The sequence below is a fragment of the Nicotiana tabacum genome, chromosome 22, assembly GCF_000715075.1.
Source record: "Nicotiana tabacum cultivar K326 chromosome 22, ASM71507v2, whole genome shotgun sequence".
In the NCBI taxonomy this organism is placed as follows: domain Eukaryota; kingdom Viridiplantae; phylum Streptophyta; class Magnoliopsida; order Solanales; family Solanaceae; genus Nicotiana; species Nicotiana tabacum.
In genome coordinates, this window is record NC_134101.1 from 201,361,688 (window position 1) to 201,433,776 (window position 72,089).

Here is a 72,089-nt window from a genome sequence, read left to right on the forward strand (position 1 = left end):
TTGAATTCCATGAAAATATAATACTAATAGCATAGGTACCAGAAAAACCATAATAGTTCTTTTGGAAAATCCTTGGCTTGAGCTATGAATATATGGCAGAACGGATTTTCTGGATTGACCCCATATGGCTTGAGAATGGATCATCCATGTTGCCGGAAAACTTGGAGCTCATAATAAGTTCTTCTTTCCATAATAATTGACTGATCAAAGGGATCCATGAGGTTGAACAACTTCGGTGGATGATCTGTTGGCTTTAATGAACTTGTTCCTGGTATATTTGAAAGCATGAAGATGTGGCTAATTAGCTTTTGCTTTGACTTCAGTTTTGCTGGGGAAAATCATTTTGAGAATTCTTCCGGTCGAGACAGAAAATCTGCGAGAATATTATCCTTTCCTTTTAGGTGCTTGACTTGAAACTTGTATAGAGAGAACCATTGAGCCCATCTGAGAAGCTGAGGATTGGGAATAATTGTATTTATCTGGATCATCTTTTGGAAGGCCTTCATAACCATCTCTATTAGAAATTCTGTATGAATAAGGAAAAATTTGAATTTCTTGATTCCATTCTTTACTGCAAGAATTTCCTTGAAAATGGAGGGATAATGTTGCTCGGCATCTTTGAACTTTCCACTGGCATATCCGCATATTTTCCTCTGCCCATCTTTTTCTTCAAATAGAACAGCACTTCAATATTCATTACTGGCATCAGTTTGCATTATCTTCTTTCCATTTGAAAAGATGTAGAGGGACTTGACCTTTTTAGATATCTCCTTTATTTCCCTGACTGTTTCATCTTGTTTCTTTCCCCATGATTGAGCATTTTTCTTGAGCATCTCTGTGAGTGGAGAAATGTATGTAGAGATATATGGGATGAAATATCTTACATAATTTACGACACCCAAGAATTGTTGTATTTGCTTTGTTGTGAGGCTGGTATCTGGAAACTGGAGTAGTTCCTGACATATATGGGGTCCTGGACTATATGCACCTTGGACAAAATGCATTCCGAGAAAATCAAATCTCTTTTTGAGCAAGAACCATATTTTTTGCTAAGAGCATGATTCCATACTGTGTGACCAATGCCTCAAATTGATGAAGCAAGTTGACATGTTCCTCTAATGTATCACTAAATAATAGGATGTCATCAATGTAAACTAAAGAGGTATGGAGGATGGGTTGGAATATTTTTTTCATGGCCTTTTGGAACAAGGAGGGTGCAGTTTTCAACCCGAAAGACATGACTTTCCACTGGAAGTGATGATCGGAGATGCAAAATTCTGTTTTGGGTCTTTCTTCAGGGTGGATTCCCAATTGCCAAAATCTAGATTTTAAATCAAACTTGGAAAAATATTTGGCTTTGGCTAAGTGGGAGAAAAGAGTGAGTTTATTTGGGATAGGGAACTTATCATCTTGGAGGAAGTGGTTAAGTGGTTGGTAGTTAATGACTAACCTGAGTTTTTCTCTCGTCTGCTCAGCTCTTTTGTTGACATAAAATGCTTTGCATGCCCATTGTGATTTTGATGGCTCTATTAGATCAAATTTCAAGAGTTCTTCACATTCTTTCTTTGCAAGCTGAAGATGATCTGGATTCATGCCTGAATGACTGACTTTTGTTGGATTGATGTTTTCATTCTTCTTGAAAGGGAGCTTGATAAAAAACTCTTTGTTTTTCCATAACAGGCTTTTCCCTTTCTTCATGAAATCCTTGTAGGATTCATCACATGAATGTTCAATGAGATTTTGCTCAATCTCTTTGATTTGTTCGTCATTGGTGATTTGGAATAGCCTTGGAATCTCAGAATAAGGTTTGAACTGCTTTTTAAAAGCTATCCCGTTAGCCTTCATCTGGAGTTGATCTCTAAGTTGTCTGTAAATGTCGAATCCAACAATAAGATCTTTTCCTAGTATATCAGACCCTATCAGCTTGGTTTTGTACTTCAATCCTAGAAAGAACTCAATTGTGACCGGATGCTTTGTAATGATGGTGGTAGTCAGGATTCCATTTGATGCAGTGTTAAAATCCTTAAAGTGTGGCACCCATTGATCTTCAGAGAGAACGGCAGGATTTATGAGTGAGGAAGCAGCTCCGGTGTCGATGAAAGTAATAACTCGAGTTGGTTTACCCCATTTGGATGAATAGACCTTGAGTTCCACTTGAGGAACGACTATGATAGCATTGATCTCATCTCGGGCTTTGATCACTGGTTCTAAAATTTGGTAGTGATTATTGCCTTGATCTTCATATATATTAAGAGAGAACAAAGTTTCTTCACTAGGTTCATCATCCAAAGAGAATATGGATTCAAGGTCCTCCTCTTTTATGAGATGTATGTCAGTGTAATCTTCAATCTCTTCAAGGAGTTTGATAGATCTTCTTGATTTGGGACAATTTTTAGCGAAATGTCCAATCTTATGGAAAATAAAACATCTATTTTTTCTTGTGAAAATTTCCTGGCCTTCTACGTCTGAAATATTTAATGCGTCTCTTAGACCTTGATTTCCCGTCTAGAATTTTTGTCCATCTGAATCTCCTGAATTTTCTCCGTCGCCTAGATGTGTGGTAGGAACATCCTGATCTGGTGATTAGATCAGATTTGCAGCATGCTTTGTCAAGAGCTGGATTGTGTTGGATAATTTGTTTTAGGGTAGAGCGCTTCGTATAAATGTCATCCAATGCGACAAAAATAGCTTGCCTGATATAACCAATTTGTGGGATTGTTATAGACTGAAACTTTTCTTCAATGATGCTCATGGTTCGGCTTACAAATAGCTTTGGAAGGGAAGAGAAAAAGGCTTGCTTCAGGTTTATGTCTCCGCCGATTTCAAAATATATCTTCGCCATTTTTTGAAAATACCTGTCAATGTCATTTTTGTCGAATGACACACACTTCATCTCGAAGAGTTGTCTTTGCATTTTCTCTTGTCTTTCGCCAGTATCTCCGCAGAAAACTTCATGTAGGACTCTGATGTTGAAGGCAAAATCTTGGGAAGTAAGAAAAGTATTTTTGTCCTGAATTCCAAGTGAATTCCACCAATCTCTGAGGATTCCTGAGAACCGTGAAGTTAGTTCTGACAGGATGATATACTTTTCTCGTTCTACCAAATTTTTGGTCACCATCCAAGTATAGAAGTCTTGGATCCTTTGAGGCCATTTTAAAACCTTGACGTCATCTAAGGTGAAAGTGTGGAAGCTAGTTCCCACTGGTTTTGATGCCATGGGTTCATATCTTCTTTCTAGGATTGGTTCATCTGTAATGCCTTCTTGTTCCTCATCTACTTCAGATACTTCTGGGTCTGGTTTACAAATATTGGGGGATTGTCATCTTCGGAAGAGTTTGTTGTGGATTCATTGCTTGATTGAGAGCTATCTTCCATTGCTTCATCGTCTGATGAATTTAGAGATTCCGGCCATGGAGTATCTTCTTCTAATATGTTTCTTGGCTGGGAGACATAGAGGTCTGGAGCCTTCTGGTCAGAAATCATCAGATTTTTGGGGTTGGACCCTTTTGAACTTTCACCATGATCTCTCCTTTTCATGGTTTGTTTTTGCGCCGCAAGAGCATCTTTCCTTTCTCAAACCATTTTTGCAATATCAAAATCATGTTCTTCTTTTAAGGGTTGGGTGAAAGAGATTGGATTTTGTGAGGTAGATGGAAAAGTAGAAAAGGTGTAGTCTAATTTATGTGGGGAATATGCTTGTGGAGACATAGGGAAGAAGGTAGGTTTTGAGGGGAAAACTGGGGCCTTTTGTGTCTCAAAGTGGTCATTTCTCAAAAGTTGAATCTGTTCTTTGATGGAAATCGTCTCCTTTTGTTGTTGTTGGAAGAACTGGAAAAGTGAAGTTCCTGACGGACAAATCTCATATTGTAAAGTAGCCAATCTTAGTTCCAATGCTTTGATTAGTCTTACATGGTGAGACAATGTCTGCTCCATCTTTTTCTCAATTATTTCCACTTTGCTCATCATTTTATTTTGTGTATGGGCCACGTTCTTTATGGTATTACCAATGTTGTTCAGTACTTTGTTTTGGCAGATGGAGTTTTTTTATTGCCAGTTCATTGTTGCTTCGATGTCACTTGTTGGGGGGTTTTCTCTAGTAGGTAGCACTATGTTTTTCTGGGAATATTTGGAGCATGGCTTATACCCTCCTTTTCAGAAGGTTGAAATGAAGGAAAATCTTGGGTATGACTGGAGCTTGAAGGACTTAGCATGAATATATGTAGTTGTGTAGGATTTGTGGCTTTTTGAGTTGGTGAAGTTTTAGGTTTAGGTGGCTTTTTGGATTCTGGGGTATGAGCTGATGGTGATTTGGGTTTGGGTATGGTTTCACTATCCTCCCAGCTTGGAGTGAATTTTTCTGATAATTTTGGCCATTTCTAGGGTTTGTAATTGACAAGAAATTCATATTTACCTGGACGGCTTAATGAGCCAATTGAAGGGGTCTTTACTTTCATATTTGGCTCGAAAATATTTTTCAGTGGCTTTCCTCTTTTTTCTTGGATTTTTGTTTGGTCTTGTTGAGGCAAAATCTTTCCCAGTGATGCAGATGGTGTTCATCATATTCTTTAATTGGGTCTTCTAGACAGTCTTGGCAGTCGCAACCAAGATCCCAAGGGCAGTGTCCCGTAAAGGGGCATTTGAGCCACCAAACTCTTTTCCCTTCTTTGTCAAAATGTTGACACCAGTCATGTTCTTCCATGATGCTTTGTATATTCCAGAAGAACTCTCAGTCAGGTTCGTAGTATGTATCTGTTGTATCTTTGGGTTGAATCATTTGGCAAGAGAAGATGGTTTTATTGGGTTTTTTGAGATGGGAATGGTCAAAGCTTATGCAAACGGTTTTGTCATTTCTTTTGGTAAAAGTTGGTTCACCAGATTGCAGAGATTCCTCCGGTTCTCTTAACTTTTCATAATTTGTGATCTAGGAATCAAGAAGAATTTTGACAAGTTCATCTCTGGAAATTTGTTTGGGTATTTGGGTGCACATAGTATTTCCTTTGGTAGCATCAATATTTAAGAGTAAAGCATTTTTCTCTCCGGGAAGGCAAAGATCCATGACATGATTTTGGACTCGCCACGCCATTTGGGGATGAAGACTGACTTGGATGGAATCTTTGGCTTAAGGGGCTCCTTGGATTTGGACTTAAATTTTTAGTGCTTCGGTTAAGTATGGATCATAAAGGGACATGTTGAAATTTCGAAAGATAGTTATGAAGACAGTCCCAACATTCAGGGTAACTTCTACAGTACCCAAATTTGCATGTTGTTACTCCAAGTATCTTGTATCTAGAAGAGAAAGTCGAGTTGCAATAGGTTGACCTTTTCTTCCGTGATATGTTAAAGCGATTCGGATAGCACCAAAATGGATATGGGTAAAACCATGGTTTCTCCATTGTCTAAGAAAATCATCTAGGATTTGAAGGGTAATAAATTGTTCCTCTCGAGTGGCAAGAATAGGGTGTTGGTAAAGTTTTGAGGCACCAACATATTCTTTGACTCCTTTTGGTCTGTGATGGACTAAGGAACGGATTTGGGTCCAGGATGCAAATGACGTTTTGGCAAAGGCTGAGTAAGGGTTTATGAGAGGTAGTTCAGTGGAGGATATTTTCTATTTATCGGGTTGGATATCTACTTTATAGAGGTAATCATATTTTTTGGACAGGGTTTTATATAGAGTAGGAGACATATTCATTTTTGCAAGGAACGAGGATGATGGAAATGACTCAGACATATTTAGTAAATTGTTCTTCCCTCTGAAAGGATGGGCTGACTCTAATACCACAGTATAAGGAACAGAGCAAGAGACTCCAAGAAAGTAAACTAAACCATAGATACTAAAGTTTCTCTATAAAGGGGCTAGCTTCAACAACCCATAAGGGAAGGACAAAGGAGAGGCCGTCAGGCCAATAATAATGTTCTAGACCCTCCCCCATCACCTTCAAGAGTGGCTCCTCGAGTGTTTCCTAACCAAGGATATGCTAGTGCAATTGTCCCACCCCAGATCCGGGCGGGCAATTTTCAAATTACCAATGTGATGCTGACATTGTTAGAGCAACGAGGGTATTTCACGGGTGCTCCCCATTAGAATGCTTACAAATATCTCAAGGGTTTCGTGGATACCTGTTGGGGGATGAAGAAAACTAATGTGTCAGAGGATTCACTTCGGTTGAGATTATTCCCTTTCTCACTTAGAGGGAAGGCATTGGATTGGCTTGAACGACTTCCTAACCATTCCATCACTACTTGGGATGAGTTGGTGGATAAATTCATTGCAAAGTTTTTCTCACTGTGGCACATGGCAGCATTGAGGGATGAGATCTTAGCTTTCAAGCAGGAGCCCACCGAACCATTACATGAGATATGGGAGAGATACAGAACCATGGTAAAGGAATGTCCCAACAATGATATGACTGAGGCAATGATATAACAGACATTCTACCGGGGCATTAACACAATAAATCAGTACATAGTGAACCAACTTGCTAGGGGTAATTTCATGAAGCTGTCTTATGATGAGGCTTGTGACATTCTTGATGAGATGGCTGGCACATCCTCCGCTTGTCAAAGTAGAGCCAATGTGCCACAGGGTGACCCCACGGTCACTCACTTGCACAAAGAGCTATATGATCATGGGCAGGCAATATCAGAGCTGACAACAACAATGAACTAGCTAGCAAAGGCACAGTTATAGCAGGTTCAAAATCCACACCAAGTAAATGCTATGGAGGGTGTCAACATGCTAGTGAACAAAAAAAGACAAAGAGGTCAACAGAACATGGGGAGTTCGGATCAATATGACAATGATTGTGGAGGATTCCAAGATGATGGTTATGATGGGCAGAATGAAGAAGTGCAATATGTGAACAATTATCATGGCCAAAGGGGCAACTCTTCCAACCAACAATAATGGAGACCCAAGGCAATTGGGGCAATCAACAACAACAAGGGAATAGTAATTGGGGGAACAACAACTAAAATTCTAATTGGGGCAATCAGAACAATAATCAAAACAATCAGGGTAACTGGAATGGCAACAACAACAACTGGGGTGGAAACAACAATTAGGGTGGTTGGAACAATGGTAACCAAGGAAATCGGGGGCAAGGCTTTCAAAGGCCCCCAATGTATCAACAACCGAACAATCCACCCCCATTTCCATCCCAAGGTCCTAGTTCTTCCAATAATGAAATGGAGAGAACTGAAATGATGTTTGAATAGATGATGAAAAAGAATGCAGACTCTGATGCTCAGTTGGCTTCCCACAATACTTCAATCAGAAGCTTGGAGGTTCAATTAGGACAAATCTCACAATACTTGAATACTCGCCCTAAGGGGGCTCTACCAAGTGATACGGCAGTTAACCCGAAGGGTGGGAACAATTCCGAGCATGTTAGGGCGGTAACTACAAGAAGTGGACGAGGTGGTGATGTGCATGCCTCCAAGCAAAAAGAAATTTTGAGTGATGAAGTTGAATTGAAAAAAGATGAGCTTCCTTTGGTGGTTGAGAATGTGATTGATGAGAACGTGAATGAGGAAGAGAGGATTGATATTCAAGATGTGGAGGTGGAAACTTAGAATGACGTGAACCCGTCTAAAGAACACGTAATAGACATGCCAAAAACGGTTGCGCTTAAAGCCAAGGCTCATATGCCAAGGACACCTCCACCTATTTTCAAAGGCTCGCGAAGCAGAAAAATAAGAATCAGTTTAAGAAGTTTATTGACATGATAAAGAGCTTATCTATTAATGTGCCTTTGGTGGAGGCTCTAGAGCAAATGTCGGGTTATGCTAAATTCATGAAGGACTTGGTGACAAAGAAAAGATCCATGGATTGTAAAACTATCAAGATAACCCACCAAGTTAGTGCAATAGTGCACTCAATGGCCCCGAAGCTAGAAGATCCCAATGCTTTCACCATTCCTTGCACCATTGGGAGTGCGGACTTTGCAAAATCTCTTTGTGATTTGGGGGCAAGTATCAACTTGATGCCCTACTCAGTTTTCAAGACTTTGGGTATTGGGCAACCGAGGCCGACTTCCATGAGATTGCAAATGGCGGATAGAACTATGAAGCGACCATTGGGTATTATTGATGATGTTCTTGTCCGGGTGGACAAATTTATCTTGCCAGCTGATTTAGTGATATTGGATTGTGAGGTAGATTATGAGGTTCCAATCATATTGGGAAGACCTTTCCTTGCTACTAGAAAGGCCTTAGTTGATGTGGAAGCAGGGGAACTCACCTTCCGGGTGGGTGATGAGAAAGTGGTCTTTCATGTGTGCAAGTCAATAAAGCAGCCCAACAGTTTGTGCTCTTTTGTGGACCTTGTCACGGCAGTGATAGTTGATGATACTAGCACAATGATCAATGTAGAGGACCCTCTAGAAGCAGTATTGTTGAATCTTGATGTAAATGAGGATGAAGGCCAAGTGGAGTGTGTGAATGTTTTGCATGGAATGGGCTCTTACTCTTATGAGCCTAGGAAACTCTCTTTTGATCTTGAGAATAGGAAGACTCCACCAATAAAACCTTCAATCGAGGAACCTCCGGTGATGGAGTTGAAGCCATTGCCTCCACACCTCAGGTATGAGTTCTTAGGCCCTAGTTCAACTTTGCCAGTTATTCTTTCCTCTTGTCTTACTAACATGCAAGTTGATACCATACTGGCGGTGCTCCAAAAGCGGAAGAAGGCAATTGGATGGACCTTAGCTAATATTCGGGGGATAAGCCCTGCATTCTATATGCACAAGATTATTCTGGAAGATGATGCAAAGCCCTCATTGGAACATCAAAGGAGGTTAAACGAGGCAATGCAAGAAGTTGTGAAAAAGGAGGTGATCAAGTGGTTGGATGTCGGGGTTGTGTACCCCATCTCTGATAGCTCTTGGACTTCGCTGGTGCAATGTGTGCCGAAGAAGGGTGGTATGACCGTGGTTACAAATTCGCAGAATGAGTTGATTCCAACAAGGACTATCACCGTTTGGAGGGTGTGCATGGATTACCGCAAGTTGAATAAAGTGACCCACAAGGATCACTTTCCATTGCCTTTTCTTGATCAGATGTTAGATCGACTTGCTGGGCGTACCTTCTACTGTTTCTTGGATGGGTATTCTGGGTACAACCAAATTTTGATTGCTCCAGAAGATCAGGAGAAGAACACCTTCACTTGTCCATATGCCACCTTTGCCTTTTCTAGGATGCCTTTTGGGTTGTGTAATGCACCGGCCACATTTCAGCGTTGTATGATGGCCATTTTCACTGTTATGGTGGAAGATATTTTGGAGATGTTCATGGACTACTTTAGTGTTATGGGTTACTCGTTTGATAAATGTTTGAAAAATCTTGATAGAGTGTTGGCCCGTTGTGAAGAAACCAATCTTGTTCTTAATTGGGAGAAATACCACTTCATGATTGAGGAGGGCATAGTTCTTGGGCATAAAATTTCAAAGCATGGTATAGAGGTGGAAAAAGAAAAAATTGATGTGATTTCAAGGCTCCCTCCCCCTACTTCTGTCAAGGGAGTTAGAAGTTTTCTTGGGCATGTGGGGTTCTACCGGAGATTTATCAAAGACATTTCGAAGGTAGTGAATCCGTTATGCAAGTTATTGGAAAAAGATGCCAAGTTCTAGTTCGATGAAAGATGTATGCAAGCCTTTTAACTTCTCAAGCACAAGTTGACTACCACTCCTATTATTACCGCACCCAATTAGAGCTTGCCTTTCGAGCTTATGTGTGATGCGAGTGATATTGCGGTCGCGACAGTCTTGGGTCAAAGAGTGAACAAAATATTTCGTCCGGTGTATTATGCGAGCAAGACAATGAATGATGCTCAAGTGAACTACACGGTGACTGAGAAAGAGCTTTTGGCTATTGTGTTCGCAATGGAGAAATTTCGGCCGTATCTCATGGGTGCCAAGGTCATAGTTCATACCGATCATGCCGCACTCTGGTACTTGATGACGAAGAAGGATTCCAAAGCTAGATTGATGCGATGGGTTTTGTTACTTCAAGAGTTTGATTTGGAGAGTGAAAACCAAGTGGCGGACCACTTGTCCCACTTGGAGAAGGAGGGCAGGCCTCGTGATGGCCTAGAGATCAATGATTCATTTTCCGATGAGAAACTCCTTTTGGTGTCGGTGAATGGTATGCCATGGTTTGCAGACGTAGCTAATTTCCTTGTGACTGGTATAATCCCGTGTGAGCTCTCTTCTAACTAAAGGAAGAAGCTCAAACGGGATAGTTTGGACTTCTATTAGGATGAGCCGTACTTGTTCAAGATCTACACGGATGGTGTGATCCGAAGGTGTGTCCCGGATGAGGAGCAATTGAGTATCTTAGAGGCTTGTCATTCCTCTCCATATGGTGGCTATCATGGCGGGGCGAGGACGGCTTCAAAATTTCTTAGTTGTGGGTTTTTATGGCAAACTTTATGCAAAGATACAAGTGAACTTGTGAAGAGGTGCAACGAATATCAAAGAGCGGGTGGAATTTCGAAGAAAGATGAGATGTCTCTCAATACCATTCTTGAAGTTGATATTTTTGATATAAGGGGCATTGATTTTATGGGCCCGTTTGTTAGCTCGTGTGGGAACACATACATTATTGTAGCGATTGACTATGTTTCAAAGTGGGTTAAAACTGTGGCTTTACCCAACAATGAGGCTCAGAGTGTTGTTTCATTTCTCAAGAAGAGCATTTTTACTAGGTTTGGCACTCCTCGTGCAATCATAAGTGATGGGGGGTCTTATTTTTGTAATCAAGCTTTTAACACTTTGCTTGCAAAGTATGGTGTCAATCACAAAGTTTCTACTCTTTATCATCCTTAGGCGAGTGGCCAAGTTGAAGTCTCAAACAGGGAAATCAAGAGTATATTATCAAAAACGGTCAATGCAAATAGGACCGATTGGTCAAAGAAGTTGGATGATGCTCTATGGGCTTATAGGACTGCTTACAAGACTCTGATTGGTATGTCTCCATATCAGTTGGTATTTGGGAAAGCTTGCCATCTACCGGTTGAGTTAGAGCACAAGGCCATGTGGGCTTTGAGGAAGCTGAATCTTGAATGGGATGTGGCAGCAAATCTTCGTGTGGAGTAGCTTAATGAACTTGATGAATTCCGATTACATGCCTACTCTAGTTTGTCCTTGTATAAGTACAAGATGAAGTACCTTCATGATAAGTATTCTCGTGGCAAGGAGTTCAAAGAGGGTGATTTGGTTCTCTTGTTCAATTCTCGGTTACGTCTGTTTCCGGGAAAGCTTAAGTCGAAATGGAGTGGACCTTTTGAAGGGGTGTTTGTGACTCCATTTGGTGCACTTGACTTGAAGAACAAAAATGGGGAGGTTTTCAGAGTTAATGGGCACAGGGTCAAGCACTACCTAGGCAAAATTGATGACAGCCACGTAGTGGCACTGCTCCATCTAAAGTGATTTGATGGTAATCTGTGTCATGACGTGACGTTAAATCAGGCGCTTCTTGGAAGGCAACACATGTGATTCTTTTTGTTTTTCTTTGATTTTCTTTGTAATATAGGATTTTCTTTTGGACTAACTGGTTGTGAGATGTGTGTAGGATTATTTTGATGCAGTGCAGGAAAAAATGTGCACTCTCTGAAGTTTGCATTGCGGCCGCATTGCATTTCTTGTGGCCGCAAAGGCCTTAGTGCGAGGGCAACATTTCAATGTGGTCCGTAGAGTTGAGTTGTCAAAAATGGGGTTCTCTGAAGTTTGCCACCGCAGCCGCAATGCAATTTGTGCGGTCCACGGTGGACCACTGCGGCCACAGAGCATTTCTGGCGGTCCGTAGTGGACGTCTCCCCAGTGTTCCAGACTTGTGACTACCGTGGACCACGGTGTCATTTTGTATGGTCCGCGGTGGGTAGGTGAAGTGGGCCCCAGGTCCTTTTTCTATAAATAGGACCTGAGGCCTTCATTTAAAACTTTTCGCTCTTCTGCTCACTAAATAGAAAAATATTGTTCATCCATGCCCTAACTGCACGAATTCAATCACTCACTCTCATTTATCTATGTTACATCCCGTTACTGGTACTTTTAATCTTCCCTTAGTCTTTAATTGTGTTTATTTTCTTTTAATTGATTAGTTATACATCTTCTTCTTCCCTTTTTTTCTTTCTTTCAACTTTTAGCTTAGGGCTGCATAATGTGTTTAGATTAGGATTAATTAGTTAAATACAATGATTAACTACCTAGTGGGTTTACAATATGTGCATTTAGGCTTAAAACGAGGAAAATCTAAAACCCTAGGTTGGTATTACTGCTTGTGGCTTACCGCGGTCCGCGGTGGATTTATTGTGGTCCGCGGTGCTTCTCCGCGGTCCACAATGTCATTTTGTGCGGACTGCGGTGGTGAAACTTCAGAAAGTCACAAATTGAGGACCGCGGCCGCGATGAATTTTGTGCGGTTCGCAGTGCCTTAATGCGGACCGTGGTACCATTTTGTGCAGTCCACAGTGGCCTTTATCAGAAAGTGGGTAGTCTGACCCCCACCTCAATGCGGATCGCAGTGCTATTTTGTGCAGTCCGCGGTGGTCCCTTTGCGGCCGCATTGCATTTTGTGTGGACCGCAGTCTACTGTCTGCAACTATTGTCTTCTATTTTTTGCAACTATCTCATTCACTGATTCTTCTGATATTGTGATACTAACAAGCTTCAACTGAATTCCACTTATAGAAAATGGTTAAATCACAAGGCGGTGGTGATAAACAGAAAGGCAAAGGAGAGTCCTCCCGGGGTAAGGGATGAGGCATGATCAGATTGACCCCACAAGTCCGGCAGGCAATCAAAGATACCAGAAAGTCAATAAGGGTTGTGGATAGAGTTGCTTCCCATTCGGGAAGTGAGTATGTGCCCTCCCGGGAGGCATCCGACTCTGAGTTAGTGCCGGAGTATGTTCCTGACTAGCCGGAAAAGCAAAGATTGAGAGATACACCTCCGGGCTCTCCCACTGCTCAAGCTTCAGTGGCAATTTCTTTTGAATCGTCTGAGGGTGCAGCTGAGAGCGGTGATGATGTTTCTTCTACCTCACCTACAGCTTCAACACCCGATGAGGATCCCATAGAAGAAGAAGAAGAAGAAGAAGAAGAAGAAGAAGAAGAAGAAGAAGAAGAAGAAGAAGAAGAAGAAGAAGAAGAAGAAGAAGAAGAAGAAGAAGAAGAAGAAGAAGAAGAAGAAGAAGAAGAAGAAGAAGAAGAAGAAGAAGAAGAAGAAGAAGAAGAAGAAGAAGAAGAAGAAGAAGAAGAAGAAGAAGAAGAAGAAGAAGGGGGTGAACCCTAAGTAGGAGAGGTGGCTAGAACCAGAAAACTGGAAGCTTGGAAAGATAGGTTTGTTAGTGAATTGGCATACCACAAGTTTAGAGAATGATGGACCGAGAGGAAGTTGATACTTGAAAGGAGATTCATTGACAAGGATCTTCTACCTCACAACCCAAATGTGCAGAGGCAATTCAGAGAGACGTCGGGCTAGGATTATTTCATAGGCAACATTGAGATGCAAATGAGCACTTGGTAAAGGAGTTTTACACTAATGTTACCCACATCAAAAAGGGTACTACTGTGACCAAGGTATGAAATTTGAAAGTAAAGTTTGATGGAAAAACAATCAATGACTACCTGGGCATTCCGGAGGAAGATGAAACTCTATACTTAGAAAAGTTAGCATTGGGGGGAGGATGCCCGTCCGTGGTTAGCAGAGTACTTGGAAATCCTAGGTACCACCCTAGAATGGTTGACAGCGGGAGTCAAAATCTTGAGGAGAACCCTGAACTTCGAGGCCAAAGGGTGGGAGACATTTGTGTGCAGTAGGCTAGACCCCACCACTCATGAGAACTCTTTTCCTATCTCCCGGGCTATATTGGTGGCGTCTATCATTGCGGGGTACCCGATCAACATCGAGAATATTATGTCTAGGGTGATTACACGAGTGGTGAATGAAGGTGATAGATCCTACCCCTTCCCAAATTTCCTTACTATGTACTTTGAGGACCAGGATGTAGACAAAAGGAGATTCGATGTGAAGGTGAAAGCAAAGGCATCTTTTTCTTGGTACAGCCTACAGGGTGATGACAACCCCAAAGACAAAGCTCCTAAAGGCAAATGCACTACTTCTATTGGCCAGTCTGAAGAGTCAGTAGTAGTAGTAGCTCCGACTCAGCCTCCTTCAGCTACCCCAGATATAGCCCCAGGACCCTCTACTGCCACTGCCCCAGATATCCCCTCCTCTTCAGCCTACCCATTGACTACCCGCTATTTAAGCCAGACCCTTTCCAGTATCAATAACTGGATGCAAGCAGCCACTTCTAAGTTGTCTATACTTTCGAGCTCGATAGAGGCCCAATCCGTACCTCCATAGCCATAGGTCCTAGCCTCAGTAGAGGAGACTCTCAAGGAACTTCTGGAGAACCAGAAATTGATATTGGATGTTGTAGATTCTCATGGAAAGGCATTGAATGAGCTTGCAAAGGAGACAAAGAAGCTAAGAAAGACTCGAGCATCAAAGGAGTCTGTGAAGGAGTTGAGGGGCGAAGTGGAGAAATTAAAAGCTGTTAATCACCTGTCCTTGGAGATGTTATTGCATGACATCCAGCAGCTCAGCCTGAGCCGGAGCAGGAGACAGAGAGGCTAGCAATGAGGAAGAAGGTGATCCCCCGAGTTGATGATGCAATGATAGAGCTGGAGGACCCATAGGGAGGTTCCTTTATCTAGCCTCAGGACCCAGTACAGGCCCAGGTCCCATCCAGTCATAGGTTTCTGAGCAGTCCGAGGACCCAGGGACCCAGGCTCATGATCCCATGCAGATAGAGGGCCAATAGGGAGTTTCTCTTTACTCTCTATCTTTTATTGATCTTATTTTGGTTAGTTACCACTGAAGACAATGCTAGCTCTCATTTGAGGGGGTAGCCCTATTTTGATGACACTACTTTTTTTCTTTTATTATGCATTCTTTTCACTTTTGGTATGTACATAATTTTACCATTTTAGTTCATTTTTCGTACTTTACAATTTTGGTCTGTATATAAAGTTACTTTCTGATGTATATATTCATCCCCCCTTATGTATATTCGTCTAAATCCCCTCTTGTACATATTCATTCTACTTTCCACATTTTTCTTTCATAGTTTCTTATTTCATTTTGATAGACTTCTTATTTTGCGTTTATGCGAGCAATAAGCCTTTAGTTTTCTTAATGTCACGGTTCTTTCCAAAGGTGGAATTTGTGTGAACCGGGTGGCTCTTCCCAATGATGGATGGCATGACAACCTTCTTAAGGGTTTGAGTCTGTTTGCTTTTACTTTTTGTGTAAATAGTAGCTAGTGAGTAAGGGTGACTCAAGCAAAGCTTTACTTGGGCCTAACACATTTACATTTGATCCTATGGTCACAAACAAATTGTTGTGCATATGATGGTAAAAGTTGTGAACTTGAGACTCTTGTGTTGGCCGATAATCATCAAGTGATTTTTCGGGACCATTGTGTTGTTCAAATCTTAGCTAAGGTTATTGTGGGCCCCCGACTCTGTCTCTTTAGCAATCCTATAGCTTGTGTGGTGAGAATTTGAATTGCAAATCCAAGTCTCGAGCCATTAGTCTAGAACTTGCCCTGGATGTTTGTCTAGGCAAAATTCTAAGTGTAGTTTGACTTGAGATGTGATTATAGGCTCTCCTTGATCCGAATGATATCTTGAAAACTTCCATTAGCCTACCAATGATAATATCCCTAGTCAACCCTTTTGAGCCATAGCCCTTTTTCTTTCAAAAAAACCATGATACAAGCCTTTACCCTTTCTAAAAAGACCCTTTCTTGGCACCCTATCTTTTCTTAGCACAAAGCAAAAGCATAAGTTTGGGGGGAGACACGAGAAATACAACAAAGTGGTAAAAGGTACAAAATGAAGAAAAGGAAAGGCAATGAAAAAGAAAGTAAATCAAAAGGTTAAAAAGAATGATCAATGTAGAAAAAAAATGAAGGGATTCAATAAAAGTAAAGAGATGAAAGGTGTGGAAAGTTGATAAAGGAGAAAAAGGTTTGAAATGAACAAGAAAGAGTGACAGTGTGTCTCTCTAACCCCTAAGAAAGAAGTTAATGACTCAAAAAGTCAAGAGAATGTGTGCCAAAATGAAGCAAATGAAGTGCTTAGGGGAAGATGGAACCTACCTAGACCAAATATTTTCTACCCTGAACCAAAAGCCTTCACTATATCTCCACAAAAGCCCTATATGATTTTGAGTTGAATGAAACTTACATTAGTGGTGACTCGTATAAGGGGCAAGCTTATGGTACTTAGAGCCGGACTTGTGACCTTTCTTCAAGAGAGATGAGTGTGTTTTCCACAATCCTTGTTCTGAGTGCTACAACCTAAAAGTGAGGTTTGCTTAGGGAGAGTTGAGAAGTATGAGTTTGGGTTCCACAATGACCAAAGTAGTAGAAAGAGTTTCTTTGATGGGTTGAGTCAACTCTTGATGCTCTTGTGTCACACTAAAACCATAGTACTTAGAAGGTTGAATATTGTTAATGATTCATTTGAATTGAGGGCAATTGTTAGTCCCAATTGATGCTAGATGAGGTCACTTTAGGTCAGCTAAATTATCTTGGATTTACTCTTGAGAAGGTGGGTCTTATTTTGTTTGCTTGAGGACAAGCAAAAGCTTAAGTTTGGGGGAGTTGATAACTAGGGATTATAGTTCATTTTACACTCCTTTTTACTTGAGTTTTGATTAAAAATGTATACAAAATAGTCCCAAAGCCTTACATGTTGTACTTGTTTGTAGGGTTTGGTCAAAAAGGTAACAATTGGTCAAAACTAGCTCAAAAAGGAGTGAAACATGCACAAGTACCAAAAACAAGTCAAAGCACAGTTGCAACAGACCCACCGTGGTGCAATCCATTTAGTGCGATCCGCGGTGACGAGATTCAGAGAGGTGCTATTTTGGAAGCTCAAGCATTGCGCCCGCAAACCATTTTGTGCAGACCGCAGTAGCCGCACCGTGACTGCAATCAAGTTTATGCGGTCCGCGGAGCAGAGATTCAGAGAGATGGGATTTCAACTGTTGGAAGCCAATGTGGTCTACGGTCCTTTTTGTGCGGAACGCAGTTGAAGCCACCGCGGCTGCGGTGCATTTTATGCGGCCCGCGGTGGCCAGATTCAGAGAATGATTAATCAAGCCAAGAAGCCTCATTGCGGTCCGCGGTGCATTTTATGCAAACCGCAGTACCTCGTCAGGGGTATTTTTGTCCAGAAAATTTGGCCCAGTATAAATACTTTCTTTTCACATTTTTAGGGTATTTTTGTAATCTGTAAGAGACAAGAGCACGTGAACGGCGTTTTATGTCCATTTTGAGTAATTTATAGCTAGATTAACACTGAATCTTCTTTATATTAGTTTGTAATTAAATCATATGGGTTATTCTTTATCTATTTCTCTATTTTCTTCCATTATTATGAGTAGCTAGACCCATTAGCTAGGGTTGTGGCTCAACTCTAGCGTGGGTATTTGATGGTTCTTTTGATTTAAGGCTTAGATGTTTATGGATAGTTGATATTTGGACTGATTTGTGTTTTCCATGTTGAATTAGTGGTTGCAAACACTAATTTGTGCCTATTTGACTTGGGTTCTTCTTGAGAAAGAGAGCTTCAGTCTAGGAAAATCAGTCCAACAAGGAATTGGGGTGTAATCAAGAGATTGATAGCCCCAATTAAATGGTTAAAGCTAGAGATAGTAATACCCGACTTGAGCCTATATTGCTTGCACAATTTTGACACCCAATTGGTCTTGAGAAAGTCAATTAGGGCAAAGTCACTCAAGCTACTGAGAGGTATAGAGTGAGTAATTCCGTGTATTGGCTATATTTCAATCCCCAAGATAACTTCTTTGCCTTAGGCCTTAGATCCCGTCAAGTACTCACCTAGGAGAAAGTCACTTCCCTAGTGCCTCTTTAACTATTTAGAAACCCTTACAAGCAATCATTCTTAGTTCAATTTAGCTTATCATTAGCATAAATATTAGAAGTAATAACCAACCAAAAGATGATTGGAAGAGTAATTAAGAGCACTACGCATTTCTAGTTTAGATAGAATCCAATTCCCACTTCTAGCTCCCTATGGATTCGATCCCGATCATCTCGGGTAAAAGCTGCTTAGATCACTTTCGCCACTTTGTAGTGGTGTAGGGTTGGCCCCGATCAACTAATCTTCATATTATTTAATTCATATTCAAGCTTGATGTGTGTCTCACTGGCTGCTTCTTTCCCTTTCCCAAGACTCACAACCCTATGTTCTCTATTGAGTCCCTCAATGGTTTCCTCTAGGTCAGTGATTATCACTAAAAAATCATCCTTTTCTTGCTCAGTAACAGCAATTTTTTCTTCTAGAATGTGTTTCTCGTTGCTAAGAGCTTCTATTGTTTCCTTCAAGTCAACAACTACTACCATCAGGTCATCTCTCTCATTTTCTACACTAGTTATTTTTTCATTTAGAGCTTTCTTTTCTTCTTCAAGGTTGGATATGGTCTCATTTAGGTCCACTACACAGAGTACCAGATCATCTCTAGATTGCTCAGCTTCTCCTAGTTCTAAGGTTAGGGTCTCCTTATCATTGTCAAGGCTATAATAAGCATCAATTAGAACATTTGCTAATAACCTTAACTTTTTAGAAGATTAGGATTTCAGATTTCTCTGAACATCCTTGAAATTTACCTCATCGTCTTCATCTTCTTCATCATCATCAGACTGAGCCATCAACGCAAACAGTGAATCATACTTTGTGCTTCAGTTTCTACTTCCATCATGGAACTGTTTTCTACATCTAGTTCCATTTCTGATTCACTGGAGGAGTCTCCCCAAGCAGCAAGAGCCTGTTTCATAATATTGTTAGTTGCACTTTTTCGACTTAATCGTTTGTCCGGAACCAGGTTCCTTTTTGCTACTTTGTCAAGATTTTTTTTGTATTGCTCCTGTTTCGCGAGTGGGCAGTCTTTGATATAATGCCCTGGCTTTCCGCACCTGTGACAGAGATCATTATTCCTTGCTTTACTTGAACTGCCCCTCTTTGGTATACCACTATTTCTTTGAACTATCTTTTGAAATCTTTTAGTAAGATAGGCCATGTCACTATTTTCATCACTTGAGTCACTACTTTCAGCTTTGAGTACCAGGTTCTTTTCCTTCTTCGGCTCTCTCCTTTCACTGTCTTTCTTTCTTTTCATCTCGTATGTCTTCAGATTACTAATCAACTTATCCATGGTTACAATTTGTAGATCTTTAGCTTCAGTGATAGCATTTACCTTACTTTCCCAAGAACTAGGTAAAACACTGAGGATTTTCCTTACAAGCTTGTTTTTGGGAATAACATCTACAAGTGAATGAAGCGCATTTATGATGGAGGTGAATTTAGTGTGCATATCTTGTATAGACTTATCATCCTTCATCCTAAAGAGCTCATACTCTGTGGTGAGCATGTCAATATTGGACTGTTTGACCTGAGTAGTTTCTTCGTGTGTGGTTTGCAACGCTTCCCATATTTCTTTGGTAGTATCACAAGCTGAGACTCTATTATACTCATCGGATCCTATGTCATACACCAAGATTTTCTTGGCACGATAGTTCTTTTCTACGACTTTTCTGTCAATGTCACTGTACTCTTTTCTGTCTTTCAGCACTATTGGTCCAGTTTCTTCAAGCTTCTTCATAGGAACATGTGGACCATCACAGATGATGTCCCATAATTCTAAGTCTTCGGCCATTATAAAATCATGCATGTGAGTCTTCCACCAACCATAGTATTGACCATTGAATCTAGAAGGTCTATAGGTTAATTGTCCTTCCTCAAAGTTAGGTGGAGCAGCCATTGAGATCCTTTCTAGGTGTTAACCTTTTAGAAAGAACCTGCTCTGATACCAATTGTTAGTTTGTATGAGTCCACCAAACAGTAGAGTACCTGGTCCTCTATAAGGTTAAGCTGAGAATGTTAATAAAACTGTAAGTAAACAAGATAAGGGATTTTTACGTGAAAAAATCTCACACAAGGGGATCAAAAAACCACGACCTACACTTGTAGGCTTTTAACTTCATTAACTTGCAATCTCACTATTACAAGCCACTTTGTAATAACCCTATTACAAAGACTTCAACTAATTTGTGATGCTCTCATCACAAGCCACTTTGTGACTCTTCTAGTTACAAAGACTTTAAACTTATGACTAATTCTAGTCACAACATAAACTCGAAAGTTTACGGATTTTTGGTTTTCCTAAGACAAAGCTTCTAAGAAAGCAAAGTAGGAGATACAATAAAGAACAAATAACAAGATTATAACTCAACTACGGATATACATAAACTCATTATAAAACTGATCCTTAGTGGAGTTGTCTTCTTGTTCTTGACACACCAGTGACTTTAATGCCGGATGAACATTGTTATACTTGAGAGAATATCACTGAATGCACAAGTAAAATGTTATACCTTGCACCAGGTTGTTATATCACAAAAGACATCACAATGGATAGTGATGTTAATTCTTGGTACACGCTTCTTCCCAATGAGAAGTGACTGCTGCACTGTCTGCTGCACAGTCACTTTTGTGCAGTTGCATTCCAGCTGTATAGTTGACTTGTACTTCTGTCAGAGAACACTAAGGGATCAGGTCCTAGTTGTGTTCCTCTTTTGTAACAGTTGCGAGATGGTCACTTCATGTTGTTACGTTCTAGCTGTACAGTTGACTTGTACTTCTTGTCAGAGAACCCTAAGGGACCAGGTCCCTGTTGTGTTTCTCTTTACAATGGTTGCGGATATTCATTGACTTGTACTTTTGTCGGAGAACCCTAAAGGACCAAGTCACCAAGTCCCTATTGTGTTCTTCCCTGTGGTTGTTAATTCATTTGCTGGAGATCAGACTGGACATTATTCATTTGAAATGTATACTATGTGGGTCAGATTCTCTATCTGGTTCTTCACAATAAGTTTGTTAGATCATCAAAACATAAGAAGCATAAGGCAAAGACATTGAAAACCCATCAGGGGCTATGTTGAGATATGATCCTTTGTGTTATATTCATGTGTCTTGGTCCTACTATGTGTGATGGGTTCATAGCATTGCGTTGCGGTGGTACTTGTTAAGTTTGCGGGACGGTTCTCTCATTTGAGTCATTTTCCCTGATTGAGTACATTTGAATTGTTGCTTATTGGTACACAGATTGCACGATTTGTGGCTTTAGGTTGCATTGGTATGGCATGTAATTAGTATTGTTTTTTTTTGAGGAGATGAGGTCATTCTAGAATGGGTACTATCAGATTTGATTATAGGATGTATGAAGGAATAATATCGGAAGTCGGCTTAGGATTTGGCTTTGGTTCTTGACGGACAAGAGAGGGCTCCAAGACTTGTTGATCTGATGAGTGGTTATGAGTTTTTGTATGTTTCTTTCATCATCAGCAATGTACGAAGGTTTTAAATGAGGTTTTACTTGAGATGAGGTTTTTACTGGTGTTGGGTTTGTTTTGAGCAGCTACTGTGATCGAGAATTATTAGTACGAGTATGCGAGTTTTGTGGTATATTATGTGATTATGTCTTGGGTTATGGTTATGGCTTGATTCAACTTGTTCAGACTTATACAGTGTGTAGATACGAGATTCTGGTCTTGTAAGGATGCAGATGTTGGAAATTTGGGTTCTAAGGTTTATGGACTAAGGTTGAAGTAATGATCTCCAGTTATGTTGTGTTATCAGGCTTACATGATTTGGGGTGATGTGGGATTACCCCGGGTATGTGCATGGTAAAGTTACACCGCGATTTGATGGCTTTCGAATGACTCTGGGCACGTTCGAGGAAGAACGTATGTTTAAGTGGGGGAGAATGTAACAACCCGGCCGGTTGTTTTGAGCATTTGTATTTCTTTCAACAGTTTGAAGTCTTTAGTAACTTCATATGATATATTATGACTTGTGTGAATCATCGGTTATGGTTTTCAGGTTATTCAGAATTGATTTGGAAGAATGATTATCAACTAGGAAGCTTTAAGTTGGAAGAGTTGACCAAGTTTGACTTTTTAGTATTTGACCTTGGATCGGAGTTTTCATGGTTCTATTAGGTTCGGATGGTGATTTTGGAGTTAGGCGTATGCCTAGATTTGCATTTGGATATTTATAGAATGTTTTGGCACTATTTGGCAAAAGTTGGAAATTTGAAGGTTTAGAATATTCATAAGTTTGACCAGGAGTTGACTTTGATGATATTCGGCTCGAACTGTGGTTCCAGAAATTAGACTAGCTTTGTTATATCATTTGATACTTGTGTGCAAAATTTGAGTTCATTCCGAGTTGATTTGATAAGGTTCGGCACGAGTTTTGGGAGTTGAAAGATTCAAAGTTCATTAAGTTCGAATTCGTGGTTTTGATGTTGTTGTGCATGATTTGAGGCCTCGAGTAAGTCCGTATTATGTTGTGGGACTTGTTGGTATGTTCGGACAGGGTCCCGAGGGGCCTGGGTGAGTTTCAGATAGGTTTGAGTTGTGTTGCACTTGCTTTTTATGTTTTGACGTAGTTTCTTCAAGCATAAATGGTACCACATTAAGCAAATGAGCACCAATTTCTGTTTTGATTGAAGCATTAGATCCGTATCATAATTTTGGAACCATAACAACTAAAATCATCACGTTTCAACATCGTATTTACTACGAATTGGGTTGCCAGTTTTTTTCAGATTAATTATGAAATTGCCACTAAATTCGTCTTTAAAAATCTACATTATTTTCAAATATTGAAACCAACATATCTCCTTCATTATAAGGTCAAATGGATTGATTCAAAAGCCTAAGTTGACTGGAATTTTACAAGCAATCTATTGGAGGCATCAAAAGCAAGTTTCAAGATCATTTGTCATGAGAAACGGGGCAGAACAGCTGGGTAGAAATATTTAATATCGAGGGTTTGTTCATTTGGTCGTATTTTGAGTTGGGGAGCTCGGATTTGGTCGATTTTAGAGGCGATTTTCGCCATATGGATTGAGTTAATTATTCTCTACTCGGTTTTAATTATATTTTATAAATCTATCTTCATTTTTGGCATTTGATAGATGATTTCAAGAGAGAATTTGGGGATTTTTGTCTAAAAATTTTATAAAGTGAATTTTTGAGTTTTGAACATCAATTCGGAGTTGGATTTGAGTAAAACTAGTATGGCTGGACTCGTAATTGAATGATTTTTCAGATTTTTGTGAGTTTCATCGGGTTTTGAGGTGCGGGCTCTGGTTTGACTTTTTGGTTGACTTTGGCTTTTGATTAAAGATTCAACCTTTATCGATTGGGTTTGTTTTCTTTGGCATTATTTGATGTTCTTGAGTTGCTTTTGGCTAGTTTTGAGCTATTCGGAGGTCGGTACGATGACATTTCTATAGTATTATTTGTCTTGCTCGACATTCGATTTGGCTTCTTCGAGGTAAGTAACAATTCTAAACTTGGTGCTGAGGGTATGAACCCCTGAATATACGTGTTATGTGTTTGGTGTTGAGGTGACACACATACTACGTGACGGGCGTGTGAGCGTGCACCGTGTGAATTATGACTCGATTGATTCTGTGGTACTATGTAGTGACCTAATCTTGTTTCTATCCATAAAATTTCTACGTGCTAGAGTAATTGAGTCTTCATCCATGTTAGAAACCATGTTTAGGCGATATGATTATCCTGTTGGCACCCATTGAGTTCATTTCTTCTTTAGAGTTATTTGCTTAAATTGCAATTACATATTCAGTCATACTCATTCATTGCATTTCATATCTCAGTCTCTGTTATCATTTGTCTCACATCATATTATAATTGTTTGGACCGATTGGCATGATATTTGTGAGGCCGAGAGACTGGAGAGGATGATGACTGAGTGAGGCCGAGGTCCTGATTGTGAGTGATTTTTATGGTATCGGGTTGCACGCCGCAACAAGATTTATTGATTCATGCCATAATTGGCTTATATTAGCGCTTGGGAAGGATCCGCCCCTTAGGAGTCTGACACACCAGAAGTGAGCGCAGGTACCTACTGAGTGGGAGTGCAGAGTGACTGGGAGGACTGAGTGATTGAGCGTGTTGAGTGAGATTGACTGCTTCGAGAGCATGAGCACATGAATTTATCACTGTGGTGCATTGCACTTGGCATGCATATATGGCACGTAGGCATAAAGATGCATTTCCTCATGCTTTACGGCATTGTGACATTCATGACTTCATATATACATTGACATGTAGGCATAAAGATGTACTTTCCTTATGCCATGTGATAATGAATCATCATATCTGTTGTTGAAAATTTTTGGGAAAAATTACAGTTTCCTGATAAATTCATATTTTGGTAATTTCGGTGAAAAATTTAGGCTTTTACTGTTATACCTTAAAAACAAGCCTATTTTCCGTAACTATTAACGAGCTGAATATCATATCTTTGAGTTATTACTTGTAGTCCTTTATTTATATTGTTACGAGTTGTTCCTGGCTGTTGGTGTTCAACTCTAATAGTTGTCCAAGCTTGTTACTACTTTCAACCTAAGGTTATGTTTGTTATTTTTGAGTACATGAGTTAAGTTGTACTCATACTACATATCTGCACCTTGCGTGCAGATTTTAGAGATAATGTTGATGTGTGTGGCGGGAGCTGGCATTGAAGATGTACTTGCGTTCCGGTTATAGCTGCCTCTTGTTCTTGGTAGCTTTAGGTTTATGAATCTGTCTATGTATATTTCGAACAGATGATGTATTTATTTCATACCAGCTTTGTAAATTTTAAATCTTAGAAGCTCATGATTTGTACTACCAATACTTGGGAAGTTGTATAAGAGTTCAATTATTTCATCATTATTTTCTCAGTAAATCTAATTTGAAGTTGGATTATTGTTAAACTAGCTTACCTAGCGGGTTGGGTTAGGTGTTATCATGACTAGTCGGATTTTGGATAGTGACAGAAACTCAAGTAATTTTTTTATATTTGAATTGTGAAAGTTTGAATCTCATGAATTATTTCTGAAGTTTTAGCTTATAATAGTTGGACTTCATAAATTGTCAGCTCGAACTGTTTCACCTATTTTTCCCGAATTTCGAAGGTTGCACCTTTTTTATTTTTTTAACACCTTCCTACAAGAGTTCTGTACTTTTCTCTCTTGGTTGCTCGAATGCAACTTCAATTCTCTATTCTGTCTTGGATGCTCGAATGCAACCTCAAAATTGAAGGTGAGTATAGGTATCATTTGAGCAATCTTTTCTTATTGATCGCTATTGCGACTGTCCTACTTTTAAATTATTGTATTTGTTTTGTTCAAGAGAGCTAAAGTGAATAGTACGTATGAGTTCGAGTAGCCGTCGAACTAGCTTTGCTTTGAGAGGTCGTTTGGTACGTGGACTAAATTATTCCGGAATTATAATCTTTAAACTAATTTATCTCACTTGGGAGGTAGTATAAAATAATTCCTAATTTAATGAAATAAAGTGGGATAAGATGTAATATTCAATATTAAGTTTGGGATTAAATTTATAACATATTTAATTGACGGTATAATTTTATCTAGGAATAAATTTATATTGCCCACCAAAGTGAGTATAAATTTAATGCAACGCCTGATCCTGCAAACGACCCTGAGGTATATGTTTGCGTACAGTTTTGGGGGGCGAAAATGTGATATTAGAGTAATAGTTTCTGATCGCCCCGTCTCTCTTTTTCTCTCTCTCACTGAAGGTGATCCAGCTCGTTTCGCCCCACCCACACACGATCCACCACTACATACCTCAGGCCAAGACAGCACCCAAAAGCGTTTCATTTTTTCTTTCTTTAGCAACAATTCCCCGCCGGTTTCTCTTCAACTCTTTGCTTTCTTGGTGTCCGTTATTCTGAAATGCTAGTTTTGGGGATTTTGTTCAGGTAATTCTTCAAATCTGCGAAGAATTTGCTATGTTTCTTGATTTCGAAAATCTGATTGCTCCAAACCCTATAAAAGATCATATTGTTTCTGTGAAGAAAGAAGCTGCTAGCAACAGCTCGGCTATGCTTCTGTTATAAATATGCTCAGTTCTTGGTTTTATGTAGGGCCTTGAATATACTATCTTATTAAAATTGCATGTTACACTTTATATTCTCTTGTTTGGCTTTACTGAATGTGTTCTTCTTTGGCGAATTTTTCCACACATGAGTCAGTAGCTGCAAATGGGGTGAGACAGGGGGTTTCAACAAATTTTGTAAGTTTTGATGCAAATCTGTCGTTCAGGTCAATTGACACATGTTTGCGAAGCTCACTGAAGAAAATCCTTGCTGAACACCTTTTTCCTCGCTGAAGTTTTTAGTAATGGTTGATGAACACCAGTCGCATTACTTTTGCCCCTAGGCTAAGTTCAAGTGGTAAAGGTTGATAGACTTGTGACTTAGGTCACAGGTTCGAGCCCTGCACCATGCAAGTAAGCCTGGTATTTAGGTGGAGAAGGGTAGGGGGTGTTCCCTTTATCTTCGAGTTTCAAAGGCTGCAGGTGGTCCTAAGGGTTGGCCCCTGACAGATTTTTCGGTCATTCAAAAAAAGAAAAAGCGAAAAAAAAACAGCCAGTTGCAGTTGTGTGGTTCAAAAGCAACTGTGGTTGCGTGCTTATAGGCTTTACTGAATAAAAACCCCATTTAATCGTCAGTGTTGATATGTTTTTAGAGTCTCTCTTTGGAGTTGAGGGTTGGCGCACATTAGTGTAAATTTGCTGACTTTGCACTCTCTTTCATTCGTAAAACTTGAGATTATATATGTCTGGTATGGTGCAAGGTAGGGTGACATAGCATCATCGTAGCATGCGCAAAAGTTCCTTGCTGTTTTGCTTTCGGGTTTCCTTGTCCTTGCTCCAGTGAAATTTCAAGTGATCTTCTGACTGAGTTGAATGTAGACATGGAGCAACCTTCCATTCTTCTCTTCTGTTTATATGATGTGTTAAGCTTAATATTGTTGAAAGTTTGGAAACAAAAAGAGCAAGACTTGTATTCTATGTGTTCTTACAAAAAAAGAAAAAGAAACTTGTATTCTACATTTGTTAGAATGTTAAGTGTATCTGCCAGGCGTTATCTAGAGTGGGCAATACATGGTTTATCTTAGCAAGTGATTGGCAAATGTCATTGACATTGTATTCCTGGTAAGAAGTTTGAACGTCCTAAGGTAGGTAGTGGTTAGCTTTCATAATCAATTTTAGAGGTCCATTATTTAGTTATCTTGAATCTGTCCGTTCTGGATATTTGTAGGCACAATTGGACTGGTATATTATGAAGACAATAATTCCTGAGGGCAAGAATAATCCAGTTGGACTCGATGTGCTGAAGCTCTCAAGAGAATTAGGAATCATTGTAAGCTTTTAGCATCCATTACTTTTAGTTGCAAAATTAAGTGGACATTGCTTCATCTTGTAAACTATCTTTTTTTTTCCTCGGTGATGAAGCTTTCTGTAGTGGAACATTAAATTTGCATGACCTTATCTTACGTGAAAACTCCATAAGTTCCTGCTTTTTCCTTCTGGCATAAGTGAATTTATGTCCTTTCTGAAGCAAGTTTCATTTTCTTTGAAAAGGTTCATTTTGTCATTCAAATTCTATAGATCTTAGTTCTGCCGGTTGATTAAGAATCAAGGTGGAAGTGTGATAGCCACAAGGAAAATAACCAGATTAATACGCTCAAGCTAGAAGTTGGATAAGGAGTGGAATTCAATTTCATACATACATTTCTATTCTGCTAGATATCCCCCTTTTCATGTTACCATTCTCAAAAAAAAGATATTCCCCTTTTCTTTTCCTTCTTTTCTAAACTTTTAGTTTGGATACAAACACTGGCCCAACATTTCCTTAATGCTGGTTTGTTTCACATCAATTATATTCCTTTATTACTCATCAAAAAAAGAAATATATGGATACAAACATAGACAAATAAGAGGTTTTAAGGACTCATAGGAGGTACTTATATCCACATCCCAATCTATATGGCAGATCTTTGTTTGGTTACATTAAAGGTTGGATACACGAATCTATAGTGTTAGAATATTGGAAGTGTCAAGTTCTTAGGCGTGGAAATTTTTTCACATTGAACAAATGTAGTACGTGCATTGGGGTTGATACCTATAAATAGGTATGTCTTGAACTGATCAAGTCATCAATATAACCTTTTTTCTTCTCATATTCCTCAAATGATATCAGAAGAGTCTTGTAGAGATAAATATCATATGCCTACTAGTCTATGTTGCTTGTCCCGCATTGGATAGAATGTTAGAAGTGTTAGTATACTAGAACTGTCAAGTTCCTAGGTAAGATTGTTCCGCATTGGATGAATATCATATGTATTGCGTTTGACACCTAAGATGTGTCTTGTATTCATCAAGTCGTCGTTATATCTTAGTGGTTCTCACAATTCTCATAGGTCTTCACCTAAATATGATATGAGAGACACCTAATAACTTCAATTGTATAATAATTTGTTACAATGTCACACTATGGTGGATCCTATTGTACAAGGTAACTGATGTTAAAGATAAAGAATTTTAACACCTGTAATTTCGTGTAAAGGCGACGGTGTAAGAATATGTGGTTTATGTTTTTCCCATGATTCTTGCAAAAACACGTAACGATTATGAAACTTTATTTCCTCAAAGTGTCGGTTGTTAAATTGCATTCCATGTTGTACACCACGCGAAAATGCCACTTTCCTTGCTAGATGATTTCTTCTTATCTGCCTAAACCTTTGGTGGACAGAGTTACCCCAATACTTGTGCTGGTGGGAGGCAACAGGTGCAATTGAGGAGGGGTGGCAAATGGGCTGTATTTGGGCTGATCAAGATCGGCTAATTCATTAAATGAGTCATTGTCCAACCCTGCCCAAAGTTCACTTGGGTTTGTCCAACCCTGCCCAAAGTTCACTTGGGTTAAGAAGGGATGTGTCAAGATGGGCTAAACAATGAGTTGTAACCTAATTCGCCCAAATTGACCCAAATATTTGTAATATTCTCAACTTTTAAACAGGCGTATATAAAATATAGTCACATATATAACTCTATGATTTTATTTTTATTTTTCGTAAATATCATTCTAGAATGGTTTATGATTATGATTTTTTCCCCCTTTTCTCATGTTGCTTCTTGTCTTATATTTTAGAATAAATGTCAATTCATGCCTAATGATTTCTGTCCTCAATTTAGATTTAGAACTTTATTTGATAGTTTATCTTATAATACTAATAAAGATTAGAATAATAAAAAATAGTAAAATTAGAACTTCCCACCCATCCCAACCCACCTCCTACCACCCCAACCCCCACCCCAACCCCCACCCTACCCCCAAACTCCCACCCCATAGAAATATTATTTAGAGTACTTTCTTTTCAATGTTGTAGATAGAGTATTTACTTTTTCATTTCAATGAAATGAGTGTTTTCTTTTTATGATGTAGAAAAAGTATTTTCTTTAATTTCATAAGTACTTTCTTTTCACGATGTAGGAAATTTTTTTTCACAAAATGAGTACTTTCTTTTCATGCGATAGAAAAAGTATTTTCTTTTATTTCAACAAAACAAGTACTTCTTTTCATGCTGTAGAAAAAGAGTTTGCTTTTTCACAAAATGAGTATTTTCTTTTCATGTTGTAGAAAAAGTATTTCTTTCATTTCAACAAAATAATTTCTTTTTCATGATGTAGAAAAAATATTTTTGTTTTACAGAATGAGTACTTTCTATTTATGTTGTAGAAAAAGTATTCATTTCATTTCAAGAAAATAAGTACTTTCTTTTAATAATGAGTACTTTCTTTTCACATGAAACATGGGGATTTGGATGGAGGGGGTTGAGGAGAGTAGCATAGAAAATTATTTTCCTAGCAAATATTTCTGACTCTCTAACCAAACACTAGAAAATATTTTCCGATTTTTTTATTTAGAAAAAGCATTTTTCTTCATACCAAATACATCCTTAGAAGCTTTAAAGGACAATTGCTATTCACGAGTCAGTTTGAGCTGGAATTATGGGCTGATTTGGGCGACTGAAAATAAATGGGTGGTGCTCCATCTGGGAGCAAGGGCAAGCATGGTCGTGGTCAGTCTAGACTACTCAGATAGCACTCAGGTTACTTCCGAGGCACTCCTAGCGCAGCAGGGCCAGCAGCAGACTCAGAGATACAGAGGTGGGTCACCTCAGACAGAGTCACGTGCCCAAACTTAGCCCATCATTAAAGTAGCCCATGCCCAACCCATTAAAACCTGGGCGAGTTGGGCAGGTCAAATGGGTTTGGTCCACTTTTGCCACCCCTAGTTGAGGTACGAGAAAGCTGGCATGGACACCACAATTATCAAAAAAATAATGCCACTTTCCTTGGAGCTCTATATCTCCGCGGAAAATTCCACTTTGGTCTAAATTCACCTCCATTGAACAAATGACAGTAGTGAGATTTTAAGGTGAGCCATTTCTCAGCTATCCATCCACAAATAATTCTATCATCCTCCCAAAACTATTTGACTATACTCTTAGCTAGCGTTTGGCAATAGATTCCTAAAAAAAATCTGATTTGGATGAAGTTTGGTTTAAAGATGAATTTCTATTTGGACATAATTTTTCAAAACCTATTTCACTTTTTTTTTTGAAAAAACATGAAATGTGATTTATACCCGTAAGTTCTAAAAACTATAAAATCTGCAAACAAACTTGCTAATCTTGTATATGCAGAACCTTCATCTATGTCATTCATTATCATTATCACAAACCATAGTCCTGAGCATAGATAAGGTGACACAAAATTATCATTTTTATAATGAACTACATAATACACTATCCTAAAACCATAACCCGATATTTTAATATCAACTGCTAATAATACAATTACTAGCCACTATAATTCGTCAAATTGCAATAATGTTACAAGATCCATCAGTCCAAAAGAAAATGATAGTAATTGTTACCTTTAAAAAAAAATGACCGTAATTAGCTGGTGATTAGTTGGGTCATAATAGATGGTGGGCTTTTTATAAAATACAAAAGTTTGGGGTAATTATTGAAATTGTTAAAAAAATCCAATAATGATGTTTTGGGTCAAAAACAGGTCTAGAGCTAGTTTTGAGATTTGAGAATTGTTTCCAAAATTTTCCAAAACATGGATAAAATCTATAAACAAATATATTTTGCCAAATTTTTTTGGATAAAACTTGGCAAAATCTATGGCCCAACGGGGGGCTTAGCCTCCACCTCCTTGAGTTCCCAATCCTCCGCTTCTTCTAACATATACCTCTCTTGTTAATTGTATTCCATTTCTTTAGGACCCTCTTGTTAGTCGTAATAGACAACATGTCCAAAGTGGTGTTATCACACCATACATCAAGTCTAAACTGTATTTGTTGGCTGTTTCCAAGTGAGAATCTTGTCCAAACCGTAAGAGCCATACTTCATATTACTTATCTTTCTCCATATTGCCAAAATCACCATAACTAATTTTCCAATTAGCTCGATTTTATGTATCCAATTTATGGATGCCCAACCCGCTAGCGCTAATTAGGTTTGTGACACCCTATCCAGGCTGATCAGGTGGTACTTCCTTTCTCTGTTTATACTATCAACAAAAAGAATCTTTATCAGTTTTCTGGCCCTTTGCTAACTGACCCTTTGCTAACTGATGGAATCTGAAACTCACTTTTGAATTGTCTCATTTTGACCCATTTCCTTGGTGAAATTTTACATGGATAAATTTGTGGATAAATTCATTAGTTGACCAATATTTTGATGTGTACGAATTACCTGAAAAAGCTGTACAACATGGAATTATCTACATCTTTTTTTTTTTTTTTTGCTTTTTAAGACATTATCTATATCTAAAATCTTAAAATTTCTTTTGAACAAATCATGGTAAAATTTTACCCCATTCATTCTTGAAAGCTAAAGAGACGATTTTGTAAATAGAGTAGCTCATTTTCCACCCAGACGAACTTTTTCCCACGTTCTATTACTTTCCTCAAATTGTAATAAAGTCTATACAGATCTTTCATCATTCAATTTCTGCTTTTTTTTCATTATTGGGCTTAACTTGATTATTCTTTTTTCCTTCAATATCAGTGACTGTCATATTTAGATAGTGGTCTCATGCTAGCATGCATGATGTAACTGGTGTTAGCATCTATTGTATTTCCTTATTTAGCACATGTCTGGAAGAAACAAAATTTTTAGGTTGTAGGATATTTGTATGATCTTTTATTTTCATATGTGCATTACTTGTGGGACTTCCAATGGTGTTTTAGCTTCGAGGAATATAGAAGAATTTGTAAAAATCTTGGGGGCTGTTTTCATCTGATATAGGAATTGGTTTCGGGAGAATCATTGTCAATTTGGTTTTCAGAAAATAATTATGTGTTTTCGGGTTTAGTGTTGTATTTGGATTTTGTTGTTCTAAAGTCCAACTTTCGAAAAAATATTACTGCTACTCTATGATACTTGAAGACACTTTCATAGGGTTAAAATGTTTTAGCACACTTGATTAAGCATACTTATGAATAGCTGAAAGAGAAAAAAACCAATTCCAACTATTGTGATTGAACGAAGGGGAGAGAAAAACAAAATGGGGTGGGGAGGGAGGAGAAGAAAAAAGTCGGCCTTGAATTATGGGTGCTTGGTGGGGCTAGAGGGAGGACCAGTAACGACTTAAAATGCCAGTTTTGGGCTAAAAAGAGGTTTGGTTGGTTTCCTAAAACCTTGACCTACTGGTTTTGGTGTTATTTGATTGGTTTTGGGTTATTTTTTTAAAACTAAACAACTAAAAAATTTGGTTCTGGCGCCAACTTAGTCATTTCTATGATGCCTGGTTATCAGAGTTTATTCCTGATTTCTTTGTTTCATGAATTCTGCTACGCAACGCCTTCCTGATGTTCTTTGGAAGAGAAACGTAAGGCTAAACAACCGATGTTAGTGCGGTTGCTGTCCGCCAATGAGGTCCTTTCCGCACGCTAGACTAGATTGTCAGTGCCGTGCGGGAAAACCAATGTCACGAGCAATTGCGGAAGCTGAGAGAGAATTGGGTTTTGAATGATGATGATTTTTTTTTATGAATGAAATGCTGATTACAAAAGATGCGGTGTCGAGAGGGAGAGACACCAGTACATAAAATTGATTGCTGAAAATGTTTGATTGCTTGATCCCCCCTAATAATACTTAAAAAAAATAAACCAAGATTACATAACTAGTCCTAATAAAGCTGTATAAGCACACTGAATGAAAATGATGTAAACTAGCCTATAATTACAATGAAAAGGACTTAGTTTATTACAATGTAGAACTAAGTCCGATGGCAGCAACTTTGTCTTGCGGGTCAGGGTCTGCGCTCGCAGTGCTGTGGGCGCGCGCGACACTTGTTGTGTTGGCCTGAGGCTTGGCGCTGGTGCTTGGCATCAGGGTCTGTGCGCGAGGCGCTGCTGGAATGGGCCTGCAGCTGAGCGCTGACGAGGCATCAGGATCTGCGCGCGCGACATTGTTGTCATTGGCCAGCCGCTGGGCGCTGGCGAGAGGCATCGGTGGGGCGACAGAGGCGCATGCACGCTTGTCACTTGGCGCAGCCAAGACCACGGGGCCGACCATGGCACTAGGCATTGTGAGGCTTGCTAGGCCGCCTTGGGGCGCGACCAAGGGGTCATGGGGCGTGTCTGGAAAGCAGCCCATGACATTCTCCCCCACCTGAGTTGGCACCGTCCTCCGAGCCTGATGATGATGATGATGATGATGCTTCTGGTGGTGGTTGGATGGGAGGTCTGCGCCCCTCTGTTCTGTGAGCTTGCTGTTGTAGCGACGCAATGATTTCATGCGGCTGACATGAAAGACTGGATGGATCTTCCACCAGGATGGAGTTTTTACCTGGTATGTGGACTTCCCAATGCGTTTTTCAATGGGCAGGGGCCCGATGTATTTTTGTTGCAGGCGAGGGTCATGGGTCCTCTCTGCAAACAAGTATCGCTTTGGGATGCATAGCATTACTTTGTCCCCTGTTTGATGTTGGGCAAAACAAAGATTTTGTTCAGTGAATCTTTTTGCCCGCTCTTGGGCTTTGACGAGATAGCTCCGCACTATCCCCATGTTGCGCTCCCATTCGCTCGAGAAGTTGGCAGCTCGAGGAGATTTCAGCATGGTTGATGCATTCACCGTTTGCGGGAGAAGCAGTTGTTGTCCGGTAACAATTTCAAAAGGGCTTTTGTTTGTATGATGACTCTTTTGAGAATTGAAACACAATTGAGCAGCATCCAAGAGCTTCACCCAATGCTTCTGTGATCCGGTTGCAAAGTTGCGGAGATATTCCTCCAGCATGTCTTCGAACCGGTCTATCTGGCCATCCGATGGTGGATGGAAGTCTGAGTTGTGACTCAATGTTGACCCAAAACACCTGAAGAGATGGGTCCAAAAGTTGCTAGTGAAGCGTGAGTCGCGCCTACTAACAATGTCTTTGGGCAGACCCCAATGTTTGACAATGTGCGAGAAGAAGAGTCGAGCTGTATCTTTTGCTGATGCGTTTTGCGGGGCTGCTATGAAGGTTGCATAGTTTGAAAACTGATCTATGACAGCCATGATGGATGCAAGATTACCGACTTGGGGCAATCCCGTGATGAATCTGAGGGAAACACTTTCCCATGGTCTCTGAGGGACATGTAATGGCTGCAAGGGTCCCTTCTGTGATTAGTGATCCGTCTTGTCCTTGTGGTATGGCTGACAAGTCTTCACACGCTGAGGAGCGTCACTAGTCTTTTGATGCCGGTGACATGATGGCTGATTGTTGCTGCAAAGGATAGCCGGAACCAGGGGTTTATGTCTGAAAATGTTGGTTTATGTTTAGTTAACAATGGCATGCTGAAAATGTTGGTTTATGTTTAGTCAACAATGGCATGCCAATTGGAAGAGTTGGTGGAAAGAGTTGGTGTGGATGCTAGGAGGAAGCTTCCTCCTTTGATGTCACCCATGACATCAAGAGGAGGTAGTTTGATGTCACCAATGACATCAAGAGGAGGTTTTTACCTCTATAAATAGATGCACTCCTTCACTTGTAGAAATCATCCCAAAATAATACAATACATTGTAGTGAGTAGAGAGTTAAGAGAGAAATTCTCTTAAGTGTAATTGGGAAATCTCCCCTTCCTTTGTTAATATTAAAAGGGCAATTGTTCTCTGGTGGACGTAGGATTATTTTGATCCGAACCACGTTAAATCTTGTGTTCTTTCTTTTACGTTTCCGCTAACAATTGGTATCAGAGCGACAAGATTCTTTAACGATCCAAGGAGAAAGAACAAGCAAATATGAGTTCCATGAAGTTTGAAATTGATAGATTCAATGGACGCAACAACTTCAATATCTGGAAGATCCAGATGATGGCGTTACTGCGGAGGGAAGGTTCAATCCATGCTATTGACGGAAAGTATCCTACGGATATATCAGCTCCCGACAAGGAGAAGATTGAAGGGGATGCATTGAGTGCAATCCAACTATCCCTTGCACCTAACGTGCTTTGTGAAGTGAGTACGGGTACCGAAGAGACGGCCAAACAGTTGTGGGAAAAGCTAGAAGGGCTATACCAAGACCGATCAGTGACAACAAGAATGTTGTTACAACGGCGTCTTCACACATTTAAGATGGGGTCAGGTACTTCGTTACAAGATCATTTAGATGCGTTTAATAAACTTGTCATGGACTTACAGATTGCAGGAATTAAAAGGGAGGAGGAGACGCTTGCATGTGCTTTGCTATTTTCATTGACTTCAGGATATCGTGATATTGAGAATTCAATGATGTATAGCAAGGAGCCTATCAAGCTTGAGCAAGTGCGGCAGGCACTTAACTCTAGTGATATGCGGAGGCACATTGAAGGAGATAGAGATGACCAGGCAAGTGGCCTCTTTGTAAGAGGCCGGACTAGCCAACAGGGAAAGACCAAATCAAAGCACAGATCAAAGTCTCGTGTGAACAAGAAGAATACAGAGTGTTGGGGTTGTGGCAAGAAGGGGCACTTTGAACGAGATTGCCCAATGTCAAAGTCCAAGGAAAAGGCGAGTGCATCTACAGTTGAACAGGTACATAATTTTGATAATGATTATGTACTAACAACATCGTGTAATAATAATAGTAGTTATGAAAACAAATGGGTGTTAGACTCTGCTTGTACTCTGCATATGACGTTCCGAAAAGACTGGTTTAGCAGCTACGAGAAAAGTGGAGGAACCGTAGTAATGGGCAATAATGCAACTTGTGCAATAGTTGGCATTGGCTCAGTTCGGGTTCGCTGCCATGATGGAATCGTGAGGACTATTACACAAGTCCGTCATGTTCCTGATCTGAAGAAGAATTTGATCTCCTTGGGTACTCTGGATGAACAAGGCTACAGGTACATGAGCGAAGCAGGAACTATGAAGGTGACTAAAAGTTCTTTAGTCATGCTGAAAGGCAAGCTGGAGAACGGCCTTTACACATTGGCCGGAAGCACCATTGTTGGCTCTGCAAATGCATCTACAGTGCAGTTATCTAATGATGACAAGGCAAGACTATGGCACATGAGACTGGGTCATATGAGCACACGTGGACTGGAGATGTTGAGCAATCGTAAACTTTTGGAAGGCGAGAAGATCAGCACGCTTGACTTCTGTGAGCACTGCGTTCTAGGGAAGCAGAAGAAGGTCAGCTTCAGCACTGGCAAACACAAGACAAGAGGAGTGCTAGACTACATCCATTCAGATTTATGGGGTCCTTCTAAACTTCCATCGAAGGGCGGAAAGAGGTATCTTCTCATTTTTATTGATTTCTCACGAAAGGTTTGAGTGTATTTTTTGAAGGCAAAAAGTGATGCTTTTGAAACATTTAAAGAGTGGAAGATTTTGGTTGAAAATCAAATGGAGCGGAAAATCAAGTATCTTCGCACAGACAATGGCTTGGAGTTTTGCAATGAAGAGTTTAATGAATTCTGCAAGGTTCATGGGATCTCAAGACATAGGACTGTCAGGCATACCCCACAGCAGAATGGAGTTGCCGAGAGAATGAACAGAACTCTTCTTGAAAAGGCTCGTTGTATGCTCCTACAAGCCAAAATGTCCAAAGTATTTTGGGCTGAAGCAGTTCACACTGCTGCTCATATTGTCAATCGATCTCCAGCATCGGCAATTGACTTTAAGACTCCGAATGAGGTATGGTCAGGTGAACCCTCTAACTATTCATACTTACGAGTATTTGGGTGTCCAGCTTATTATCACGTTAATGAAGGAAAGCTTGAACCAAGGGCTAAGAAGGCCATATTCGTAGGGTATGTGGATGGAGTAAAAGGGTACAAACTTTGGTGTTTGTCTTTACTCAAATTTATAGTTAGTAGAGATGTCACCTTCGATGAATCCTCTATACTTGATCCCCGTAAAGTTTCCGTGGAGTTTTCAGGAAACAAGAACAACGAGCAGGTGGAGCTTCTGGTGGAGCTTGCCAAGGAAAAGGATCAAGAGACTCAGGTTAAAGATGAGTCAGAAGATGTAGGCGTTGAAGAACTTGCTGTCAATGAACCATACACAATTGCGAAGGGGAGGGAGAAGAGGCAGACACGAGAACCGGAACGCCTTATAAATCAAGCAAACTTGATTACATATGCGTTCGTAGCTGCACAAGAAGAGATTAAAGATCTGGAGCCCTCCTCGTATATTGAAGCAACTTCTTGCAAGGATGCCGCACAATGGCGGTTAGCCATGACTGAAGAGATGGAGTCTTCACAAGAATCAGACATGGGTCTTAGTGAAAAGACAAAAGGGGAAGAGGACAGTTGGATGCAAGTGGGTCTACCGAAAGAAAGAGGGAATTCCTGAAGTGGAAGATGCTAGGTTCAAGGCGAGATTGGTTGCAAAAGGTTTCAGCCAAAAGGAGGGAATTGACTACAATGAGATTTTCTCTCCGGTCGTGAAGCATAGCTCAATTCGCGTGCTACTAGCATTGGTTGCACAATTTGACTTGGAGCTTCAACAGCTTGATGTCAAAACTGCTTTCTTACACGGTGATCTAGAAGAGACAATCTATATGGATCAACCTGAAGGTTTCCTAGCTGAGGGAAAAGAAGATCACGTATGCCAACTAAAGAAGTCTTTGTATGGTTTGAAGCAATCCCCTAGACAGTGGTACAAGAGGTTTGATGCATTCATGACTACACATGAATTCTCAAGGAGTGCATTTGATAGTTGTGTGTATCACAAGAAGATGTCTGGTAACTCAATGATTTATTTACTGTTGTATGTTGATGATATGCTTATTGCTGCTAACAACATTACAGAGATAAATGTTTTGAAGAAACTATTGAGTAAGGAATTTGACATGAAGGATTTAGGAGCTGCAAAGAAAATCCTTGGTATGGAGATTTCAAGAGAAGACGATGTTGTACATCTTTCTCAGAAGAGGTATATTGAAAGGGTTCTCGAGAGATTCAATATGCAAACGTGCAAGCCTGTAAGTACACCATTAGCTCCTCATTTTAAACTTTCAGAGTCACAAATGCCTCAGTCTGAGGATGAGGTGGAGCATATGTCAAAGATTCCTTATGCCAGTGCAGTTGGTAGTATTATGTATGCTATGGTATGCACACGTCCAGATATTGCTCAATCTGTAAGTGTGGTAAGTAGATACATGTCCAACCCAGGAAAGAGGCATTGGGAAGCTGTCAAGTGGATATTGAGATATCTCAAAGGAGCTTCTGGTGTTGGTCTTACCTTTCGAAAAAGTGGTACAGGTATTTCAATTCTCGGTTATGTGGATTCTGACTATGCAGGAGATCTTGACAGAAGAAGGTCCACAACTGGATACATCTTTACCCTCGTTGGCAGTGCCGTCAGTTGGAAGTCGACTTGGCAGTCGATTGTCGCTTTGTCTACGACAGAAGCAGAATACATGGCAGCAGCGGAGGCGGTAAAGGAAGCTATCTGGTTGAAAAGTTTAGTAGCGGAATTGAGTTTGGTTCAGCTGGAATCAACTCTTAGATGTGATAGTCAGAGTGCTATTCATCTAATGAAAAATCAGAGATTTCATGAGCGCACTAAACACATTGATGTCAGATTTCATTTTATTCGAGATGTTATTGATGAGGGAACTATCAAGGTCGTGAAGGTTATCACAGACGATAATGCTACAGACATGTTGACCAAGATAGTCCCGCTCGCTAAGTTTGCACACTGCAAGGACTTGGCGGGGGTGTGCATCAACTGATGCAACTCCGAAGAGAACAGTTGCTAGGTGGAGGTGGTATGTTCAATAATGGTTTGATTCTTCTTGTTTCTTACAACGGGGTTGCCCAGTAAGCTTAGAAGTTTTGGCCAGAGTTGTTCACACGCTCGAAACGCAAACCAAGGTGGAGATTGAAAATGTTGGTTTATGTTTAGTTAACAATGGCATGCTGAAAATGTTGGTTTATGTTTAGTCAACAATGGCATGCCAATTGGAAGAGTTGGTGGAAAGAGTTGGTGTGGATGCTAGGAGGAAGCTTCCTCCTTTGATGTCACCCATGACATCAAGAGGAGGTAGTTTGATGTCACCAATGACATCAAGAGGAGGTCTTTACCTCTATAAATAGATGCACTCCTTCACTTGTAGAAATCATCCCAAAATAATACAATACATTGTAGTGAGTAGAGAGTTAAGAGAGAAATTCTCTTAAGTGTAATTGGGAAATCTCCCCTTCCTTTGTTAATATTAAAAGGGCAATTGTTCTCTGGTGGACGTAGGATTATTTTGATCCGAACCACGTTAAATCTTGTGTTCTTTCTTTTACGTTTCCACTAACAATGTCTGTTGACTACCTTCTCCAACTGCATGGCCGAGATGTTTTCAGCGGCCATCTTTATGGGAAAGCATGGTATGGTGCAGGGCTTGGCCCCGTTTTCTCCCATCATCAGGAGCATGTTGGCATATGGTACCGGTATGGTGTTGGTTTGCCTCATGAACTCCAAACCCACTATGATGTCGAAGTCATCTATGATTGCGATGCGCAGGTCGATGCTTCCTTTGCATGGGCCAAGTTTCACTGGGACATTCGTAGCAGTTCCACCCAATGTCTGGGGTGGTGAGTTGATAGCCTTGACGCGGCCTTTGCTCTTTTGCACAACAAGACCCAGGCGCTCTACTTGAGTTGAAGCCAAGTAGTTGTGGGTAGCACCCGTGTCTATCAATGTGTGAAGGGGCTTGTCGTTCACTTTCAATTCGACGAACATTAGGGTCCTCGCTTGTTTAGGAGGCCTCTCGTCCATCTTTTCCTTCCCTTTCTTGGTGATTGGGACTGAGATTTTCTTAGGAAGACATGCACTGGTCCCCGCTAAGGCATGCGGGATAGAGCCAACAATTGCATTGAAGGCGCCTACCTGGTCTTCTTCTGATGTGTCTGATTCATTTGACTCATCCTCGACAGTTTGATGAGCATTGACCTTTATGTTTGGGCATTCATTGTTCCAATGTGCCTCGCCGCAATGACGACATTCTGAGGGAGGCTTTCTCCCCTGATTGTTGTTGATGGATGCAGCACTGTTGCTACTGGAGGGAGGAGTCTTAGTTTTGGATGCACTCCGATCTCCCCCACTTTTGCTTGGGCCACCATTGCTGGGATGGTTCCCGTTGAATCCCCCTCGGACAGACAGCTGGGGCCTGTCGTTCTGAGTTCCCAAATGATAATCGGCAAGACATTCTGCAGTTTGAATGGCCTTGGGTAGGGTGTCTACCCGTTGTCTCTGTAGTTCCATATGGGCATGAGGTTTCAAACCTTCTATGAATGCGAAGAGTTTGTCTTTGTCCCCCATGTCGCATATATTTAGCATGAGTGCGGAGAATTCGCGCACGTACTCCCGCACTGATCTGGTGTGGCGGAGCTCCCGTAGCTTTCTCCTTGCGTTGTATTCCACATTTTCGGGGAAGAACTGCAGGCGTAGGGCTGCCTTCAATTCATCCCATGTCTGGAGAGTATCTTCACCGGCCTTGATGGCTTCGTATTTGACCTGCCACCAAAGTTTGGCATCGCCCTGAAAATACATGGCAGCAGTTACTACCTTTTTGGATTCTTCCAAATGGCCCACGACATCGAAGTATTGTTCGATGTCGAAGATGAAATTTTCCACTTCTTTAGCATCCTGGGATCCGTCGTATGTCTTGGGCTCCGGTATCTTAAGCTTTTGTGGAATGGGGGTGAGGTTTGTTGCACCCCTGATGTGGTTGTCGCCTCCTCGAAGTAGGCTCTGTAGGGCAGCATTGACAACATTGAGCTTGCCTGTCAAGTCGTCTATGGTTTGCTGCATGGCAGTTAGTCTGTCTGACTCTTGTTGCCGATGGGCTAAATCGTCAGCACGCTCCTGTTGGAGGTCCTCAAATTTGCCATGAATATTGGCAGTTTCAATGGCTGCCGTTTGTCGGTCATCCTCAGAGTCACGACTGATGTTTGCAATGTCATTTTCCGCCTGCCGCATTCGGCGGTCCAGGTCATCCAACCTTTGCATTAGGTTGTTGTTTTGATCTAGCACCGTATCCACGATGGGTCGTAATCGGTCAACCGTCTCTTCTAGGGATGTCAGGCGCTCCCCATGATTCACCATGGTCAGAAATCGCGATGATGGCAAATGTGTTCCCTCGTCCGATGTCGAGCCTAGGCTCTGATACCAACTGTTACGCAACGCCTTCCTGATGTTCTTTGGAAGGGCAACGTAAGGCTAAGCAACTGATGTCAGTGCGGTTGTTGTCCGCCAATGAGTTCCCCTCCGCACGCTAGACTAGATTGTTAGTGCCGTGCGGGAAAACCAATGTTACGAGCAATTGCGGAAGCTGAGAGAGAATTGGGTTTTGAATGATGATGATGATTTTTTTTGATGAATGAAATGCTGATTGCAAAAGATGCGGTGTCGAGGGGGAGAGACACCAGTACAAAAAATTGATTACTGAAAATGTTTGATTGCTTGATCCCCCCTAATAATACTTTAAAAAAATAAACCAAGATTAGATGACTAGTCCTAATAAAGCTGTAGAAGCACACTGAATGAAAATGATGTAAACTAGCCTATAATTACAATGAAAAGGACTTAGTTTATTACAATGTAGAACTAAGTCCGATGGCAGCAACTTTGTCTTGCGGGTCAGGGTCTGCACGCGCGGTGCTGTGGGCGCGCGCGACACTTGTTGTGTTGGCCTGAGGCTGGGCGCTGGTGCTTGGCATCAGGGTCTGTGCGCGAGGTGTTGCTGGAATGGGCCTGCAGCTGGGCGCTGGCGATGCATCAGGATCTGCGCGCGCGACATTGTCAGTGCGCGCGGCGCTGTTGTCATTGGCCAGCCGCTGGGCGCTGGCGAGAGGCATCGGTGGAGCGACAGAGGCGCATGCGCGCTTGTCACTTGGCGCAGCCAAGACCACGGGGCCGACCATGGCGCTAGGCATTGCGAGGCTTGCTAGGCCGCCATGGGGCGCGGCCAAGGGGTCATGGGGCGTGTCTGGAAAGCAGCCCATGACAATTCTTATGCCACTGCTATCCTAATTGGGTGAGATGGACTAATAAGAAAGGCCAGTACAGCGTCTTAGTTGCCCTTTATTTCCCGACAGACATGAAACCTCAAATGCCCTAACTTTCCAGCCTTCTGTTGTATGGAGATGGAGCTTCCCGTCTCTCAGATGTACATGTAGCATAGCAATTAGCAAAAAATATGACATATCTCCAGTTTGTCCTTCAGGTCAAATTGTTGAATCGGCCGACGCTTTAAATGCAAGAACATAAATAGTGTATATGCACTATACTGGACTTATTAATAAAAAGTGAATAATGTAAAGATTAAGTTTGAGTTCGAATGTGTGTACACTCTGTTATCCTTCTATCTTTCTTTATGGATATTCCCTGTCCCACATTTGTACCATCTGTTTCAGTAGGTATGATAACCTTTCATACCCTTTCTGCTTCTTGTCCTGCAGGGAGATAGCTATTCAACTAAAACAAACAGAGAGACCTCAAAGTGGTTGGAGATATGGCATCACTTCGATCGACTGGCTATGTAGACCCTGGATGGGAGCATGGTGTTGCTCAGGATGAGAGGAAAAAGAAGGTTCGATGTAATTACTGTGGGAAAGTTGTAAGTGGTGGGATATACAGATTGAAACAACATTTAGCGCGAGTCTCTGGTGAGGTAACCTATTGTGACAAGGCTCCTGAGGATGTATGCCTGAAAATGAGAGAAAATCTAGAAGGGTGTCGATTAAGTAAGAAGCCAAGGCATGTTGAATATGATGAACAAGCATATTTAAATTTTCATGCCAGTGATGATGCCGAGGAGGAAGATCACATAGGGTATAGAAGTAAAGGGAAGCAGTTGATGAATGACAAGGGATTGGTTATAAATTTGACTCCTCTTCGATCACTTGGGTATGTTGATCCTGGTTGGGAACATGGTGCCCCTCAGGATGAGAGGAAGAAAAAGGTAAAATGCAACTATTGTGAAAAAATAGTCAGTGGAGGTATCAATCGGTTTAAGCAACATCTAGCGAGAATACCAGGAGAAGTTGCACCCTGTAAGAGTGCTCCTGAGGAAGTATATCTTAGAATAAAAGAGAACATGAAGTGGCATCGTACAGGAAGGAGGCATAGACGCCCTCATACTAAAGAGTTATCATCCTTCTATATGAACTCAGATAATGAAGAGGAAGACGAAGACCAAGAAGAAGAGGCACTACACCACCATATGAGTAATGAAAAACTTTTGATTGGAGATAAAAGACTGGACAGAGGCTGTAGGAGAAGTTTCAAAGGAATGTCTCCTGGTATTGGGTCTGAATCTTTGTTAAAAAGGCCAAAGTATGATACATTGGGTACAAGAGAGCCAAAGTCTCTATTTCAAGCTTCTGGAAAACATGTGAAAGTATGTTCAAATAAAAAATCCCGCAAGGAAGTCATATCCTCAATTTGCAAGTTCTTCTATCATGCTGGAATTTCTCCACATGCAGCAAGCTCTCCTTATTTTCAGAAAATGCTGGAATTGGTTGGTCAATATGGAGAAGGTCTAGTAGGACCCTCTAGCCGAGTATTATCTGGACGGTTTCTACAAGATGAAATCGTATCCATCAGAAATTATCTTTCTGAGTACAAAGCTTCCTGGGCTGTGACAGGTTGTTCTATTTTGGCTGACAGTTGGCAAGATACACAGGGTAGAACTTTAATCAATGTTCTGGTTTCTTGTCCCCATGGTATGTACTTTGTTTGCTCGGTTGATGCCACTGATGTAGTTGAAGATGCAACATATATCTTTAAGCTGCTAGACAGAGTGGTGGAAGACATGGGCGAGGAAAATGTCGTGCAGGTAAGGTGTTGCTTTCTTCCATCTCATTTTTTTTTCTTAAGTTTTGATCTTGCATCACCTGACTCTCCTACCTCACTATGTATGCAAAATATATATACATAGGTGATAACTCAGAATAATCCGGATTATCAAGCTGCTGGAAAGATGCTTGAAGAGAAAAGAAGGAATTTATTTTGGACTCCTTGTGCTGCATATTGTATTGATCGCATCCTTGAAGACACTGTGAAAATAAAATGGGTCAGAGAATGCATGGAAAAAGGCCAAAAAATCACCAAGTTCATTTACAATAGTTTCTGGTTGTTAAGTCTCATGAAAAAAGAATTTACAGCTGGACAGGAACTCTTAAAACCCTCTTTTACTCGATATTCTTCAACCTTCACTACTGTTCAGAGCTTGTTGGACCACAGAAATGGTCTTAAGAGGATGTTCCAGTCAAATAAATGGCTTTCGTCCCGGTATTCAAAGCTGGAAGATGGTAAAGAGGTGGAGAAAATTGTCCTAAATGCCACCTTCTGGAGGAAAATGCAGTATGTTAGGAAATCAGTGGATCCCATTTTAGAAGTGCTTCAGAAAATCAATAGTAACGAAAGCCATTCAATACCCTTCATTTACAACAATGTATACCAGGCAAAACTTGCTGTCAAAACCAATCATAATGGCGATGAGGGCAAATATCGGAACATTTTGGATATCATAGACAGCCACTGGAATTCATTGTCTCATCATCCTCTCTATCTAGCAGCACACTTTCTGAATCCATCATACCGGTATCGTCCTGATTTTGTTCCGGTAGGAGAGAACTCTTACTTCGGAATTTTTTTCAGTCCAACTTCAGTTATACCTTTTTCTGAATGTGTGTGTACTGTAGCATCCAGAGGTTGTACGTGGACTGAATGCATGCATTGTGCGATTGGAGCCAGACAATGCAAGAAGAATTTCTGCATCCATGCAAGTGAGGATTCCTTTTTTGTTTTCATACCCTTCCCATTTGGATGATAAACTTCTTTGTGTATTTTGTGTGTGTAATTATTTGTTTGATGTGATCTTTCAGATATCAGATTTCAACTCTGCTAAAGCTGATTTTGGAACAGATTTGGCACTTAGCACCAGAACGGAGCTTAATCCTGGTAAATATTATGAGTAATCATTCTATCAGTTCTAATGTCACAAAATTGTTCTCCGCAGTTTATGTGGATAACAATCTAAAACACCTCCCCACTGCAAATTATACTGACAGTAAATATGCTTTTGTAGCTGCTTGGTGGCAACAACATGGAATAAATTGTTTAGAGCTCCAACGTATAGCTGTACGAATACTTAGTCAGACTTGTTCATCTTTTGGGTGTGAGCATAATTGGAGTTTATATGATCAGATTCACAGTCAGAGGCACAACCGTGTAGCACAGAAAAGATTAAATGATGTCAAATACGTCCACTATAACCTGAGACTTAGGGATCGTCAGATAAGGAAAATGTCCTATGATCCAATTTTCCTCGATAGTGTTCTGCAAGAAAATTTGCTGTATGATTGGATTGTAGAGTCAGAGAAACCAGTTTTGCAAGACGATGAGGTACTAATTAAGCAACTTTCTGCTCTGAAGTGTTCAATTGATGACAGTAGTCGGACAATTTGCTTTATTGACAACTCTGCATTACCATTGAGATAGACATTTTTGTATTACCGATTTCTTTGGAATGGAGGACTTAGTTTACAAATAAAATTAGTCCAACCATCTAGTTTTGAGTTTCCTTTTGTTCTTTGTAATTTTTAGCTCAAGATCTACCCTTGGAATTAGTGCATACCACACAGAAATTAGCTGCTGTTTTTGTGTCCCCATCCTTTGAAGTGGCTACTCATTGATAAGTCCCAAGTGTTTCTGCTTTTGCCGATGCCTCTCTTTTAGTAATACACTAGGTCTGATGCCTCATGTAATAAGTTGCATCTTCTGGTATGGAGCTGTAACATCATCCAAGAATTTAAATATGCTTGTAGGAAGAATAAAAACTTAATATAGTGGTCAGGTGGGGTGGGGAATGGGAAACTCAGCAAATGATCCCCTTTATTTATTTATTTTGCACCCTTGTTTAGGAATTTTTTGTTTGAAGTAGGATGAGGATTGCTGAGGGTTTCTGATTGTCACTTAGCAAATTAGAATGCTCTCAGTTCTCGTCTTATTAACTTATTAATTCCCTCTCTTGACACAGCTTCTCTTTTGGTTACTTCTGTGATCTTATCAACTGGATTATATTGCAGGAAGTGCTTTATAATGAAATGGAACTGGGTGAGTATGAGAATGATTTCATGGACCATGATGGTGGAAATGCAGATTCAAGGAAGGGATCATTGGAGATGGTAACTTTAGCTGGTGAAGCAGAACCCCTAGAAGTTAATCCTGACAATACTGGTACAGCTACAGATGATGATTCTGATCTCAATTTTCTTGATAATGAGTTGAGTGATTAGTGCCTTGAACCAGAACCCAAATGCACAGCAGTTAACATGTTTGGTAACCACTCAACTACTGGCAATGTATTCTATTATCGCAAGTCCTTTAGCTATCTCTCCCAATCACTTTCTTGGCAAAATGTGCACTGCCAGTTGTTTCTGGGCAAAAAGTGCACTGTGAGTTGGGGAGTGGGGACGGGAAAGGGGGGGGGGGGGAATCGGAAAGAGCCTGTGTAGAGGTTAGAGATCAGTACTACAGGAGGGCACTGGAGTGTACATGTCAAAGTACTTCGTTTCTTGACCTCTCACTGTTCAAGTTTAGTCATTGTTTGCTCTTATTCAGTTTTCCTTCAATTTTGTTGATATTACTTCTTGACTTTTTTCTGGATAAGGGCTTTTACTTCTGACCTAAACAAAGACATCTAAAATTGGAACAATAAAGTTGCAAACATAATTGAAGGATTATAACAAACTTTCAAAGCATCTAAACTAATAATATAGTGCTAACCCCGTTGAATGACTTATATGATCTTTTAGGGGTTGTTTGTATGATGTATAAGGGAAATAATGACGGTATATAATTTGGTATCACTTTATCCAATGTTCGTTTTCTATTTTAAATCATGTATAACTAATCCTTGTATAAATTAATACACTAATTGGGGAGGAATTCAAAATAATCCGATTTACAAGTGGTCATTCAGAAATAGCCACAGTTTCAAAAGTAATTGAAATTTAGCCATTTTCATGTGAAGATAAATCTGAACGAAAACACTGTTCAAAAACCGGAAAAATACCCCAGTATATATTCTGGAACTCCAGTATAATATATTGGATTTTCAGTATAATATACCGATCCAGCATAATATACTAGAACTTTTCGCGTGTTGGAGTTCCAGCATAATATGTTGGAAGTTCATACACAGGTGTACCAATCTCCAGTATATTATGTTGGGACTCTCCAGTGTTGCACCAAATAGTGGCTATTTTTCAAGGACTTTGCAAATGCTGGCTATTTTTGAATGACTTTGCAAATGCTGGCTATTTTTGAATGACTAGTTCGAAAACTGGCTAGCCCATGCTATTTTTACCACTAATTGATGTATTATTTTATACCACCAACCAAGGGCGTATAACTGAAAACTCATTGCTTTTTAGTTTAAAAATAAATAAATATTTTAAATAATATCTTGTATACCAATTTTGGTACAATAAACCTAAATACCCAATAAGAATCAATCTTTGTATTACTATACATGCATTACCAATCCTTAAATAATTAATTCTTGCATTATAATTTATTTATAATTTGTCCTCGTACTAAACGGCCCCTTAACACTTGTTATCCCTTATTTTATGTCTCAAATTGCCCCATAACCAGAGAATATGGCAGCGACTTGTGCGATTGTACAAAAGAATAAAAATATGGATAAAATAATAAATTTTATGATTCATAAGCAAAAAAAAAAAATTATACTGATCAAATAAGTAGCTAGAACGAGAGAAATATAATTTTAGAAGTCATGGCCTTGAGTAGGGTTGTGCACAGCTCGAGTTGGTTTGCATTTTTTATTTACCAAATCAAATTAATTATGTCAATTTTTTATATCTATAAACCAATTCAAACCAACAAAACTCGAGTTTTTGGATCTCAATTTTTTTTTCTGATTTTTCGATTTTCTTAGGGTCATTTTTTTGTGGTTCCATATGAAGTGTCTTACACCATTGCTTGATTTTTTGTGAAGCATAACCAAAAAAGTGCCAAACAAATTTGAAAATGTGAGTAACTTTTTAAATTGTTTACTCACATACTCCTTTTGTTTTAATTTAAATGACACAATTTCCTTATTAGTCCATTCAAAAAAGAATGACATATTTTTACAATTGGAAATAATTTAACTTTAAATCTTTCATTTTACCCTGAGAAGCTTTTATAACCACACAAATGTTATGGCTACACAAAGCTTTTACTCCTTAAACTTTTAAGACCATAAGTTTCAAAAGTGTTACTCTCTCCGTTCCAGTTTATGTGAATCTATTTCCCTTTTGGTCCGTTCCAAAAAGAATGATCCCTTTTCTAAATTTGGAAATAATTTAGCTTGAACTTTCAATTCTACCCTTAATGAGAAGTTTTTATAACCACACAAATACTCTAGACACCTTTTTGACTTGTTTAAGACCACAAATTCTAAAAGTCTTCATTTTTTCTTAAACTCCGTGCCCAGTCAAACAAATTCACATAAATTGGAACGGAAGGAGTACTTTTTTTTCTTAAACTTCGTGCCGAATCAAGCTATCTCATCTAAATTGAAACACAGAAAGTACATAATTGGATGAAAACATTTTTTTCATGGAAAAAATCTTTCCAAAATGCAGCTAAAATTCCTTTCATCTGCTCATGCCATTCTCAAGCCCTCAACCCATTTACAAGGATTTTTTCAGTAATCCATGTTCAGGTCGACTATCGAGCTCAACTTTAGTTTTCACGAATAAAAGAAAAGCAATCTGTTATTTATTGTATTAAACTAACTTGACAAAATTATTAACAATCCCTACATTATGAGCCCTAATTAACACTCACACTCACGAGTTTCTAACCAAAACTTCCTTCCTCCTCCCTACCCCCACCCTTTGTCAAAGAATGTGAATTAGCTTTCAATTGGGTCCAAGAATTGTATAGGCGAAAAACTTCATGTCATGTGTTGACCAGGTCAACGGAAATAAAGTCTTTGGAGGCTGCCATGTGTCGTCGATAGGATACGATAATCTCATTTTAAAAGGTCGAGGTGGTCCGATAAAAGACGAGGATGAGGACGAGCACCCCTCCTCGGCATGCATTAACGGCTAGTTCCAGGATTTATATTCCCTAGAGATCCTACCCGTTGTACTGGGTTTTGTGGCTCATTTACCCTTTATATATAGAAAGAGATGTAGTTATAGAAATGGGATTGGACACTTTTTGTAAAGAACAATATTGACATTCTCTGAAGATTCTCTCTTTATCATATACATACAAAGTTTACCTTTTTACTTCTTTATCTATCTTTTCTTCCCCCGTTCAAGAAGAATCGAAATTTTCAAAGGCTTGTCATTATACATCAAAGTCAGAAGAATCATTGGGAATCTCACCCTTGTCGAGTGAACCTTATTCCATTATTTACTTAAATGTTATTTATTATCATTTATTGCTTTCTTTCGTATTTTTGAATCATTTATTACTCCATTATTGCTCCAAGATATTGTTATCCAACAACACACGTGCGGCGTAAACACACTAGATCTATCATTTGAATATTAATATTGACTTAGATTAACCCTTATCATTATAAACCTTATTGTATAAAAACCTAGATATAAATTTTGAGTCATACAGTTTGGCGCCACATGTGGAGATTTCTCAGTCAAGTGTTTAGTTTCCATCAGATCTATAACTCACGTGACTTGCTAATCTAACAAACTGCAGAGGTTATCCTTTTTCTTTGTGTGTACGAAGATTCCATGGCAGGTATCCAAGGAAACGAAATGAAACCAACGGACAACATCCCGCTCAACCTTATGAGCGCCATCGACGAAGAATATGACACCCGAGATGAAGAGGTGACCCTCATGGCATCCCCTAGATTAGGGAAGTCACCTACACTTTTCTGCAGCACAACCAAACCAAATAGGAAGGGGTCCTCTACGTCCACGGGAAAGGGGGAACCACCTACTATGAAAAAGCTCCTTGAAGCATGATTGACTGACACTCTAGTCAGCGTGATGAGTAAACAATCCCCACGAACGACAACAGAAACCACGACGATCCATGCAATATAACACAGGAATGAACGAGATGACCAACTGAACCCTCTTAATTCAGGTAGCACTCAGACAATAATTGACAGTGCAGGTGGCAACGTCCTAGCCGCCGTATTAAAAAGAATGGAGGAAATGGAAAACAAGAACAAGACTCTCAAGGAACAAATGAAGGAGCACCAAGAATGGGTATAAAAAATACCAGGTGCCCCCAAGTTGTTACCGAAAAGAGACATCGGTAGGTTTATAGAACAACTATACAGAGAGGAAGCAGCTCCTCATGCCATACTAAATACTTTCAAGATACCCACATATCTCCAAATCTACGACGGAATGACCGACCCTGGGGATCATGTAACTCACTACGTCACCGCCATAAAAGGCAACGACCTCACTGAAGAGCAGATGTCCTCCATATTTCTCAAAATATTTGGTGAAACCCTCATGGGAGGGGCGTTGACATGGTATTTGCAGCTACCAGCCTATTCCATAGAAACATTCGAAGAAATGGCCGACAAGTTTGTAACGGCGCTTGCATGAGCCAAAAAAGCTGAAACAAGGGTGAATTACATCTTCACCATCAAGCAATCCTCAGGGGAAGGACTGAGGCACTTCCTCTCCAGATTTAATAGGGTAAGGATGACTCTTCCCAACATCTCCAAAGGAATGGCTGTAGAAGCCTTTCAGAATGGGCTGAGTAGAGAGGGTTCGAGGGCAACCAGAAAGCTATTGATTCGGTTGATGAAGTACCCACCGGCCACTTGGGACGAGATCCACAATGCTTGTTGTATCATGGTCAGGGTAGACGACGAATACCTCAACGACAACTCGACGACTCATCTCGATACAATCTGAACCTAGAATAAAATGTAGGGACAATACGAGGAGAGACCATCCAGTATCACGGCCAAGCAGATAACGACATCAACCTATGTCAGGGCGCCCATACCCTCCTTCCGCTACGAAGGGCCCCCCTAGGCCAATATCAACCACTCACAGGAATGATCGAGGTATGCCCCCTTATTATCTGCTCATAACTTTTGTGTGTCACCTACCGAGGTAGTCTAAGCACTTGAGAAGCTCGGAACAAAGGTGAAGTGGCCACCAAAGATGAGGTCTGACCCAAGCACCAGGAAGTCTGATGCCTTCTATAATTCCACCAAGAACGTGGACATAATATGGAAGATTACCACGCTCTGAGACAGGAAGTGGAAAACATGCTACAGCAAGGACACCTCAAAGAATTACTCAACGACAAAGGTAGGAACACCTTAGCAAGGGGTCGAGAACTCCAGGTCCAACGAAGCCGCTCTCAGTAGCTCACACTGTCAACATGTTTATTAGTGGCAGTGAATATACCTCCATAAACAGCACCAAATTCACCGCCACTCACAAATTCAAAAGATCAATCACTAACGAACAGTATGACGGACTCGAAGAAAGTATTATCTTCGATGAGTCAGATGCCGACGGTTTGTCTTTCCCTCACAATGATGCACTTATCATTATTTTATGAATTTTAGATACTGATGTTAGGACAATTATGGTAGACGACGGAAGCGGAGTATGCATCATCCATCCTCGAGTCCTCGTACAGATGTGACTTAAGGATAAGATAGTGTTGCATTGCATTACACTAACCTGTTTTAACAATGTAGTTGAACGGACTTTGGGGGAGATCACACTCCCTGTCCTCACTGGTGGGGTGACTCTGTAGACCACATTCCATATCATGGATCAGGACACTGCATATAACACTATTGTAGGACGACTATGGATACATCACATGAGAGCAGTCCCCTCCAGCTTATACCAAGTAATCAAATTTCCAACCTCCCGAGGGATATTCAACATATGATAGGAACAACGCACATCCCGAGAATTCTATCGGATCCCCTTCGATGGATAACAACAATCCAACAAAAAAAGGAAAAAGAAGCGTAGCAATCAACAGGGTTGAGGTCCCTACAGGCTGAAGCCAAAGACACCATTACGGACCTAAAACTGGTCGAAGCCGTAGGATCAACCATAGAGGACTCGATCCTGTCCAGCTAGACCACAACAACTCTAACAAAAAAGCCTACATCAGCTTTAAACACCAAGACCCAGGTAAATTTAGTCAATTTCTTAATAGCTAACGCAAATTTATTCGCCTTTAGCCAGCAGATATGCCTAGTTTCCAAAGGAGATAGCTACATATAAGATAAAAATCTACCCCTTCTACCCCTAGTAAGGCAAGTCCGGCACAAGTTTAATCCCTCCGTCAACGAGGTCATCCATGAGAAGGTAAAAAAACTATTGGAAATGGCTCTATCAAGGAGTCAAAATACCCAAAGTGGATCACCAACGTGATGATGGTCAAAAAGAAGAATAGGAAATGGAGGATGTGTGTGGACTTCACTGACCTGAGCAAAGCTTTCGCGAAGGATTCATTCCCGTTATCACACGTCGACCAACTCATCGACGCAACAGTAGGACATGAGTTGTTAAGTTTCCTAGACGTCTACTCAAGCTACAATTAGATACTCATGGAGGAAGATGACCCAGAGAAAACTACGTTCATCACACATAGGGGAACATACTGCTACAGGGTCATGCCATTTGGGTTGAAGAATGTGTGAGCTACCTATCAGCGTCTGGTCACAAAAATGTTCAAGAATCAGCTTGGCAAAACCATGGAGGTATACATCAATGACATGTTGGTCAAATCCTTGAGGGACGAGGATCTTATTGACCATTTAAAGGAAGCATTTGAAATGTTAAGGAAATACAGGATGAAGCTGAACCTCGAGAAATGCGTGTTCGGCTTGACTTTGGGTAAGTTTTTGGGTTTCCTGGTATCACAGTGAGGAATCAAAGACAACCCAGATCAGATTAAAGCCATCGACGGGATATTGAAACATTGAACCACTAAGAAACAAGTCCAGAGACTGGCGGGTCGAATTGCCACCCTGTCCAGATTTATCTCGAGGTCATATGATAGGTTCCATATGTTTTTTAATATACTCAAAAAGGATAACGTCCTCGAGTGGATGCTTGAATGCATGCAAGCATTGAAAGAACTCAAGAAATACCAATCGCCTCCGCCTTTACTCTCAAAGACCGAGCCTAGGGAGCGTCTCCGTGGCCACCTCACTATTTCAGAAGTAGCAGTAAGTGCAGTCCTAGTTTGAGAAGATAATGTTACTCAATATCCAATTTATTATATCAGTAAAACACTTATCGACACCGAGACGAGGTATCCTCACCTCCAGAAATTGGCCTTAGCCCTTATCATAGCTTTACGAAAGCTTAGTCCATACTTCCAGTGCCATCTGGTCTCGGTCCTCACGACATTTCCTTTAAGAAGCATATTGCACAAACCCAAGCCGGGGAGGTTGGCTAAGTGGGCGATCGAATTAAGTGAGCGTGACATCATTTATCAGCCTCACACAATAATAAAATCATAAGTGCTCGCTGACTTTGTCGTAGATTTTAGTGCCAAAGTGATGCCTAGGGCTGAGAAATAAGCCACTCAAGTTTCTCAGCGGACATAGGACCTCTGGATCCTACACACCGATGGCGCATCCGTACTGGGACTCGTGCTTGAGGTTCCCACCGGTTAATTCACTCTGATGTTTTATACTTCAATGCCACATAAGAGGGGTGTGATTTTTGTGGTGTCCAATTTTTGCGTGCACAGACTATAAAAGGACGTGATTTTTCTATGTGTTCCTTAACCTACTATTGGGGAATAATAAATGCGAAAAGTAAAGAACACAAGTATTTTTACGTGGAAAATACCCGGCTCAAAAGGTAAAAAAACCACGACCTACTACTCAGTAGGATTTTCTCCAACACTTTACTAAATCACTGAGCCAAAACAGCATTTACAAAAACTCTTTGTAAAACTAAGAATTACCTCTAATCCCGTTGTAGCAACCGACCTCTAATTGTTGCGACAACTTCAAATTAACTATAACTTGAATACTCAGAGTACCTAATACAATTTCTTCTAGATAAAGCTGAAAGATACAATTTGAAAAGGCAAAATACATAAACGGCCCCTTCAAGTTGTCCTCAACGATCAGCCAGATACCTCAACTGACCCGTTTATCATTTTAACACTTCTTCTCCACTAAAGTACGATCTCGTGAACCCTTCACATTGACATGGCAAAGTGTGTGCTTTATACTTAATTCTAAGCACGTGAAACGCTTAAAATTAAGGTTTTTTTCTTTCTTTTTTAAATTTAACTTTATTTTATGTGTGTCCCTGATAGTAGGCGATATAGTTGATATTTACACCTTAATATGACCATACTTTATTATTTTTTTATAGATAAATTGCCAACAAAATACTCTAAATAGTGTTCTTTTATTTAGCAGGGAATATTATATGAGAGGAAACAACATGGAGTGTTTTGGAGGCGATAATGTGAAAAAAAACACCCACTCGAGAAGTACCCGAACACAAAGAAGCACAAATGGCCTGGGCAAGAAGGCCACCGCGACCGCGGTGAACCGCGGCAGGTTACTGAAGTGAGGCAGAAAGGTCAGCTTTCACCGCGGTCGACCGCGGGCGGTGCACTGTTCACGCAGTTGGAAGTTTGAGGACCAAAGTGTAATTTCAGGGAAACCTTTGTAAAACTCTTATAAGCTTTAGAAACTCGCCCAACTGAAGGGGGAAGCTAATTTTAGACTACTTTTGGAGGAAGAACAAGTGTGAGAAGATCAACAAAACATTAGAGTTTTTCTATCTCCTTTTAAGTCTTGCAATTTTATATTATGAACAATTTAGTAGTTTTCTCTTGTTTTGTTATGAGTAGTTAAATACTTATCTAGGGTTGATGGAACCAATTGTTGGTTGAAGTTTTGACTCAAGTTGTTATAATCGAGTCGGATTTATGATATGATTGTTCAACTACGTTTTGTATGGTGATTAATTGAATGAGCCCTTGATTAATCATGTCTAATTACCTTATATTGCTTGAGAAAGAGTATTAGGTTAGACAGCGGTTGAACACCACCACTTTTGGGTAATTGAAGAGATTCATTACTTGAACTTAAAAGTGGGTTTAGAGATAACAAAACTTTGGTGGGATACTTTAGAGTTGCATAACTATTGTCAGCTAGAGTAGTTCGAGAGAATGATCTAGTAAATTATTGTAGTTGATCGAGAGATAATTACGATAACCCATAGCTCTTAATCCTCATAGAGTATTATGGCGAGATTATAGCGGAAGAGCTAGGACCTAAACTAGCAATTGGGGAAATCACTGCCCAAGACTGTTTTACCATTGAATTATCTTTGTTTAAGCTTACCGTTGTTTTTAATAGTAGTCGAAGTAGTTAAACAAAAACCCAATCGTTATTGATCAAAAATTTTGCATCTAGAGATTGATTAAGTTGATAATAACATTGCCGAAGAGGGTAATAGATAGGTTAGTTCCCTGAGGATTCGATTCCGGACTTAAAAATCGGATTATATTTGCAGCGACCACTTTGTCCTTTAAAAGGCATAGTTGGGCGTTATCAAATTTTGGCATCGTTGCCGGGGAACTAACAGTGTTATTTATTACAACTTAAAAGTAGTGTTAAAATTATTAGTTCAAATCAAATTTCAAAGGTGTTAAACAATTTTTATTGAAATTCTAACGTTTGAACTCTTGTGGAATTCAAGTATATGCCTAAAAATTATTCGAGGACTGGAGAACTGCTTGAAGGACTTTCAGACCCCGAGAAAACATTCAGGGCATTGAACCGTGCCAGCAGGAGGATCCAACAAACACAACAACCACACCAGCTTGAATTTGACATGGGTGACGTAGAGAACGTCAACGGAAACATCAGTGATGAGCCAGCTGACCCAAACGTCAGAGTGGTAGCACCTCTTATGCTAGAAGTTGCACTTTATGATTGGGCTCAACCCACAGCTGACAACCTGGCAACTGCCATAGCTGTGCCCGCAATTCAACCGGAGACATTCCAGATCACCAACAACATGCTGCATCTACTGCAGAATAAGGGATTGTTCTCCAAGTCACACATTGAAGACCCTCATTAACATTTGAAAAATTTTCTGTCAATTTGTGTGACTCAAAGGAAGCCAAATGTGACCCCAGAAGCTATCAAGTTGTTACTGTTCCCGTTCTCTGTGAATGGGGAAGCTCAGACTTGGCTGAATTTGCTCCCAATCAATTCCATTGTCACCTGGGAGGAATTAGTAAAGCAGTTCCTGAATAAGTTTTACCCGCCCAACAAGACTGCAAGGCAGATTGATGAAATATTGCAGTACAAGCAGCAGCCAACTGAGATCTTGCAAGAAACTTGGGAAAGATTTAAAGGGATGCTGGTGAAGTGTCCTCATCATGACATTCCAGACCAGATGCTTGGCCAGAGATTCTATATGGGGTTAGCTGACAATCTAAAGGCCAATGTGGATGCTTCAGCTAGAGGTGCATTTTTGAGTAAGACATTCACCGAGTGTAAAGTCCTTCTTGACAAGATGTCTCAGAATTCGGGGTGGATGACTAGAGGGACAACACTGGCACCCATAGTGCATTCAGTTCCTCTTGACCCAAATAATTCGCATGTAGAGAACATGGCCACACTCATGACTCAGATGAGTATTTTGACAAAGAAGATAGATGAGATGGGTACCAAACAGGTGCATATTGTTGACACGACAAATGGCGGACTGTGTACACCCTGTGTTAATCAGTCTTATGTGTGTTCATGGAGCAGAGAAGGTGAAAATCAAGGGGCAAGGGAAGATATGAATTATGTTAACAACTTTGGGGGTCAGAGACAAGGAGGACAACAGTGGAGACCGGCACCAAATCAGCAATACAGACCTAACATGCCTCAGCCTAGGGGCATGCAAGTTCAAGGCCAAATGGTGCCATACCACTAGAGACAATAGGGCTACCCATAGCAGAACCAGCAACAATTGACATATCAGCCACCTCCTTAGCAGCAGGATAACAACATCGTAGAGATCAAGGGGATGCTCCAGCAACTCATTGGGACAAATGGTAAGATGCAAGAAAAGTTGGCAGTACATGATTCAGCTATAAAGAACATTGAAACTCAGTTGGGGCAGTTGTCTATGGCTTTAAACAACCGCCCCCAGGGAACATTGCCAGCGGACACAAATATTAACCCCATGGAGCCAAACCCAAATCAGCTGATGTAAGTCTTCGGAATGGGAGAGATTTAGACAAAGAGTAGGAGGTTGCACAAGCCAGCAAAGAGACTACGCCAGCCACTCCAATTCCACTATAGGTAGATGAACCATCAAATCTGACTGAAATGGTTGTTGAACAGGGTCAAGATGAAAAGGGTAAGGCTAAGATAAATGAACAAGCTGCAGAGCAGGTGGTGCCTCTTGTGCCATAGAACCCCAACAGAGAGAAGCCAGCAAACAGTGCACAAAGGGTGATACCGGCACCATTCCCTCAGAGACTGGTAAAACAAAAGAAGGAAGATCAATACAAGAAATTCATGGAGATGCTGCGTCAAATTCAGTTGAATATTCCTTTGATGGATGCCTTGAGGGAGATGTCAGGTTATGCGAAGATGATGAAAGACCTAATGTCGCGGAAGTTTGATTTTCAGGACCTATCCACAGTGACTCTGACGCAGACCTGCAGCGCAGTAGTGACCAAACCGATGGCTCAAAAGAAGTCATACCCAGGTAGCTTCACTATTCCATACACGATTGGGAGTTATGCATTTGCAAAGGCATTATGTGATTTGGGAGCCAACATAAATTTGATGCCTCTGGCTGTATACACCAAACTGGGCATTGGCAAACCTAGACCGACTTCGATGTTGCTGCAGCTGGCTGACCGCATGGTAAAAAGGCCTACTGGGATTCTTGATGATGTGTTGGTGCAAGTGGGGAAGTTCGTGTTCCCTACAGACTTTGTTATTCTGGACTGTCAGGTAGATGAGGAGACACCTATTATTTTAGGTAGGCCATTTTTGGCCACTGGGAGAGCACTAATCGATTGTGAGACTGGGGAATTAAAAATGAGACTGAACGATGAAGAAGTCATATTCAATGTTCAGCAATCTATGAGGAGACCCAGTGAATATGCTAATTGCTCTCTAGTGGAGGCAATGGATGTTATTCTGTAAGAAGATGATGTGACCCTGACTGCTAAAGATCCATTGGAGGCATGTCTGACAAATTTAGAAGAGATGGATGGTGAAGGGTTAGTTGAGTGGGTCATGGCACTTGAAGGCCAAAGATTCTGGAAAAGGGACCCTCAGTTCGAGTCTCTGGAGCTAGAAAAAAGGGCTACACCTCCAGCAAAGCCATCAGTAGAGGAACCACCCAAGCTAGAGCTGAAGTCGCTCCCAGCTCATCTCAGGTACGTTTTCTTAGGCCCTGATTCTACTTTGTCTGTTATTATATCATCCGGTTTGCTAGATGCGCAGGTAGAACAGCTCTTACAGGTACTGCAGGAAAGTAAGACTGCCATTGGCTGGACCATGGCAGACATAAAGGGTATCAGCCCAGCCTTCTGTATACACAAGATTCTCATGGAAGAAGGGTAAAAACCTTCTAGAGAACATCAACGAAGGCTGAACCCGAACATGAAAGAGGTAGTAAAGAAGGAAGTGATCAAATGGTTAGATGCGGGGATCATCTTCCCCATCTCTAATAGCAATTTCAGCCCTGTCTAATGTGTGCCGAAAAAGAGGGGAATGACTGTTGTGCAAAATGAGAACAATGAGTTGATCTCAACTCGCACAGTCACGGGATGGCGGATTTGCATGGATTACCAAAAATTGAATACTTCCACCCGGAAGGACCACTTCCCCATGCCTTTCATTGACCAAATGTTGGACAGGCTGGCCGGGCGCTCGCACTTTTATTTCTTGGATGGTTATTTGAGGTACAATCAGATATCAATAGCCCCCGAAGATAGAGAGAAAACATTCTTCACTTGTCCGTATGACATCTTCGCCTTTCGGAAAATGCCTTTTGGGCTTTGCAATGCACCGACAACATTTCAACGGTGCATGTTAGCTATTTTCACAGACATGGTGGAGGATAGTATGGAGGTCTTTATGGATGATTTCTCAGTGGTGGGAGATTCATTCGAGGACTATCTTCACAACTTAAGAAGAGTGCTCAAAAAATGTGTGGAGACAAATTTAGTGTTGAACTGGGAGAAGTGTCATTTTATGGTACAGGAAGGGATAGTCTTGGAATATCGAGTGTCCAGTAAAGGAATTGAGGTCGACCATGCTAAAGTTGACGTGATTGAAAAACTACCACCGCCCACTTCGGTAAAGGCGGTGAGAAGTTTCCTTGGGCACGCCGGGTTCTACAAGCGATTCATAAAAGATTTCTCCAAAATTACTAACCCATTATGCAAACTCCTTGAAAAGGATCACCCCTTTGTGTTTTCTAATGATTGTAGGTTGGCATTTGAGGAGCTGAAGAAGAGATTGGTGACTACACCCATCATTGTTGCACCCAACTGGGAGCAACCATTTGAGCTCATGTACGACGCAAGTGACTACGCCATAGGAGCAGTCTTGGGGCAGCGACAGGGTAAACACTGATGCACCCGATTTATTATGAAAGTAGAACGCTGAGCGGTGCACAACTCAATTACATTGTGACGGAAAAGGAGATGTTGGTTGTTGTTTTTGCATTTGACAACCAGGTCATACTTGATTGGCTGAAAGTTATTGTTTACACTGACCATGTGGCAATTAGGTACCTGATAGAAAAGAAGGAGTCGGAGCCATGCTTGATTCGTTGGGTTCTGCTATTACAAGAATTCGATCTGGAAATACGTGATCGAAAAGGGACAGAGAACCAAGTAGCTGACCACCTCTCAAGGTTGGAAGGAGCTGAAAAGAAGGTAGAGGTTGAGGATATAACAAAGACATTGCCGGATGAACAATTACTAGCAATGACAATGGAGGAGGCACCTTGGTATGCTGATATTGCTAATTATTTAGCAAGTGATATTGTACCTCATGAACTCTCCTCAATTCAAAAGAAAAAGTTCTTTTGTGATTGTCGATATTATTATTGGGATGAACCTCTATTGTTTAAAATATGTGTAGATAACATGATCCGGCGGTGTATCCCCGAGAAAGATCAACATTCTGTTTTGCAGGCTTGCCATGCTTCACCATATGGTGGACACTTTGGAGGAATTCGGACAACAGCTAAGGTGTTGGAGTCAGGCTTGTACTGGCCTACTCTATTCAAGGATGCCTATGCTTGGGTTAAAAGCTGCGATGATTGCCAAAGACTGGCAACATATCTCGTAGACACGAGATGCCAATGACCACAATTCAAGAGGTGGAGATTTTTGACATGTGGGGGATTGACTTTATGGGGCCATTTGTCAGCTTGTATGGTAACAAGTACATATTGGTAGCAGTTGACTATGTCTCCAAGTGGGTCGAAGCAGTGTCTCTCACGACCAATGATGTTAAAGGGGTACTAGGTTTTCTGAAGAAGAACATTTTCACGCGTTTTGGTACCCCAAGAGCTATACTCAGTGATGGAGGAACCCATTTTTGCAATAGAGCATTCGCACGGCTGTTGGAAAAATATGGAGTTCATCATAAAGTGACCACCCCGTACCACCCACAATCGAGCGGGCAAGTTGAAGTGTCCAACAGGGAGATTAAAAGTGTCCTCACAAAAACAGTGAATGCAACAAGGACTGACTGGGCAAAGAAATTGGATGATGCATTGTGGGCGTACCGCACAGCCTTCAAAACCCCAATTGGTATGTCACCGTACAAGTTGGTGTTTGGCAAGGCATGCCACCTCCCAGTTGAGCTAGAGCATAAAGCACTTTGGGCATTGCGGCAGTTAAACTTAGACATGGAGACAACAGGTACTAACAGAATCACTGTGTTACATGAGCTAGAGGAATTCAGGTTTCAGGCCTTTAAGAGTGCTAGATTATACAAAGAAAGGATGAAATTAATGCATGATAAGCATATCTTGGATTAAAACTTCAAACCCGGAGATCTAGTGTTGTTATACAACTCGAGATTGAGATTGTTCCCAGGTAAGTTAAAGTCCCGATAGTCAGGACCCTTCAGAGTGGTGCAATTGTTCTTAAGTGGAGCTGTAGAGATTGAATCAGAAGATGGGACAAACAAGTTCACAGTAAATGGGCAAAGGTTGAAACATTACCTTGGAATGGCTGAAGAAAAAAGGGATAGAGTGGTAATCACTTTGGAAGAGCCCCAGTACGCGGATGAGGAATGATGATCAAATGCTTGCATCGTACCGCGACGTTAAATCAGGCACTGCGTGGGAGGCAACCCACGAGTGTGTTGTTAGTGTGTTCATGTAACTTCATATATATATATATATATATGAAAACAACGCTAGCACCGCGACCACGGTGAACCGCGGTAAACCACGGTGGAAGGCAAACATTCTGCCTCAGATTTTTCACCTCACTACGACCGCGATGGATCGTGGTAAACCGCGGTGAAGCGTGAACTTTCTGCCTCAAATTTTTAAACCCACCGCGGTCACGGTGGACCACGGTCGACCGCGGTGGGTCCTAGGTAATTTTAATTTTTTTTATTTTTTTCATTTTTCTTATTTCTTTTCCTCATCTTTTAATTCTACAGCCCAAACTTCCCCTCTTAAACCCAACATACCCGACCCCCTCCCCCATATTTCCAATTTCTCTCTCTCTCTAAACCCTAACCCCTCAAATACTCTCTTCTTCTTCCCTCATACTAACATCCCCCACCTCCATTCCTCTCCCCATTCGTCAACTACGGTATGTTCCTCACCTCTTCTTTCTCTTTTCTTTAGTATTGTGTTGTAGTTTATGTAATTTTATATTGTGTTGGGATTAATTGTTGGCATACTCTTTTTCTTCTTGTTTTTACTTTTAAATTTCATTTTTGAGTTTGATTGGTGAAGGGGTTGTGCATTGCATGTTTGAAAGGTGTTATTGGTGAGTGATTGAATGAAGTAAGTGTGGGGTGTGTTGGTGTGGTATTATACTTGATTGGGGAGAAGCTTTGATATACCCATGAGGGCTATATGTGTCTGGATAGTGCCCTGCTCACAAGGTATTTGGGAAATTGCCCCAATGGAGATATAAGGAGCTATTGTGACATGGTTATGGTGAAGTCTAAGTAACCATCCATAGTCACATATTTTGCGCACTCACTAATAGGCGTTTCGTTGTATGACAGGTACAATGAGTTCTTCCAGGAAGCAACGTAACATCGGACCCTCTACTAGTGGACCGGGAGGCTCTTCACGAGCTAGGAGCCAAGCCAGTGCACCTCAGTTCGATAGCACTCGGTTTGTATCCAGAGCAGCGGAGGATAGGTACAACCAGAAAGCAGCTAAGAAGTTACAACCTGAGGTGCACATTGATCGAACGGCTTTAGAGGTGGAATGCCCCAACATGTTTAATGGGCTGAGGCGGTGTTAGCTGGACATCTTCTTCGAGGTACCGGAGGAGGCTAATGTTCAACTAGTAAGGGAGTTCTATGCAAACTTGCCAGAACATGAGAATAGGGTTGTGATGGTGCGCAATACCCCGGTAAATGCATCCCTTGATACTATCCGCACGGTATACAGGCTGCCTGTGTTTTGGGGTGAATTTGATCCTTATCGTACTTTTAGCGGAACACGGGCCTTGTGGAGCACTCTTATTGATACTATCTGTGTGCCGGATGGAGAACACCTATGGATCAAGCACAGGATTACTCTCAACTCCCACTGTCTGAATTGGGAGGTTAAGTGTTGGCTCACCATTGTCAACAGTGGATTGTTGTCATCTAGCAACACGATAGATATTAATCTACCACAGGCGTCGGCAATCCACTGTTTCATGTCCTACAGTGATTTTGATGTGGCCCGGCTCATCCATGAAGAGATGTTCATTATATCACCTGATCTAACCAAGGGCCACTACTTCCCTTCGCTGATCACCCGGCTGTGCCGTATTGCTCGAGTCCCTGAAGACTCTTGGGTTGATGGGAGATTGCCAATAAAAGCCCAGTTCCAGGCGAGAAAAATTGGAATTGGATGAGAGCCGGTGGTGAATGTTGATGACTCTGATGATGATGATGCTGAGGTTCCCCCTCCTCCGAGAGCTGATGTGGCAGGCCCATCACAGCCCTACCGAAGCACCCGTATGCCTGCTTTGGAGCAGGATATGGCTGGGTTGCGTACCTCAGTCACTGATTTAGGTGTCCGTGTTGATGCAGTGGCTGAGAGGCAAGTGAAATCGGAGAAGAAATTCTTGGGCTGGTTGAAAGTGCTGGGACGTGCATGCAACATGAACCCAGACACTCTCTCCGATCAGGAGTGAGCCTTTAGGAAGTTCCTTAACCTCACTGTTCTTTAAATTTTAAGCCATGGGGACATGTCTTCATTTTAAGTGTGGGGTGGGGATATTTCATTGTATGTTTGTAATTGTAATAATTGACTATTTAATTTTGCTTGTTTTGTCTTGCCTTGATTGTTTTGATGTAGAGTAATAGTTCATTAGGAAAGCTAAAATAGTAAGTGACTTGTCTCAACAATGGATCTCTTTTGGCGGGGTTCTTGAGGGACTAAGTCGGAAAAAAAATTGGAATATGGAGACTCTTCCTGATGACGGATCCTTTAGACAATTTTCTTGAGGGAAGTAGTCTAGAGAAAAAGACCAAAAAGATTTTTTATTTTATTTTTAGGTAGTGTAGTAACTCCCCCTTGATTTTTCTTTGGGCCACGATTCTTTTCCAAGGGTTTAGCTTGAACCGGGTATAGGTAATTTTTTTTTTTGTTCTTTTTAGTTTTAGGTTAGGATTAATGGGCTACGAGCGAAAATCGATTTTTTACACTTGAACACAATAGACACTAGAGTATAACGTCTAGCTTCATTGGTTAAATCCTGTTAGAGTGCCTTAAAATTGTACGTTTGTATCTAACTTGAACATTCAAAAGAGAATGTCTTGATAAACCAATCCGGAGTGAGTCATGTGCCATGTGTGTGTGAGTTTTACTGTATTCCATGTTTCATATTTGATGCCTAGAACTTGCCCTGTGTGTTTGCAAAGCAAAATAGTAGTTTCTTTCAATTTTAGAAGTGATATAGGCATTTCTTTGTTGAGCCAGATATATAAAGTAAACCCACCTGAATGCAATACATCGTAGTTAACCCCGTTGAGCCTATAAGCTTATTTCTTTAGCAACCACATTGCGAACCTTACCCAATTGTTTGAATAGCTTGCCGTTTGAACCCTTTTACCTCCCAATAAGCACTTGAAAGGTAATGGAAATATGCAAAAGTAAAAGTGTGGGGTGGTTGTTTGGTTTTTGAGTGGAACCATTGAGATAGAGAAAAGGTGTGGAATTTGAAGCATAAAAGAAAAAGCACCACGAAAAAAAGAAAAAAGAAAAATATGGGTCATAAACGATTATAATGGTTGATAAGTAGTGGCTTGTACAAATTGCACCTAATGGATGGGGATGTTTTAAACAAATGAGGTGGAGTGTTTGGTTGGCACAACTATGATCTTTAAGTTTAATGTAATTGTATTAAAAGTGCTTGGGGAGATTAGTCACTATATCTAAATATATCCTACCCGTCCCTTAGCTTACATTACAACCAAGTAAAGTCCTATTGATCTTAGACTGAATGGGCTCAATTAGTAAAGTATTACACTACGGGCAAGCCTATGGTGCATCTTTGTGGCATGTGAACGTTCTTTCTGAGAGTGAGCGAATTTTGTCTATCTTAGTTCCTACTTGTTCTAATTATCGTTATATGTGGAACTACTCTCTTGTGTGATGTGAGGGCATGTGATCCACAAAGGAAAGGTAAGTCTTGACTCTTGTATAGAGTAGTTTGAGTAAGTACAAATGTTGCATGGTACAAAACGTTTGACTCTTGAGGTAAAAGTTGTTCACTACTAGGTGCAAATTTTTGTAAAATGTTCATGGTGTTAGTCGTTAAAGGAAAAGCTTAGGGAAGAAATTTTGATGGAGTGTGGTGAATTGCTCGAGGACTAGCAATGATTTAAGTGTGGGGTGTTGATAGTAGGTGATATAGTTGATATTTACACCTTAATATGACCATAATTTGTTGTTGTTTTATAGATAAATTGCCAACAAAATGCTCTAAATAGTGTTCTTTTGTTTAGCAGGGAATATTATATGAGAGGAAGCAACATGGAGTGTTTTGGAGGCGATAATGTGAAGAAAAACACCCACTCGAGAAGTACCCGAACACAAAGAAGCACAAATGGCCTGGGCAAGAAGGCCACCGCGACCGCGGTGAACCGCGGCAGGTTACTAAAGTGAGGCAGAAAGGTCAGCTTTCACCGCGGTCGACCGCGGGCGGTGCACTGTTCACGCAGCTGGAAGTTTGAGGACCAAAGTGTAATTTTAGGGAAACTTTTGTAAAACCCTGATAAGCTTTAGAAACTCGCCCAACTGAAGGGGGAAGCTAATTTTAGATTACTTTTGGTGGAAGATCAACAAAACATTAGAGTTTTTCTATCTCCTTTTAAGTCTTGCAATTTTACATTATGAACAATTTAGTAGTTTTCTCTTGTTTTGTTATGAGTAGCTAAATACTTATATAGGGTTGATGGAACCAATTGTTGGTTGAAGTTTTGACTCAAGTTGTTATAATCGAGCCGGATTTATGATATGATTGTTCAACTACGTTTTGTATGGTGATTAATTGAATGGGCCCTTGATTAATCGTGTCTAATTACCTTATGTTGCTTGAGAAAGAGTATTAGGTTAGACAGCGGTTGAACAATACCACTTTTGGGTAATTGAAGAGATTTATTACTTGAACTTAAAAGTGGGTTAGAGATAACAAAACTTTGGTGGGATACTTTAGAGTTGCCTAACTATTGTCAGCTAAAGTAGTTCGAGAGAATGATCTAGTAAATTATTGTAGTTGATCGAAAGATAATTACGATAACCCATAGCTCTTAATCCTCATAGAGTATTATGGCAAGATTATAGCGGAAGAGTCAGGACCTAAACTAGCAATTGGGGAAATCACTACCCTAGACCGTTTTACCATTGAATTATCTTTGTTTTAGCTTACCGTTGTTTTTAATAGTAGTCGAAGTAGTTAAACAAAAACCCAATCATTATTGATCAAAAATCTTGCATCTAGAGATTGATTGAGTTGATAATAACATTGCCGAAGAGGGTAATAGATAGGTAAGTTCCCTGAGGATTCGATTTCGGACTTAAAAACCGGATTATATTTGCAGCGACAGCTTTGTCCTTTAAAAGGCATAGTTGGGCGTTATCAGTCCCACTATATTTTATTTTCCACACATTAATTTCACTTTCTTCCCAAAATATTCCATCTTCACCAAACCTCTTCCTTCTGCCATTAATCCACCCCCTTTTCTACATAAACAATTACTACCAATAATGGTGTAAAAGCTTACAGCAATGGAGCTAGGTTCAATTTTTGCAGTGGAACTTTGTTCAACAATGGAACCTGGTTGAATTTTGCGTGCCTAAGCAAAAGATAGAAACAATGGAACCTGGTTCGACTTTTGCAGTGATCTAAGCAGCTACAAGACCTGAAGGCAAATCGCGAATCTTGCTGAAAATGCCTATTTCCATCATCCACTTCCAAACCCCAAAATTCTAAAACCCTAGCCTTAAATATGAAAGGCCCCGAATTGCTTGTCTTTTCTTCAAATCAGCAGTCGATACAAAATGGATGAACACAGTGATTTTGGTTCTTAAATTTTCTATTGGGTAACAACATTGGCTCGATACAAATTTCACAGGTAAAATTTTGATGTTCATTGGGTAATTCTGTCACTGCAATTTCTTGTACTTGGTTTTGTTCTGAATTATTTCGTCCATGTTTTTGCAGTATGTTTCCCATTATTAATGTGAGTGGTGTGTTTGATTTTGTTTTTTTTTTAGCAATTTCCCTCTTCTGCAAAATAGTTGCTGAAGAAAATTGGAGACAAGGAGGAAGGGCTGGCAGTGCTTCATAGAGATGGTGATTAAAGGAGCTTTTTCCATAATTATTCTTCTTCTTTCTTTTTTAAATTATTATTATTGCTTTTTTTTTTGTTTTTGTCTTATAATAGGTGGCAAATATTTTAATTAAAATTACACATAGCATTTTCTCATTTGTTCGTTTGATATGGATCCGAGAGTGTATTTCACGCGAGGTGGGCTGATGAGGTCGGGTGTTTAATTGACCTACTTTATTGAAGGCTTGAAGTGTCCAACTGAAAATGGGGTCAGTTAAGGTGTCTAGCCCATTGAGGACAACTTGAAGGGGCCGTTTATATATTTCTCCATTTGAAAACTCTACTATAATTGAACTAGAATAAAAGATAGACACTTGGAAGTGGTTCTTCTATCTGGTTCATATAGCTTCAGGTTCGTATACTTGAATCATACAAGAATTACTTGGAAAATGCCTTGATATTTTGCTCTCAACTCACGTTTAACTTCAATGTTTGTGTGTGCCTGTAAAGTGAGAATATCCTGTAAGTTATAGAGTTAGTAGAATAGGAAATAACTAGATTTCCAATGTATACTCTTCCTTGGTGGAAGAGTTCTAGTTAAATCCAACTTCTAACTCCTTCCTTATCTTGGATAGTGTTATCTTTGAGTAAGGAGTCATTCTCCTTATCAATTATGCAACCTTTTCGATCAGGATATATTAGATATAACAAGTTAAGCTTATCTCCCTCACGTGCATCCCTTATGCTTGAATCAGCCTGTGTCTGTGTACACTATGGTTGGACCTAGTTCATAGAATTTAAGGGTCCACCAAACTCTATAGAGAACCAGGTTCTCTATCAGTTCCCACAATAAGCAATAGACTATAAAACCAAACAATATAGGGAACCAGGTTCTCTATCTACTCCCATAGTAAATCGGCAGTAAATAAAGAACACACGATATTTACGTGAAAAACTCCCAGCTCATGGGATTAAAAACCACGACCTACCCTTGTAGGATTTCAACTTCACTAATGAGCAAACTTTAGATTGCAACATATTGTAACCTAGGAATTAACCTCTTAATCCCTCATTAACTTATAACAACTCTATTACAAGCCACTTTGTAATAACTCTATTACAAAGACTTTACAACTCGACTATACTAGCGAAGACACAAACACAAGGGTTTATGATTTACAAAGGGTTTCCTACACAATGCTTATAACTAAGCTAAGTAGGAGTTAATGAAGGTGTTGGTTTATGTTTAGTCAACAATGGCATGCCAATTGGAAGAGTTGGTGGAAAGAGTTGGTGTGGATGCTAGGAGGAAGCTTCCTCCTTTGATGTCACCCATGACATCAAGAGGAGGTAGTTTGATGTCACCAATTACATCAAGAGGAGGTCTTTACCTCTATAAATAGATGTACTCCTTCATTTGTAGAAACCATCCCAAAATAATACAAAACATTGTAGTGAGTAGAGAGTTAAGAGAGAAATTCTCTTAAGTGTAATTGGGAAATCTCCCCTTCCTTTGTTAATATTAAAAGGGCAATTGTTCTCTGGTGGACGTAGGATTATTTTGATCCGAACCACGTTAAATCTTGTGTTCTTTATTTTACGTTTCAGCTAACAATTGGTGTCAGAGCGACGGGATTCTTTAACGATCCAAGGAGGAAGAACAAGCAAATATGAGTTCCATGAAGTTTGAAATTGATAGATTCAATGGACGCAACAACTTCAATATCTGGAAGATCCAGATGATGGCGTTACTGCGGAGAGAAGGTTCAATCCATGCTATTGACGGAAAGTATCCTACGGATATATCAGCCCCCGACAAGGAGAAGATTGAAGGGGATGCATTGAGTGCAATCCAACTATCCCTTGCACCTAACGTACTTTGTGAAGTGAGTACGGGTACCGAAGAGACGGCCAAATAGTTGTGGGAAAGGCTAGAAGGGCTATACCAAGACCGATCAGTGACAACAAGAATTTTGTTACAACGGCGTCTTCACACATTTAAGATGGGGTCAGGTACTTCGTTACAAGATCATTTAGATGCGTTTAATAAACTTGTCATGGACTTACAGATTGCAGGAATTAAAAGGGAGGAGGAGACGCTTGCATGTGCTTTGTTATTTTCATTGACTTCAGGATATCGTGATATTGAGAATTCAATGATGTATAGCAAGGAGCCTATCAAGCTTGAGCAAGTGCGGCAGGCACTTAACTCTAGTGATGTGCGGAGGCACATTGAAGGAGATAGAGATGACCAGGCAAGTGGCCTCTTTGTAAGAGGCCGGACTAGCCAACAGGGAAAGAGCAAATCAAAGCACAGATCAAAGTCTCGTGTGAACAAGAAGAATACAGAGTGTTGGGGTTGTGGAAAGAAGGGGCACTTTGAACGAGATTGCCCAATGTCAAAGTCCAAGGAAAAGGCGAGTGCATCTACAGTTGAACAGGTACATAATTTTGATAATGATTATGTACTAACAACATCGTGTAATAATAATAGTAGTTATGAAAACAAATGGGTGTTAGACTCTGCTTGTACTCTGCATATGACGTTCCGAAAAGACTGGTTTAGCAGCTACGAGAAAAGTGGAGGAACCGTAGTAATGGGCAATAATGCAACTTGTGCAATAGTTGGCATTGGCTCAGTTCGGGTTCGCTGCCATGATGGAATCGTGAGGACTATTACACAAGTCAGTCATGTTCCTGATCTGAAGAAGAATTTAATCTCCTTGGGTACTCTGGATGAACAAGGCTACAGGTACATGAGCGAAGCAGGAACTATGAAGGTTACTAAAGGTTCTTTAGTCATGTTGAAAGGCAAGCTGGAGAACGGCCTTTACACATTGGCCGGAAGCACCATTGTTGGCTCTGCAAATGCATCTACAGTGCAGTTATCTAATGATGACAAGGCAAGACTATGGCACATGAGACTGGGTCATATGAGCGCACGTGGACTGGAGATGTTGAGCAATCGTAAACTTTTGGAAGGTGAGAAGATCAGCACGCTTGACTTCTGTGAGCACTGCGTTCTAGGGAAGCAGAAGAAGGTCAGCTTCAGCACTGGCAAACACAAGACAAGAGGAGTGCTAGACTACATCCATTCAGATTTATGGGGTCCTTCTAAACTTCCATCGAAGGGCGGAAAGAGGTATCTTCTCATTTTTATTGATGATTTCTCACGAAAGGTTTGGGTGTATTTTTTGAAGGCAAAAAGTGATGCTTTTGAAGCATTTAAAGAGTGGAAGATTTTGGTTGAAAATCAAATGGAGCGGAAAATCAAGTATCTTCGCACAGACAATGGCTTGGAGTTTTGCAATGAAGAGTTTAATGAATTCTGCAAGGTTCATGGGATCTCAAGACATAGGACTGTCAGGCATACCCCACAGCAGAATGGAGTTGCCGAGAGAATGAACAGAACTCTTCTTGAAAAGGCTCGTTGTATGCTCCTACAAGCCAAAATGTCCAAAGTATTTTGGGCTGAAGCAGTTCACACTGCTGCTCATATTGTCAATCGATCTCCAGCATCGGCAATTGACTTTAAGACTCCGAATGAGGTATGGTCAGGTGAACCCTCTAACTATTCATACTTACGAGTATTTGGGTGTCCAACTTATTATCACGTTAATGAAGGAAAGCTTGAACCAAGGGCTAAGAAGGCCATATTCGTAGGGTATGTGGATGGAGTAAAAGGGTACAAACTTTGGTGTTTGTCTTTACTCAAATTTATAGTTAGTAGAGATGTTACCTTCGATGAATCCTCTATACTTGATCCTCGTAAAGTTTCCGTGGAGTTTTCAGGAAACAAGAACAACGAGCCGGTGGAGCTTACCAAGGAAAAGGATCAAGAGACTCAGGTTAAAGATGAGTCAGAAGATGTAGGCCTTGAAGAACTTGCTGTCAATGAACCATACACAATTGCAAAGGGGAGGGAGAAGAGGCAGACACGAGAACCGAAACGCCTTATAAATCAAGCAAACTTGATTGCATATGCGTTCGTAGCTGCACAAGAAGAGATTAAAGATCTGGAGCCCTCCTCGTATATTGAAGCAACTTCTTGCAAGAATGTCGCACAATGGCGGTTAGCCATGACTGAAGAGATGGAGTCTCTTCACAAGAATCAGACATGGGTCTTAGTGAAAAGACAAAAGGGGAAGAGGACAGTTGGATGCAAGTGGGTCTACCGAAAGAAAGAGGGAATTCCTAAAGTGGAAGATGCTAGGTTGAAGGCGAGATTGGTTGCAAAAGGTTTCAGCCAAAAGGAGGGAATTGACTACAATGAGATTTTCTCTCCGGTCATGAAGCATAGCTCAATTCGCGTGTTACTAGCATTGGTTGCACAATTTGACTTGGAGCTTCAACAGCTTGATGTCAAAACTGCTTTCTTACACGGTGATCTAGAAGAGACAATCTATATGGATCAACCTGAAGGTTTCCTAGTTGAGGGAAAAGAAGATCACGTATGCCAACTAAAGAAGTCTTTGTATAGTTTGAAGCAATCCCCTAGATAGTGGTACAAAAGGTTTGATGCATTCATGACTACACATGAATTCTCAAGGAGTGCATTTGATAGCTGTGTG

At 40.5% G+C, this 72,089-nt stretch overlaps 2 protein-coding genes across 5 annotated transcripts; both read left to right on the plus strand.

Annotated features, from left to right (window-relative positions):
- The first annotated feature begins 25,608 nt into the window (after positions 1 to 25,608).
- Positions 25,609 to 47,119, plus strand: LOC107767479 (uncharacterized). Of its 4 annotated transcripts, none has more exons than XM_075243836.1 (9): positions 25,609 to 25,903; positions 27,068 to 27,164; positions 27,248 to 27,349; positions 42,929 to 44,307; positions 44,410 to 45,096; positions 45,176 to 45,259; positions 45,359 to 45,434; positions 45,562 to 45,878; positions 46,562 to 47,119. In XM_075243836.1, exons 4-9 carry the CDS (start codon positions 42,982 to 42,984, stop codon positions 46,769 to 46,771), a joined length of 2,700 nt encoding a protein of 899 aa, XP_075099937.1. In that variant the 5' UTR covers positions 25,609 to 25,903; positions 27,068 to 27,164; positions 27,248 to 27,349; positions 42,929 to 42,981; the 3' UTR covers positions 46,772 to 47,119. The 4 variants fall into 4 exon arrangements, with proteins under 4 accessions (XP_075099937.1, XP_075099936.1, XP_075099935.1 ...); XM_075243835.1 differs by having other exon boundaries at positions 27,068 to 27,141; XM_075243834.1 differs by lacking the exon at positions 27,068 to 27,164.
- Positions 47,120 to 58,032: 10,913 nt separating this feature from the next.
- On the plus strand, positions 58,033 to 58,671 carry LOC142176226 (uncharacterized). Its single transcript, XM_075243347.1, has one exon. It carries the CDS (start codon positions 58,033 to 58,035, stop codon positions 58,669 to 58,671), a length of 639 nt encoding a protein of 212 aa, XP_075099448.1.
- The last annotated feature ends 13,418 nt before the right edge of the window (positions 58,672 to 72,089 follow it).

Excerpts from the sequence above, each read along its gene's own strand:
- LOC107767479 (XM_075243836.1), top strand. The coding sequence starts at position 42,982 with ATGGCATCACTTCGATCGACTGGCTATGTAGACCCTGGATGGGAGCAT. Across the intron at positions 44,308-44,409 it reads GCGAGGAAAATGTCGTGCAG|GTGATAACTCAGAATAATCC; the intron begins GTAAGGTGTTGC and ends ATATATACATAG. Across the intron at positions 45,260-45,358 it reads GAATTTCTGCATCCATGCAA|ATATCAGATTTCAACTCTGC; the intron begins GTGAGGATTCCT and ends GTGATCTTTCAG.
- LOC142176226 (XM_075243347.1), top strand. The coding sequence starts at position 58,033 with ATGGAGATGCTGCGTCAAATTCAGTTGAATATTCCTTTGATGGATGCC.